We start from the raw sequence: 72,089 nt of genomic DNA, 5'->3' as shown, positions 1-72,089 counted from the left end.
CGTGTACCTTCCCTTTAAAGGGATTTAATTGAACAGGTTCTAAAACTAGCAAGTTATTAAATCACACAAGTTGTTATTATTATTATTTATTCGGCATATAACACATATAAAACACAATGGGAGACTTTTGGGAGGTTGGTGGCAGCAGACTTACCAGGTAAAATCCATTGTTCTCGGTCATGTGCGCACGCTCAGAACTACGTAAACAATGGAAATTTACCTGGTAAGTCTGCTGCCTCCTAGCGTCCCAAAGTCTCCCATTATTAACAAAACAAAGCCAGGGACATATGCCTGCATGGAATTTAAACAGTTTACAAAAATTTCAATATTCAATATCTCTGGTCATATATTAAAAATCTATAATTTTATTTACACTAAAGCAAGGCTATTTGAAGGGTTGGTACATTGTACGTACACAAAAACATAACAATTATAATTGATAATTTGTACCATTAGTATCTTGAATGCTGTTTTCAGTCCTTAAAAAATCATACCATTTCACACAGCCTGGGTACATCATATTTACAAGTTTTCTATTATACATGTAGGTCAATTGCTCTTCGGTAATTTTGTCTATATTTGGAATGCATATTATTAAAGAAGAAACTTGTTCTCATGCTGGTCCTTTACTTTGGAATTATCTGCCTCTTAATATCCGTAACTTGTCCTCTATTCATAAGTTCAAAGAGGCCCTCAAAACCCACTTTTTCACAGCTGCTTTTCGTTAATTTTGTGTTTCTTCCTTGCGCCATGAGCATCACTTGTGGTGGATACCGGCGCACTATAAGTGTTCATATTATTTATTATTATTTATTAATAAGAGCGGGAAAACGTAAAACCGCTGTGCGGTGAAAAGTGATCAATATTAATAATAGTTGGAGGTCTCATTTATGGATGGTCAAGTGCATGGATAGCAGCTTTAATGGATCATACAAAGGAAATAACCCTCTTGGGTATTGTGACGTAAGCTGGGTTTTCATGGTTTCATGGCCAATAAATGGATGGTAGCGATTAACTAATCTCTTGTTCTTCTTCTGTTTAGGCTCTCTCTCTCTCTCTTGTTTTCCCTTTTATCCTTTTATATAAAAAGGAAAGGCTGTAGTTTTTTCAGAATACATGATACTTGATCATTCAGAGAATAAAAATGTGTCGGCCGGCCATAAAAAAGAATACTTCCAGTGTAAAAAAAAATGGTAGAACGCTTAGGCCCCGCTATAATATGTTTTGTTTATTTTTGGCTTTATCTCTCATCACCATTTAATTGGCAGGATGAATATTGCTTCCCCCCCCCCCCCCCCCCCGATGAACATCTTTTGTGCTCAAGTACATACACCTCCACTTTAATTCAATTTGATAATGTTGTAGTTACAATAGGCTTCCATAGACACTAAACATAGGAACAATAGTTCAGCAATCTTTCCACTGTCTCGCTAGCATCCCTGTAATACACTCCATTTAAAGAGTTTTTCAACAGCGTTTTCCCTTGTGCTGTTTTCACAACCATTGTGAAGCGAGTACAAAACACTCCACAATTACATCAAGTTTTCTTTTGTGTCCACTTCCCGCTTTCATAGACCCATTGAGCAGATCATACACAATTGAAAGCCATGATTCTGTCAACTCCTGCCAATCCCTGTAATTTATTTTTCAATTTGAGGTTGTTCAGGATGGAGAGTGAGGTATCGCATAAGCTCTGCTGCCTAATAAATGTCTTTTTTCTATATTAATTGAAAATGTCATGATCGTAGCCCTATGTTTATTGTGCAGAGTGATCTGTTTCAGCAGTTATACAAAAAATGGTAAAATTGAAAATCATAGAGTTTTTTTCAAGGAGTGCAATCAATCCTCTGCTAACCCTAAGCAAAGATTTGGCGCTTACAAAAGTAGGGAATTTCGTGTTGCTGTTCAGCCAGATGTGATAGATACTCTTTTTAAAGGCACTCAGGACACTACCAATTGGTAATTACTCAAAAGTAACGCAGTTTTTGAGAAAGAGCTAATTTATCACTCAATTATAGAAAAGACTTCAGGTCTGAAGATGTATAATAGGCATCTACAAGCACACAAGTTTGTGCAACAAGGGTGTTTTTTCTTTCATTGTTCTCTTGCCACTTACATGTAGGTGACCAATTGAGTCCAAATGTTCACAGATTTGTTATTTGATACATTAAAATGTTAGGACACACCAAGCGAGAATACTCCGGTCTTTGACAATTACCAAAGGAGTCCAGTGCCTTTAATGTACACGTACTACAAATGTATACAGAATGAAAATTTACAATTCTGTGCAGAGCCACTATTTATACCAAGTAAACATCGGCTGTATTAGAACGAATATCAGAGTTGCTTAGTCTAAAGCATCTGACATTTTTATTTGTTCATCACCTTGATTCAGAGAGACAGTTAGCGCCCGTCCGGTTGAATTACGTTGACATTTGTCAGAGATGCTACGATGGAGGTTATCTAACTCGACATCCGATATCAATGTATATAATGTGTTACAGTCTAATCCAATATTTCCATCTTGATACCTCCATCCATGAGGGATTTCCTGCTTGTGTCAATACTATGCTTGAGTTGGTGTATATTTTATCGATAGACCATCACCGCCGTACACATGAATGAAATTGAAAACTAATATGGCTCGTTTCAGACAAAAAAACTTTGGTGTAGTGATCAGGCCTGTACATTACATCATTGTACATTACATGTACATTGTACATTACATTTACATTGTACATTACATGTACATTGTACATTACATGTTTGCTTCGTTTGCTTCGTTTTTGAATGGGCAAGGGCATCAAGGCGTTTTTTCTATGGTAATGGGCACCACCCTATGAAGAAATTGTAATTATTTTTACTGGAGCAGGACATTTCGAAGGGCACCAAGGCAATGACCTGGGGATATACAGGCAATCGCTTTTATTGTCTTTGTGAAGCATCAGGATCAGGAGTGACCTTACTTATAAGTTAATTAAAGCCTGTTCAACAACTGGACTAGGTGAGAAGACAATGCAGAGATTTCAGTGTTACATGTTACATGTGGATGCTGGAAGAAAACCCCAGCGAATTATTCCAGGGAAAATCCACAGGGTGCCCTCCGGTGTAAGATTCAAACCAGGGTCCCAGAAGATCGAAATCTGGTACCATGAATGAAATTGAGACTACAATGTATTATGGTTTGCAACAAACAGACACATTTTGCTGTAGTGATGGATCATGGCTTACATGTAGCTCCAGGCAGCTGGAGATTTTTTGTTCGTTTGAGAGGGAGTCATAAAACTCATTGGTGATGATGAATCGTCAAAAAATTTGCCTCTTTTTTTGTTTTTGCATTTGTATCTGGTTCAGGATATTGCTAGGAAAAGGCTGTTTGTTAACAAATTTCGGTCTGTGGGCGGATTTCTCAAAAAGCTAAGATTCATGATCTTTCTGTGTATCACTCCCTGGAAACATTTGGTAATTAATTGACACGACCAGTATTCTCTCTTAGTGTATCCCAATATGCATAAAATAACAAACTATGAAAATTTGGGCTCAATTGGATAGAAGCTGCAAGCAAATAACTAAATAAATACAAAACACCCATGTTGCTTAATTTTGTGTGCTTTCAGATGCCTACAATAATATTAAAAGACTTCAGTCCTGAAGCCTTGTAATATTTGAGTAAGAATCTAATTTTTCTCCAGAGGAAACAATTTCTCACAGTGTGTTATACACTGTACTATAAAAAGCTCTCCATGCATTGCTTGTTACCAAGTAAGTTTTTACCCTAGTTATTATTCTGCGTACTTGACCAAAAGTGTCTGGTGCATTTAAAGGGGGACTGGCATCATGATCGCAGCAGGCCTGTGGCTGTATATGGAATTATAAATAGACAACCCAGGTTCATACTTCACATAAATTGCAAAATTGTGAAGCCAATATATGTCTTAATAGATGTTAAATTTGCATCGGGGATAAAGAATATTAATTTTTGGTTTTTACCCATATACACCGATGTGTGTAGCACTGTATACTCAGTACTTTCCCGAGTCCTGTGAAAAAAATCACAGGCATTTTACCAATATATGTCCTTGTGTCAAAAATGGAAAATGTATCTGTGATTGTTTGCACCATACATTATGCTTTCGTGTGGCGTATGAAAGGGCTTCTACTGCAGTCCTGGCTGTTACGTCTCAAAGGGTGCCGTTAATATTTCAAAAACGGAACAACTCAAATATGAAATTCCGGGCCTGAATGTGCCTGTGATTTAACAGTACTCTAGTGTGCTAAAACACATTAGTGTAAGTGTGAAACAAAAAATAAATATTTATCCCCAATGCAAATTAAACATCTACTAAATATCTTCCTAATTGAAAAGATGCATGTGTTGGCAGCTCTCTGCATTATGGACAAGATGGAGTATCCCTGCAATGAAATAGGTCATGTTTTTCTCTCACTCTGCGGAATCAGAAAGCAATCGTTCTCTGCAAACATATCCAACGAGGCAATCCCTCGCGGCAACGGCAAACAGTGAGGTGCAAAACGAAGAGACACTCCTGACGGGGGAATGTGTAAATTGACTTTGTATCCCTCGCTGGAGTTATACCCTAGTAGTTTTTACAAGTGGTTCCCTCTGCGACAAGGGTTTGTTGCACGGAGGGCAATGTAGGAATTGCAACGCTTTTTTTTTCGAGTTTAATTGTAGAGTATCCGTCTATACGTATTATATCTGTCTTCCTTTTCTTTTCTTTTATCAAGAAAATGAAAGCAATGGCAACATGGTTATGAATAACTGTTCAAAGGCTTTGTAATTTTGAAGGTTTTTTTTCTACTGAGAAAAGGACTTTTTGTTGGGCTGTTTTTGTTTGTTTGTCTGTTTTTGTTGTTGATAATCTTCCTGTCAAGGGGGCTCGGCATATACTCCCATTCATGGGGATGTCATGGCCAGGTATCAAACCTCTATATAATATTTGGTTTGCAATAACACCATAGGTAGATATTGTTCTTAGAGAACTGTTTTTCTTTATTCTACTCCCGCGGATTAGATTTATCGGATGTTCGGGAGACTTCTCAGTTCTGAAAAGAACTGTCCTGCTTTTTAATTACTACCTGGGCGGAAGGTATATAAAATTGGCTGGGACTACTACTTTAGCTTATGTTATATGATCGCAATTAACTTCACTACTGCGGAGTCAGTTCTTGAATTGGTCTCAACGTTTCGACTAGCTTGCTCTAGTCATTGACAGGAGACTGTATCAAACCTCCTTTAAGAAGAAACTTATTCATATCTTGCTGGAGCAAGATCTTGCTATAACCATGGAGGAAGGAAGAGAAGGAGCTCGAACGAAGGGACTTCAAAAGTCGAACCCGTGATGCCGCGGTCGTTTAACGACACCTCGTAATCACCCACATACCTTATACAGACAATGGGCGACCTGGCGTATGTGAGTTTGCGCGTGCGCACTTGGTTCTTCACTCAACTATGGTGTCGTATGTCGTATGGATATAATACAGAAAATCAACTTTTTTGAGACCTGATAAAATTTGTGTACACTTGTGCTCACCAAATCGAAAAACACAGTTGAATACCAACCACCCTCGTGTGCTAATACCCAAACTTTGAACCACCACTAGTGACCGGAAAGTCACAAAAAAAGTAAAAATATGCAATGATGTTTCAGTGAAACACCACAAACGGTAAATGAAAATGTGTATATTCACAATTCTTGTCTCCAATGATTCAACTTTACACGAAGGCAACGGTGCAGAGCGGCGGTACCGCACGTTCTGTACAAAGAGATCTAGTCCTGCTCGTTAATCGGCCGTCCAGCTGGAGGTCTCCTATCTTTTTCCACTGGTCAACAGGGGCATTGTCAGGCTATTCTTTTGTTACTCTGCGGTTTTGCGGGTCGTTCGAGCTCCTTCTCTTCCTTCCTCCATGCTATAACTGGCCACAAGGGAAAGCTCTGACCTTTCTCAATGTGTTGATCTATCGTCTTATACATCCATTACACTGATGAAGACAGCAAACAATTTCTTAAAATGGAGTGTATTTATAGCAGTTATGTATGAAGCATAGTGTCACTGGCTGAAGTGTCACTGGCTGAAGCACACTCAGAAACCACTACATGGAAATAGCAGTATGTTTTATAACACCCCATCACATAAAAACAAAAAAAATTGCCTTCTCATTGGTTGAGCAGGCCACATGTCTTATTTGTACTTGAAAGCTGCTTAAACATGATGCGGTACCCTCAGAAACTAATGTACACACCCATAGCAGCCAATGTACATCTACCATACCCATAGTAACAGTTGCACTATTAGCTTGTATACGTGAGTAGGAAGTTTTCCTGTGAATTTATTTGAGTTTGTGTCCCTCTTAAAAAGTCACTTATTCATATCTTGCTGGAGTAAGATCTTGCTATAACCGGCCACAAGGGAAAGCTCTGACCTTTATCAATGTGTTAAACTATCGTCTCATACATCCATTACACTGATGAAGACAGCAAACAGTTTCTCAAAATGGAGTGTATTTATAGCAGTTATGTATGAAGCTTAACGGGGACGCTGGCTGTAGTACACTCAGAAACCACTACCTGGAAAATATCAGTACATTTTATAACACCCAATAAAGATTTTGCCTTCGTCGGATGAGCAGGCCACATCTCATTTGTACTTTAAAGCTGCTCAAACATGATGTGACCTCTGACGTCGCTCAAAAACCAACATGATTCGTGCGCATACCGCCGGGCAAAACCTTTGTGTTTTGGCAGCCAGCTACACATGTAGAAAGTGTAATTTTACCATGACTACACGTCTTTTTGCCCGGCGAAACATGGCGTATACAGTGTTTTTTCAACAGAGGGCGGTTTGAATGTAAACATACGTGTAGGTCACATCGTCTATACCCACAGACACCGATGTACTACACCCATAGCCAATGTAGTAACAATTGCACTATAGCTTGTGAAAATTGTATAAATGAGTAGGAAGTTTTCCTATGAGTTTATTCATGTATGTGTCCCTCATCCTAAAACGAAACTTATTCATATCTTGCTTGAGCAAGATCTTGGGCCACAAGGGAAAGCTCTGACCTTTCTCAATGTGTTGATCTATCGTCTTATACATCCATTACACTGATGAAGACAGTAAACACTTTCTCAAAATGGAGTGTATTTATAGCAGTTATGTATGAAGCTAAATAGGGGCGCTGGCTGCAGCAACACACATTAGAGCCCCACTACCTAGAAAATATCAAAGGTTAGCTTAGTCCTGTATGTGTGGATTATTACAACTCTCCTACTGTTTTTAAATATAATTGGCTGGCTACGCTGGATGCAATAGTTGTTTTTTTGACGCCCTGTATTGATTTTTGTCAGACATTTCATTGCAGTCAAGTTGTCGCATGGCAGTAGTAATTTGTACGTTTGAGAATAACGTGACGCGCCGATATGGAGAGGGTCGTTGCCCGGGTGGCTAATGGAGTGTGGTCTCATCCATGACACCCATGGAACAATTCATTGGTTGGTGGAAGGGTAGTACTCATTTCTGTCCATCAGTTGTAATCAAACACAAAGGTCTGAAAATGTCATCTTTGCAGGTTTTTTTTTATCATCATTTCAAGGACATTTTTTCAAATACAGGACAAAATATCACTGGGGATTTCAGGCCTGTTTGCTTGATCGTTTTTGAAAGGGCAAAGGGCACCAATGCATTTTCTCCTTGGTATTAAGGGCATTCTATTAGAATTTCTACTGGAGCATTTCATGGGCACCAAGGCAATGACTAGGAGGCATGGACGCAATTCGCCTTTGTTGCCTCCATGAAGTATCACAACGCCTAGGATTTGTGCATGTTTAGCTTATTACTAGTTGGCAGATCGCAATAAGGGAACATTTATTCACGCATGACAGTATTTCATGTGGAATATTCCCTCTTGATAATTTCATCTGATATCTGGTTTATGAAAAGTAATAATTTTTAATAACATCTCTTCATATGGAGATACTACCTCGTACTGCCTTACATTTGTAAAATATTTGTTTTGTTTTAAAACAAATATTTCTTCTTTTATTCATGCTATGGTTACCATAGCACTCTAAGCAGTCAACAATTCTATGCTATTTTACTGTTAAAAAAAAAGGCTACAGTGCCAAAAAAACATTGGGAAAATACACCACTGTCTCCTGTATTTCACTCGCATTTTTTCACTTTTTATTATGCTTCAAATTAGGCCAAGTAAAAAATGTTTTGTTTTGTAAAAACGTTAGGGTCTGAATTTGAGTCTGAGAAGCCGGTGGAGTGGCAAAAGTATTGTTAAACCACCTCCAAAGTAAGAAATCTTTTTTTTTTCTCTAAACTTTTCAAAACCTGAAATAATGCAACAACAGAAAAACACATTCTTACTTCAGAGTTTGTTTCCTTTGCACAATAGCATGGTGAGTTGGCAACTCAAGTGGTTAATGCGTGAGATGTAATTCCACTGCCTGTTTACCAGTTTCAGCACACTTCAGAAAATGTCTTATTTGAACACAGTCGTTTGCAGATAAATCAGCAACTGATGTAAAAAATAGTGAAGTGTTGTTGCACTCTGGCAGAAAGTGCAACTGAAACTCACTAAAAACGTCTACATAGGTCATTATACCTGTTACAGTGTACTGTTTAACAGTATAATTAGAAAAGTCTTGGGGGGAAAAACTTTTTTTTTCAGGAATTTGTTGATTTTTAGTACCTCAATAACCTTCTTATATTCAAATTTTGGGGAACAAAGGTGATACATTTCTCTATAACCAAAGTACTTCAAAGTCAAAATAATTATTTTAAAAATGCATTTTATCCAAAACTACGGTACTTCTTATCACCGTAGTTGTTCAGAGTCATTACCAAACATACACAGACCCATTAAGGCTATTTTGTAGACATCTTATCCGTGGTTTATGCTTCCTTTAGGAGTCCAAACGGAGCAGATGTCAGACTCAAATGGGATTCTGAGCCTCTATTATATAGCGAAATTGGCTATTAGGCATGTACAAATAACCTGAATGGAACAAAGCCTAGAGAGATCTTTACTCAAGATTTAAGTCAATATTTTCTTTTTTCTATTTTTTTCAAAGGAGAGCATTCTAGGCTGTATGACATTTCATGTGCTTTCATTTGCCAGTGATTCCTTTACACTACTGTACATCGTGTAGTGACCTATTTCCATCAGAACTCACCTGCCTAGGTATTGTATTAAGTCAACAAACCCATCCCCCCCCCATACTTTCTGCACAGTCCTAAAACTGAAAACCAGCCTACATGTTTGTTCTGTAATCGCATCTTGTGAATTCTTGTTACCAGTTGTGTTGCCTCTGGATAAATGTACAGATGCAGGTGTTTAATATGGCCCAGATATTTTCCTCTGAATCAATAAAGGTTTGCGGGAGTTACTCTCATCAAATGTCAGATAATAACATTTTGAATGCGTGTCATCTTCCCATTGTATATTCAAAACGGAAAACATTATTGATTTTAATGGAATTAAATTAGACAATTTTCGACACCATCCCTCAAACCAGTTATTTTTTAGATTACATCCTCTCGAAGACAAGGTCACTTTTAGATGAGAATTTGTTCTGAAGTATCTACTTCAGGACCCAATTTTCAAGGCTCTGCTAACCGCTTATGTTTGCGCTTACGATCGTCATTCCCTGCTTACGTGCAAGTGAGGTGAAATCTGCTGCTGGGGATCATGCATCCTTTGATCATGCCCCACACACCTTCGGAAATGTCTCACTCATCAAATTCATTCAGCAGAGTATAACTGGAACTTTTTAAGACACATCTAAATGAACTTCCTTGTCTGTTGGTTGATTGCTTAAAGGCAGTGGACACTATTGGTAATTACTCAAAATAATTTTTCGCATAAAACCTTTCTTGGTGATGAGTAATGGGGAGAGGTTGATGGTATAAAACATTGTGAGAAACGGCTCCCTCTGAAGTGCCATAGTTTTGGAGAAAGAAGTAATTTTCCACAAATTTGATTTCTAGACCTCATGTTTAGAACTTGAGGTCTCGAAATCAATGTATCTAAACGCACACAACTTCGTGTGACAAGGGTGTTTTCTTCTTTCATTATTATCTCGCAACTTTGATGACCGATTGAGCGCAAATTTTCACAGGTTTGTTATTTTATGCATATGTTGAGATACACCAACTGTGAAGGCTAGTCTTTGACAATTACCAATAGTGTCCACTGCCTTTAAAGACCAATTAAATGTCTTTCTCAATATAAGTGCCTGCATTTATTTGCTTATCGGATTTAAAGCGCTGGTGGAATGCCCATTATTATTATTATTCCCTACCTAATCCGCAGTGATGGGTGTCTAATTTTTCTTGCGGCCCTTAAACAGGGAATCTTGCTTATATTATAAGCTCAATTTCATGGCTAACTCCTACTTGTGTTACAGAAATTACTCCTCTGCATTGCCAGTACCCATGTGTTCACCACTATGGTCAGGTCTATAGCTAGGCTATATATGTAGGTGCTGAGTGTTTGCAGTAAGCCCAGATTAGGGCCCCAGTATTATATGTTTTATGCACATTGAGTACTGTCCCATCTCCAATCTACATGTACATGTAAATGACTGGGAACTAGTGAAATACATGTTGTAGTACATGTAGGTAATCAGAGACGGTCTGAGAAATCCTCTAGACAAAAATTCTCATTCGTTTTTACAAGTATTTTTTTTTTTTCAATTGCAAGGTTCAGCTCTGTGAATTTTTAAATCCAATTACCAAGAAGAACAATCTCAGTTCTGATTGCCATGGTAACTGTGGAGATATGTTGATTTAGGGGGAAGAGGAGCAGCAGGCTGTATGTTAGGGGCAATCACATACAAGTAAATCATGTGGTTTTTACATAGCTTTTGTGATAGTTTTATTTAAAGGCATTGGCCACCTTCAGTAATTGAACAAAATTTGTGAAACAAGGGTGATTTTTTCTTTGACTCCAAATTTTTACAGATCTGTTATTCTATGCATATGTTGGGATACACAAAGTGAGATCACTCTATATGGTGGGACTACTGCTGTCGATTTCACAAAACTCTTCCTAACTTAAGACTAACCTTAGGACTTAGGACGAGTCCCAACCCTGCACTGTAGCATGCAGACCTTAAGATTAATCCTAAGTTAGGAAGAGTTACTCGTCCTAACTCGAGACGAGTCATAACTCTTTGTGAAATCGACGGCTGGTCTTTGACAATTACCAAAGGTGTCTTGCCTTTATTGAACAATGACTGAAAACAGTTTAGAAACAATGTCTACAAGTCTCCCAAGATGATCATCTTATAGAACAAAAACCATCTTTAGAGATGAAGAAATCTGAAAAGTTTTGGCTGTTATCAAATCGTCACAACCTTTGCTTCAAGTACACTCGCTGCATTCAATTTCATGATTTTGCCTTGGACTGTTGTGCAATGTAATAAGAATCTCTACTCTCCCGTCACACAGGGTTCACTTAGAGCTAATTGGTACTCTATGCACATGCTCCATCATGAAGGACGCGCTCACATTTTGCTTATCTGTCCTTCAATTTTTTTTTCAACTTCAGACACTCACGAGTTCTAGAAGTCACCCCTGGATAGTTTTTTTTTTTATCAGCTTTGTTTGCCTCAGGTGTGACTTTGCCTAATTGCTGATAATTTGCTTCAGCGCCTTTGAGCAATTATTTGGATATATGGCGCTTTATAAATGCTGTTATTATTATTATTATTACTCATACATTGAGGTAAATCACTGGTGTACATATAATATGTACCTTTCACTCATGTTGTCCTGTTTATCCACTCTAGCTGTCTAAAGCCTGTGGCTCATCTGCTCCATATCACAAATCTTCTGAGAGAGTTTATTATATAAGATCACTGATTGATGACTCTGGTTTTCCAATGGTTTTAGAGTCTGCATGTCTTTGGTTTACAGCTGTAAACCTATTGTTTGTTTTTGTGTTACTTTTCTGTTAGACATGTTATATTTCTCCTGACAGTCTCTTAACGATGACTACGGCAAGCCACGCCGAAATGTTGGGACTAATTAAAAACTCAATCTGCTGTAGTGAAGTTAATTACGATCCTTTATAAGCTAAAGTATTTAATTAGTCCCAGCCAGTTTTCTACCTTCCGCCCAGGAAGTAGTTAAAAAAGCATGAAAGTTCTTTTCAGAATTGAAAAGTCTCCCGAATTCCGAAAATCTACTCCGCGGTTGAAGAATAATAGCAAGACAGTTCTCTAAAGAACAAACCTACCTGGCAAGTAACACACATGGTGTTGTATATACATGTACCGCAAATGTAATACTGGACACTATTGGTAATTGTCAAAGAACATTCTTCTCATTTGGTTTATCTCAGCATATGCAGAAAATAACAAATCTGTGAAAATTTGAGCACAATTGGTTGTCAAAGTTGCGAGATAATAATGAAAGAAAAAATACCCTTGTCACACTGTGTGCTTTCAGATGTTTGATTTCGAGACCTCAAATTCTAATTCTGAGTCTCAAAATCAAGTGTGTGGAAGATTAATTCTTTCTTGAAAACTACGTCACTTCAGAGGGAGCCGTTTCTCACAAAGTTTTATACCAACAACCTCTCCCCATTCCTCGTTACCAAGTGAGGATTTATGCTAATAGTTGTTTTGAGTAATTACCAATAGTGTCCACTGCCTTTAACATGTATAATTCTACCTGTACATTGAAACATTGCAGATAAACACACTCTCGATTGTAACAGCATAGTCTTCAGTGAGTATAAACAACGATAAATCTGATTTCTCTATATTTAGTTTTTATCCCCAATCTCTCTTGCTTTAGGCATATATTATTCCCCATCCACATAAATTTCCACAAGATAAGATGTTCTGTGTCTTAAGGAGTTGTAATTACCATCCCTGATGGCAAAGTCCATATACATGTAACCATTAAGAAATCTGTTTCTGTATCTTTTATCCAACTTCAAGTGTCTTTTGGACATCAGATAGTCTATCATTGAGACTGTGTTAACTGAAATAGTGGCCTTGTATGTTCGGGGTGCTTTCTGGGTAGGCAAGATGGAGTTGGCATTGTCATCCCTGACGGCAAAGTCCCTAAGAAATCTAGTTTGGTATCTTTTATCTATTACTTCTAACGTCTTGCAGACATCAGATAGTCTATCAGACATCAGATAGTCTATCATATAGACCATGTTTACTGACAGAGTGACCTTGTACGTTCGGGGCCTTTCTGGTAGGCAAGAATTGCACTGATCTATGGAGTTGGCATTGTCATCCCTGACGGCAAAGGCCCTTACCATTAGGAAATCTTGTATGGTATCTTTTATCTAACTTCAAATGTCTAAGGTACATTAAATAGTCTATCATATAGACCATGTTTACTGACAGAGTGACCTTGTACGTTCGGGGCCTTTCTGGCAGGCAAGATACCGCACTGATATGTTTGTTTTTTACATTTATTTTGTGTCACAATTGCCAAATAAGTTCAAAAGTAATAAAAGTAACAGCTGAGTAAGTTTTAAGATATCTGCCAATTTCTTCATGTTAGAAGTTGATAAAAATCAGATGGTGCATTCACTTCATGTCTGCAGGAAGTCCAACATCTGTGGCTCTTTTGTTCATTGTAAACATGGTTCAAATCCAAGACCGCAGCCTTGCATGTGGATATTTTCTTCAAACCTTCAGGCCCCAATTTCAAAGAGCTGCTAAGCACAAAACTTTGCTTAGCATGAAATTTCTTCCTACATACGAACTGGATTACCAACAACATTTCCATTTGTTGCATATTGCTTGTTACTGGTATTCAGCTGATGTCGCTCATCCTGAAAATCATGTGGAAATTTGGTTGGTAATCCTGTTTTTATCAAGGCAGAAATTTCATGCTGAGCAAATTGTTGTGCTTAGCAGCTCTATGAAACTGGGCCCAGGTCACAGTGCATTCTGTCGCTTTTTAATTCCCTTAGGTTACATTACCAGGGGTGGATTTCACAAACAGTTAAGACTTAGTGTTATCCCTATTTAGGACCCGTTACACGTCCTAACTTAACGGTACGTTTTTCACACATGTATCTCCTAAGACTAGTCCTAAGTTAGGACTAGTCCTAAACTCTTTGTGAAATCGACCCCTGAAATAGGCTATACAATAATAATTGTAATCATAGAGATACATAGTGTTACTAGTCTCACACGAATCTAACTATGGGACCATTGTGGTCCCAACCTTATGGAGTTTTATGTGGAAGAGATTTTGTTTTGCCAATTATTTTAGTTTGATGTAGTTTGTTGGCATGAAAGTTATTGTTGTTGGCAGGGAATTGGTGTAAGACATGAGTGAAATAAATTTAACAATAATAACAGAGAACCTGAGAAATGAACTTGACCTCTGGCTGACTTGCAAAAATGTATAAAATTTTACCTACCCGCTGATCATGATCTTTATGTAAACACTTGTTTCGTTCGCGAAGTGATAATCGCTGGACACTGAAATTGCCAAACTCTGTAAACCTTTTCATTGCTGTTTATTGGTCGCTGAGGCGTCAGCGTCCTTTATATGCATGGACATCTCATTACGCATCAATTTTACGCACGTGCCACAATTGTGCATCGGCCTATTAACCAGCCTTTTCACATTGTTCAGGCATGCATTAGATAATAATATAATAATATAATATCGAAGTCTTATATAGCGCACGTATCTACCAAACAAGGTACTCAAGGCGCTGAGTATATACAAACTTTAATCAAGCATAAGTCCCAGAGCTTTAATTTTGTTTCAATAATAATTTACAAATTGTGTGTACTTTTGTATTAAACCTTAGGCTTTTTTCCCCTTTTTTCAGTTATGTTCTCGGATATAATTTTGTTTAAAGACTTAATCTTTTCGGGAAAGAAACGTCTTTGTTTGGATTGTTTTCTTGTTTGGTGCACGTGAAACGTACAATTTAATGCCAAGCAAAAATTTATCATAAGGGCACTGAATTAGCTTTTGACAAATATAAAAATGGATGAAAATGATTTGAGTACATGTGATTTACATATGTGTTAAATGAGAGATTTGCCTCATCTTCTATATCAGCACATGACTTGGGTTGACTTTGTTAACACAATACAATACAATGCAATACAATACAATAAGTATATTATTTTATAGAGCACTATTGCTCATCAAAAGATGGTTACACAGCGCTCAACAGACTTTCTCAGTGTTTTTGAGGTGTACATTTATATGGCAAAACCAAAGGTACGGAGTACAAGAGAAATGGAAATAATTGCTTGCCCTTTTCTGTCTCCTATTTTATAGATCAGGTGCCCTGACCCAAATCACACAAACATTGTGCCCTACAATTCTGTTTTTCTCATTAATTGAGCACTTTAAAAATGGGTCCCTTGACATCACTCCTCGCCCTCATTTGATGCAAAACAAGATAAGCCAGCATCTGGCCGGGAAGAAAAATGTTGAACAACTTGGTAAATAAAGATACATTGAAGTGGTTATAATATCAGCACATAAAGCCAAAATGACAGCTTATATGCATCATCTTCTATTTTTTAAACTCGGATGGATTCCAGTCTTAAAAGACTGGTCTTATCTTGAGTTAGGACAAGTTACTGGTCCTACATGTAACTTGGGACTAGCCTTAATTTTTTAATAACTCTGAGTAAAGTCCTAAATGAGGACTATCTTTGTGAAATCAACCGCGGGACATGTTTGGTAATTTCTCAAAATAATTGGCATGAAAACTTACTTGGTAACAGTAATGGAGAGCAGTTGATAATAAAACATTGTGAGAAACGACTCCCTCTGAAGTAACATAGTTTAAAAAAGGGGTCTTTCTAACAAAAAATTATAACACCCCTTGCAAGTATTCTGCCTGCTCATTGGTTTAGAGCGCGTCACATGACATGTCTTAGTTTCGCTAGACGACGGCCGTGTGATAGTGCGTCGGTTTGCCATGCGCTAGTCCGAAGACTAGCACACGGCGCCGTGCGCTAGTCCGACAGACTAGCACACGGCGTGCAGTACCCAGACGTCCGTTGCGTGTACGAGGATGATAAATTAATAGTCTGTAACCATTTCGGATTGCACGACACTACATGCAACACAGTAAGTAAAAGTGTTTGCAATCTGTATTCGCGTCGTCCGTGGATTGTAGCATTCAGGTCTGTAACTTAATAATAATAGTACAGTATTTAGAAATGTTTGGGGTGTTATAAAACAAATATTGACTGCTTTTACTCGTGCAATGGTTAAAAACTATGACTCCCTTGGTGATCCCCGGAGCGTTCTATTTTCCCGTGGCTTCGCCTCGGGAAAATAGAACGCTCCGGGGATCACCTCGGGAGTCATAGTTTTAACCATAGCACGAGTAAAAGCAGTCAATATTTGTATAATATACATGTATGAAGCCTTTCTCAGGAGAGTATACACAAGTGTGTTTCTACTTTCACTATTTTTTGTGTGCAACTTAGGTGACTAATGCCCCTTATTTTTGACCGCGCGAGGGCGCTATAAATAGTATTTTGATCACTTCCGGGGGTACACGCGATTCGCCCTGCACAAATTAATAGGCGTTCTGTCACTTTTGTTGCGCCGTAGTTTCAATTTGCTTTAGAGGTGGATTATAACGGCTCCTTTAAAAGTGTTATTGTCTGTGATGGATTAGATGTCTGTGGTTATAATGTGTTCCAATCTTTAAAAACTGTTTTGCGTATGAATGAATATACCCCCGGAAGTGATTGAGAGCGCCCTCACGCGGTCAAAAATATGGCCCATTGAGCCCTTATTTGTAGTGTTTATTGCATATGTTTGGATACACACCAAGTGAGAACACAGGTCTGATAATATTATTAAGGTGTCCAGTGCCTTTAATGCAGGCCTTCTAGTCTCCTTACTAATTAAGGTGTCCAGTGCCTTTAATGCAGGCCTTCTAGTCTCCTTACTAATTAGTCAATGTAGTGCAGCAGCTGTCCTGTCCAAGTTTTAAATGAGATTCAGATATCTGTCAAGATATAATACACATAATGTGATGTGACATTACGCACTTAGATGTACTTACTGTACGTAGTACTTGAGGGCAAGGGTGTCATAAGAGAGGCAACCATACACAGCAGTGTCAGTACTTAACTTCTGTTTAGAGACGGAAGTCATTTCTGGGGGCATGTTGGAGGTGTCAACCTTACCTTCTCCCCACTGCCCCAACCCACTCAAGACACAAAGCAAGAAGTGACTCAGACTGGTATTCTTGCACCCACTCTCTTGTCAGAGATTCAAAAGAAAATGAAAGTTATCACCATAAAGAAAGGCAAAGTGTAACTTTGGAACTGTTTGATTGTTTTAAAGACACTGGACACTATTGGTAATTGACAAAGACCAGTCTTCTCACTTGGTGTATCTCAACATATGCATAAAATAACAAACCTGTGAAAATTTGAGCTCAATTGATCATCAAATTTGCAAAGAATAATAATTCAAAAGAAAAAGCACCCCGGTCACACAAAGTTGTGTTCTTTTCAGATGCTTGATTTTGAGACCTCAACATCTCATTTTGTGGTCTCGAAGTCAAATTCGTGGAAAATTACTTCTTTCTTGAAAACTACGTTACTTCAGAGTGAGCCAATTCTCACAGTATTTTTTGCTATCAACAGCTCCCCATTACTCGTTGCCAAGTAGGTTTTTTTGCTAATAACTATTTTGAGTAATACCAATAGTGTCCACTGCGTTTAATCCTATATATACATGTATGTAGACATACATGTATACAATAAGACTAACCTATAACAATTTCATTTCAAAAGGTGGTAGCATTTTTGAGATATCGCCGAAAATCTGAAGCGGTTCTGTCCACCCGGGAAAGATAAACCTTGGAATACACAAAATGAGAAATGTTTCATGCAGAAATGTTTCTCAGATCAAAATGTTTTTGAAACCACATTTCTTGGAAAGGGATTGGTTTCGATCTCGACATTGTCAACAGCTACAGTACTTCTTACTTAGTAAGTTTTTTTTTTATAGAGTGTCATGGCCGAGTGGTTAAGAGCATCGAATTCAAGTTCTGGTGCTGATTCACCGGAGTGTGGGTTCGAATCCCGGTCGTGACACTTGTGTCCTTGAGCAAGACACTTTACTATAATTGCTTCTCTTCACCCAGGGGTATAAATGGGTACCTGCGAGGGTAGAGGTTGTTATTGTGTATGAAAAAGCCAAAAGCGCCTTACAGGCAGCTCAGGGCTGTATACTCCCTAGGGAGCTGAGAAACATTACAGGGATGTTATTGGCCCTATGACCAGGGCACTAATGTAAAGAGCATTGATACGGTTATTGTGAAATGCGCTATATAAGAATTTGTTATTATTATTATTATTATTATGCCCACTAATTTTTGGAGTAAATACCCAAATGTACATGTATACCCTCCCTTAAAAAGGAAGGTATATGTTTGGTAATTACTTTGAAAATTGTATATTTGGTTTGCGGTAACACCATGTGTGTATCTACTTGCCAGGTAGAGTTTGTTCTTAGGGAACTGTCTTGCTTTATTCTACTGCCGTGGAGTAGATAATCGGAGGTTCGGGAGACTTCTCAGTTCTGAAAAGAACTGTCCTGTTTTTTAACTATTACCAGGGCGGCTGGTATAGAAATTAGACTGGACTACTACTTTAGCTTATAGGATCGTAATTAACTGTATAGTCTAGGTTCCTAGACCATTGGTGTTGCGTGGTCACACACAACCAACGTTCCGATTATGCACGGCAAAAACTGTACACGCTTGTAATGAACGAACGCTAGCGGGCGCTCTGTTTATCTGATTTCCTGTGCTCAGGACATGGTGAGAATTTTCCACAAATTTTATTGCTAGATCTCAGATTTAGAATTTGAGGTCTCGAAATCAAGCACACAACTTCATGTGAACAGGGTGTTTTTTCTTTCATTATTATCTCGACCAATTGAGGACCAATTGAGGTAAAATTTTCACAGGTTTGTTATTTTATGCATAATGATGAGTTACCCCAAGTGAGAAGACTGGTCTTTGACAATGACCAAAAGAGTCCAGTGTCTTTAAAGAATAAAGGTACGTACCCATAAGTGCATGTTATTCCACAAGCCAAACTGTTATAATCAATTCTCCTCTTGGTTCTTCCTAAAGGAAAATAAACCAACCACTGCATCGGCCAGCTATATTGATTTGATCAAACCGTCAAGAACAAAATAATTTACAATTTTCCCCCCCAGTGCCCAATGCTATTACTTTATTCTTAGTTTTTTCTTAATCAACTTATGATGCCCCTGACCTACAGTGGAATTGTTATACGCACATAATGCAGGTTTTTTATTATTTTTTTATATATTTATTTTGTTAACCCTGGGAGGGACTCTCAATTGAATCCATACATAATATATAAGATAAACACTGCATAGGCGCAGCTTCTTTTGTTTGATTTGTAGGGAAAATGGGAAATGTGGACTGTATCATAAGTTAGTGATCTGGAGTTTAATGTAGGAAGGAAAAAGATGTGAATGTGTGCAAGGGCAAAGCAAGATCATTTATGTAAGCCTGTGCAAACAGACCATGAGATGAGAATAGTGTGAACACAAACAAATATTTTGATGGAGGTACATATGTTACTCGTATAGAGAGGACAAGCAAAAATAGATAAGGAATGCACTCAAAGAGGTTTTAGAAAAAGGTAAATTCTCACTCAATTATGAAAGACAGTGGACAATATGAGTAATTGTCAAAGATTAGTCGCACAGTTGGTGTACCTCAACATTTGCCTAAAATAACAAACCTGTGAAAATTTGAGCTCAATCTGTTGTCAAAGTTGCCAGATAATAATGAAAGAAAAAACACTTCAGAAGGAGCTGTTTCTCCACTGTTTTATACTATCAACCTTTCCCCATTACTTGTGATCAAGAAAGGATTTATGATAATAAATATTTTTAGTAATTACCAATAGTGTCCACTGCCTTTAAAGCACAAAAAATTTTGCAACAAGGGTAGTTTTTCTTGCGACTTCAACTAATTTAAAATGCCTGTTTCCTAGTTAATGCATATGTTGGGAAACACCAAGTGAGAATACTGGTCTTTGATAATTACCGATGGTGTCCAGTGCTTTTGAAAAGCATTTCTTAAAGCCATTTATTGGACCCTCTCGGTAAACAGTATTGTCCAAGGCCCACACTATGTGTATCAAAACTTAAACCTGTGAAAATTTAGGCTCAATTGGTCATCAGAGTCGGGAGAAAATAACGGGAAAACCCACCCTTGTTTCCGCACGTTTCGCCGTGTCATGACATGTGTTTAAAATAAATCCCTATTCCCTAAGTATTCTCGATATCGAGAATTGATATTGTTTTAATGTTTTCTCAAAAAGTAAAGCATTTCATGGAATAATATTTCAAGAGAAGTCTTTCACCATTACCTTCTGTAAACCCTGTAAGTTATTTGTAAATCTGTGAACTTTTAATTTGTTTTTCTGTTTGGAAGTGTCCAATGGCTTTAAACAGATTATTGTAAATCTTCCAAGACCAAGACCATCAGTCAGTTTTGAAGTTCCTTTGCCAATCAAAGTGCAGTTTGCTGTCATAATGTGAGTCAGAACAACATTAACATCTCTATAAGTGCGGGTTCGAATCCCCCAGCCATGACACTTATCCATTGCTTCGTCGTTCAGATTGGGCGTAAAGCTGTTAGACCCATGTGTTGTGTAACGCATGTGTTGTGAACCTGCGGCACTGCGCCACAGCACCTTCATGACCTTGTAAAAAACATACATGTAACCTGGTGCTATCTAAGGATTAGGTCTCATAATTCAAAAATGTTGCCCATATCTTGCAGGAAATACTGTAGTTACAGCGCCAGGAGCATCATTGAGTGACGGACATGTGCTCTACATGTACATAAGAAGCCACAATTAGCACAAAGAAACCTCATTAGTGTCCCATGTTCAACAACTCTGATATAATCAAAGCAATTAGACAATCGTCCGCTGTGAACTATCTCAATAGATACATGCCTCAGGCTGTTTTGTTATATTGTGTCTGCAGATGGCTCCTGCATGCACTGATTATCATAATCAAACCATCCATGTATGGGTCTAGTATAAGTTGATAAGGAGCCTGAAATTTGCCGCTGCACCTTTTACCTGGTTCAGTGCAGCTGTCACAATCTTGTTAATCCACTCTGTATGTGGGTGTCTTTTTATATGGACAATATTGGGAGGACTGTCGTCTGTTTTAGGCGGCAATTGGAAATACGCTTACTACATGCATGCTCAACAGCTAACTGAACTCATACGGTAAGGCACAGGGTTAGGAGAAAGCGAACAGTGTCGCAGGATGGGTAATTATTTGTTAACATCAATTAGATCGTTGCAGTACCCGCTGCCAAAACATGTAGGATTCAAACTGCCTCTAACCAAAATTAAAATTAAAGTCATCACAACACTGCAAAGCAGAGCTGCAGAAAGTTTCTTTAAAATCAACCAATTTTGCTATTTCTGGTGAAGAAATTTGAAAATCTCCCTCTGATTATGGAAATGTTTTCTCTTTTATGTTGATAGACATACATGTGTGTTTCTAAATATCTCTCTGATTGTTGTACAAAACCTCCCTGATTGCAAGATGCAAATGTTAGCGGCGCTGCAAAGGCTGAAATTGGATATTGAACACAAGTAAATCTCTGAAACTGGTATACATTCAACAGGGATCTAACGTATATATCTACCGCTAACATGTCGTTAATAACTCTGCTGCTTTGTTAATGGTTCCTGGCATGCCTAATGATACTCTCAAGAGGAATAACTCCATAATGCAGATTGCGGAGGAAGTCAGCACAATTTGCATTTTATTGGAGATGTTGTTATTTAAGACTCGCTTTGCACCTCAACCCTCATCCCATAAGATCTACAAGTACATAGTATTGCAAATGGATGAAGTGCTTTCTGAATTAGGCATCCCACGGAAAGAGGAAAGTTTACGGCGGTAATTTTTTTTTAAATTAAAATGTCAAGTACGTCTTGATGATTGCACAAAAGCACAAAAGCACTTGTTAATGTCTGTTTTCATAAGATTTTAAGTGACGTTGGTTTATTTTGTAGTGTTGTTTCTAGAGTTCGGGACATATGGCTAGCTATGGCTACAGCTTGATCACTGCGTTGTCATTGGATGAAGTATAGGACGTCCTAAGCAACACTCTTAGCAACAGATGTTTTAGCCGTAGCCGCCGTTTGGATGCAGCTCAAATGTTGGAAATGCATGTGCTGGCATTTCTGAAATGTTATTATTTTTTGGCATTTATTTTGTGTTGTTTTATTATGAAGACAAATAGCCCACAGTCGGCAACCTTCAAAGTTGCTAGAATGATTACTGTTGAAAAGCTTTGCAAATAGCAAAGGCTGTTGCATACCTTTTACATGTACTATAACCCAAATGACCTACGTATAAATGCAAACAGTTGGTTAATTGCCAGATGTATCAATTTTTTTGCATAGTCTTTCTCAAAAGCTAGGACTATTTTTTATTATTTTTTTTTTAAAATTAGCTCTTGAGAAAGACTCTGCGAGGGTCCAAACCTTTTTTAAAGTAACAGACAGAGTTTTCCTTCAACAAATGTTTTTATTTGTTTAAACACTTCTCCTGGGTTTTTCGGTAAGAATCTTAGTTTATTTTTGTAGCCTTCGTGTAAAGACTCTGCTAGGGTCCAAACATCAGAACATTGTCTGTTTTTCCCTTCTTTATTCAAAGTAACATTAAGATAGGGTCATCCTTTTAGTTTCAAAACAGGTTTGGATGACGTCAACATTTAATTTTTTTAAACATGTCTCCTATGGTTTTTTTTTTCGGTAAGAATGTTAGTTTATTTTTTTAGCCTTTGAGTAAGACTCTAGTAGGGTTCAAACATCAGAACATTGTCTCTTTTTCCCCTTGTTTTTTTTTTAACAGATAGGGTCATCCTTCTTGTTCTAAAACAGGTTTGGATGACGTCAACAATTAATTTTTTTTCTTACAAAAAAAAGTGTCTCTTGGGTTGTTTGCGGTAAGAATCCTCAAATGCAAGAGATTTCCATCAACTCTAATGTTAAATGGACATGGTGCCAGCTGCATGTATGTACGTAATCAAAGATGAAAAGAAAAGGTCTGCGAGAGACTAAAAACAGTCATCTTGAGAGGTCATTGATACGGCATGGCTTTTTGTTTACACAGCAATCAAGCTGCCGTCCCCACAATATTGACAGGCCAATGTAGTCTGTTAAGAAGTCCCAGCGAGAGAGTGTTCAATCACGATCTCAGATGTAGACAATAAAGTGCTACTGGGAATCCAACCTTTTGGTTTATTGTTTTGTCAAAGGCTTTTAATACTTCTCAAGCACAGTGATGTAATTCTCCATCATGGTTTTTGTGTGTTTTGTGGTTTTTGTGCCTTATGTGGTTTTCGTACTTTGTGGAGTAGATAACTTTATCAATTGCCCATCAGCTTCAAGTTGTATTGAAAATATTTTATGAAAGGGACCCAAGAAATATTACTATTTTTGAAGAAATAATACTGTTTTGCCTCGAAGGCTTCTAAACTTTTCAACCACTGAGTGGGGATGAAATTCTCCATCGCGTTTTTTGTACATTTTGCATGATTTGTGCTGTGTCTGTTGGAATATATAACTTATGTCGTTTGTCCATCAGCTTCAAGTTGTGCTGAAAATATTTTCATGAAAAGGAGAGAGTGCTCAATTACGATCTCAGATGCAGACAATAAAGTGCTACTGGGATCCGACCTTTCTGTTTTATTGTTTTGTCTTGAAGGCTTTTAAACTTCTCAAGCGCAGTGAGTGGAAATGTGATTCTCCATCTGAGTTTTGTGTTTTTGGGGTTTTGTTTTTGGTTTTTTTGCTGTTTGTAAATGTTATAATGCTCTGTTGGAGTAGAGAATTTTGTCGATAGCTCAGTAGCTTCAAGTTATGTTGAAAACAGGCATGTGAGACTTCCACTTGATTTTCCTCTTTTTTTCTTCACTTTCTGTGTACAAAAGCGTAGGAATATTATCTTTTCCTCTTTTTTTTTTCAGTTTTTCTCTTTTCCTCTTTTTATGAAGGGGATCGACCCAAGAAATATTACTAATTTAATAAAAAATATTACTGTTTTTCGCCTTGAAGGCTTTAAACTTTTCAACCGCATTGAGTGGGGTTAAATTCTCCATTGCGTTTTTGTGCGTTTTGTGTGATTTGCGCTTAGTCTTTTGGAATAGACAACTTTTGATGTTGTCCATCAGCTTCAAGATGTGCTGAAAATATTTGTATGAATGGGTAAGAGAGCTCTATCACGATCTTGGATGCAGATGAAAAAGTGTTACTGGGATCCAACCTTTCCAGTGATGTAATTCTCCATCTTCAGTGATCCTGACACTTTGGGGTTTTGGTGCTTTGTCTCTTGGAATAGATCACTTGTTTCGTTTCTTCAGCTTCAAGTTGTTGCTTAAAATATTTTTATGAAGGGATTAAAGAAATATTACTAATTTAAAGTTTAATTACCCTAACTTTGAGATGTTGGGTCATTAAATCTGTATAATGGTATGCTGGCCATGTCATTTCTTCCACTTCATTCTTCATAACTAAACATAGGCCTAACCAGATTGAAAATTGATGAGCTGTTCCAGCTATCGCAGGGTAGTGAAATAAGTTCATTTCAATATTGGGGTCGTTCACACGCCGTACTAAAGTTGGTCTAAGTCCACTTAGACCGGTTCGGGTTCAACTTTTGTGCGTGTCAACGCAACTAAAGTTAGACGGGATCGGGTCTAAACCCCAAAACTTAAACCGTCCAGCGAGGCGGTCTAAGTCTAAACCAGTTCGGGTTTATCTTTTAACACTGCATGTGGACAGAATGACATCCGGTTTTAACTCACAACGGACAACCCATTGTGTGGTTCAATGTACATGCCCGGGCCGGAGTGCTTGTATACGGTTTCTGTTGCCTCTGATGCCGAAAAGCACCGAGTATTTATATTACTTTCTTGCTGCTTACCGAGTTGGCGAAACTCTCTCGATCGGTGTACAGGTGTATGTAGTTCAACACAGGCCCACGCCCATGATTGTTTAAATTCTGAAACAAAATTATATTTTCCAAGCTTTTTTTGTTGAGTGTCCTACAATAAATCATGGAGGTACCTCCATGAATAAATTGAAACTGTTTTTCATGCGTATACTACGAGCGCAGCGAAGCAGCATATTTGGTAATGCTTCTCACAGCGCTTCCATCCCATAGTGATCACTCTCTGATATCCCATAGTTATCCATCACCGATCCCGTGGATGTGCCTTTCTATTGCCGTCACCGTTACTAGCGTGCTGTACTTTCAATCTAGGAGAATGAACTGCAGTGGGTGCGAGGCTGTGTGTAGGGGAAATTCCCTATGCCAGCAATATCACCACGTTGTTGGGAAGTTGGGAAAATACTGCAAAGTACATGATTGTATTTTCGTAACTTGCACGTGTGTAGTTGTGTTTATGAACGAATCGGAATAAAAATCGCGGCACCAGCTTTTGAGAGATCGCAACTTCCAATCGATTGAAGTACAAACTAAAAGTATTGATTAAATCGGAAACGGTGGTATAAAACACAAAAATGAAACGTGTTCTGCTTCTTGGAATATGGACAATATTTTGGTGAGTTTTCTCGGCGGTTTGTATCAATATTTTGTTTGTTTAAAAAAAGAATTTCGAGTCGTGTTCATGTTTGTTTTAAGTGCCCATATCCTCCCAGCGGTAAAATTGAGCCATTTGTATCCAATAATATGCTCTGATGATCATCCAGGGCATGGGGCACTCAGTATATCGGCATGCTTGGTGCGTGAATCTGATGAATAAAACCGGATGTTAGAGCAACGGGGTCGCGTCTGCTTTGACCTCTTAAAACTGAAGATAAACCGGATCGGGTTTAACCCTGTGCTGTCTGAACGCAATGGGTTTTTATTTTTACGACCACGCCCCGCTGATCGTAAAAGTTAAACCGGTTCGGGTCTAAGTTAGTACGCTGTCTGAACATACCCATAGTCCATATATGAAATATACACATACCATAATCAATTACACTTAAACATGTCCATAGGTCTAGAACAAAATGTGTAAACAGTTAAATCTGTTTTTGTTTTTTTCCTCCTTTTTTTCTCTTTGTCACAATGCTAGTACTCAGCTCTATTGTGTTATACTTGTACATGTGTATGTTCACTTTTCGATATCACATATCATTCACAAGTATCAAATCTGACAGATTATACGTTCTAAAGTTGTCTATTATTTATTCGCTTTCATTCAATAATTATCCAGATGTTAATAACTACCCAATTATGGTGCTTGGCTTTTATTGAAAGATATAGGTGAAATTCTTGATGGAATTTTGTTTTACAAGACTCCTAACAGAGAAATTGTCTTATAAAATTGCATTTCAGTTGGCTCAAGCTCGCCCTTATATCTACATCCTTCGTTAGGCCGCCAGCGGCAAGCTTGAAGCAAGCTCTCTGCAACAAGCTTGAAGCAAGCTCTCTGCAAGCTTGCGGCAAGCTCGCTGCAAGCTTGTGACAAGCGCGCTGCAAGCTTGCGGCAAGCTCTCTGCAAGCTTGCGACAAGCTCTCTGCAAGCTTGGGGCAAGCAAGATTGCCGCATGTTTGCCGCATGTTTGCCGCATGTTTGCCGATTGTTCTCTGCAAGCTTGCGTCAAACTTTCAGCAAGCTTCCTTAAATTTTTGTAAGGTTGTACTTTTGTTGTTGTTTAGTCATGGAAATGGATTGCATTCCACAATAGCTCATGAGTTTCTCTTTTCTTTCTGTCTCCCTTTCAATTCAGACCTGGTCAATCAAATCATCCATCATGGCAAGATCCTTCGTTAGGCCGCCAGCGAGCAGCCGCCTGGAACGCCCAACACCAGGACTCCTTTTCCACCTATGAAGAGGTAGAGAGCCTTCACAGTCACCAGTGCTCCTCTCTACAGTCTCTGGACAACAGCTGTAGTCCAAGTCGCTTACAGAGCTTCGGAAGCTCCTCAAGCAGTCTCGATCAAGCGCTTCAACAAATCGACGGCGAAAGTCCTTTCACGTCTGGCGTCCACATTCCAATAGATCAAGAGAGTAGCTCCTATTCCAGAGAAGATCATGGATCATCCTTAGATTCTGAATCAACTAATTCTGTTTCTGTCGATGGAAGACAACCTGTGTACCTGCCAAAGAATACCAGGAAGGGGCATCTACCAGAAAAATCTCGCCGAAGTTTGATAGATGAAGATGAAGAAGAGATGAATGCAAGTGTGGCCAAGTGGGTGGATCAGACGAGGGCCGAGACGGCTCGGCGACGCTCAAATGTTGGACTCCCAAACGATCAACAAGTAAGAAGTCATGAGGCACCTGAAGGCAGCAATAATAAGCCTCATGATGTGACAAAGGAGAGGTTGCTGACTGCCCTTAATATGCAATGTGGAGATGTCATTGCAGGAAGAAGTGGTTCTAGTGTACGGCTTCCTAATGAGACAGACTTGGAGCTTGCCTTGCGAGTTGGAAACTCATCCCCAATGAACTCAATATCAAGAGGAGCCAGCATCGATGGAAGTATCGGCTCGTCGGCAGGTGAGGACCACCCAAAAACTGAGGGAGGGTGGACGCTTGCTGAAAATGTTTTGATTGACCTTGGATTTGCGGGGTCCAATATAGGAATTCCAGATCGCTTCCTAAGGTCCTGGAAAGAACAGGTGATGAGGCAACGAATCGAGGAGGTTCGGCGACTGCTTGGTAATTCAAGTGGGAATTATTTAGTACAACACTTGCCACCAAAGCCCGGGACCTCCACTCCACCCACTGAAAAGTTATCATTTGTGCCTAGTAGTAAAAACTTGACAGCTGGACCTCGCACTCCTCAGTCACAAGCATCAGCACCTCAACCATCAGAACTTTCAAATTCTTCCCAACCTGAAGATGCTGTCTTAGGTAGACAACAGGGAGCAGACAGATCCAAGTTAATTGGTCTGCGACGCTCATTGAAAAAAGCTGCCACGGTTTCATCATTCGGGCAGACCCTTTCTGAGATAGGGAGGCAGAGCCAGCCAAGCCAGCATGTTTTAGCTCCGCAGCATTCTCCGGATGTGCCCTCTGCATCTAGACGCTCCCAAGGAGGACAAAAATACAGTCCCTTGCATAAGAATCATAAATCAAGCGCCAGAGACAGACGTAGGAAGTACATGAAGAAGCAGACCTCGTTACCGTCCTCCCTGGAGCCTCTGCTTGAAGAGGATGAGAGCTCTAAACCAGGGATGGTAAAGTCCAAACATGCAAATGTTACCAAGGAAGCTCCAGCAGGCATGCTACTTCTGAAGCCTCACAGTCCGGGAAAGGGCAGAGAGGCAGGTTTACCCTGCAAGTTAAAGATTGTTATGGAGCAACCAAGTATTGAGTCACGGGAAGCAATGTCAAGGCAGGGTACGACCGATGTGGACGTAGATGAGGCCATCGCCGACGTGGACACTGACAACACCCCAAAAGTCACCATGGAACAATACCTTGTTGTAAAAGCAATCATCGATTCCAAAGATTCTGGATTTGAAAATGGGCCATCGCGAAATGGGAGTCCACAAATGTCAACCCGAAGTAGTGAGGATGAAACCGCAAAATCTATGGATGCAAGAATGAAAACCTGCCCAGCCAACTCTGGGCCATTAAGGAGAACCAAATCCAGCGAAAGTGATAGTGCCGTTGACAGGTTACTGTCTATCACCTCTCCAAATCAAACAAAGAGCAGTAATATTCCAACGCCATTGTCTTTCTCAATTAAGCCCTTCCAAACACAGATCAACAAAAAACAGAATCCCAACAGAAATGACCTTCCAATGAGATCAGTCCAACCAAACTCAGAATCTTCCAATCCTGCTGCACCTGTCTCAACAGATGCAGAAGGTAGCTTCAGCCAAACTACAGTGGAGGGAGATGATACCTCTCAGGGAAGCCCCATCAGCACTGGGGAGACTGTCTCCTGTCAAACCAGTCCCAACCTGCATTCTCCCCTGTTGTCGCCTCTCTTTTTCCTGGAGTCAATAAGTGAACATCCCGACAGAACATTAGACACAGACTGTTCTCTCCAAGTGTTCGTCATGCCGGATGGTGCAGAAGAAAGCCTGAGTAAGAATGCCGGACGATCTGACTCACTTGAGTCTGTGATGCCGACAGGCGATGGTCTCGCCAAGGGAACATCACATGAAAACAAAAGCCAGGAAATATCGGATGGAGGACTCTCGATGATAGCTGAGAAGGAGGAGCCATGCCATGAGCCAACAGGTCAAGTAGCGGAAACAGAACCCCACCAGAAGCTGCTTTCTCCAATCATCAAGACAGATGGCGAAAAATTAGAGGTCGCTAGCCAACACCACTTTGATGAGCTGCAGCATGATTCTAACACTACAGAGAACGTGGAATCCATTAAAATACCATCCCACACAAGTGACAAATCTAGGAACCCTTTTAAGGAAACAAAAGACTTCTACGCCTCCCACCATTCGGATTACGATTTCGATGCAACGATCGAAGAGGATGAAGACGGGGAGCAATATTCCGATGGAGAAAGTTTCTCCAAAGTCACTTTCTCCGAAACTCCATCGATGTTGACCACATTTCCTGTCTCATCAGGGTCGGAAATTAAGGAAATAAACCAAGACTTGGAGACTCAGGATCCATGTTTATGTCAAGTAGAAAATTATAAAGAAAACATGCAGGAAAATGCTATAAAAGATGAGCCTGTAGTTGTTGCTACTGATAATATTGCTCTCCAATGTGAAAACTCAGGAGCTGGAGAGCACAATATTTTAGAGAAGGAACAGGACAAAGTTTTGTCTGAAGCCTTGACAATAATCCATGGTAATTGTATTGATGTTGTCACTCAGCACAAACATCGAAACCTTGAAACTATGCCCCAGGGTACTGAGAAGTCGTCTTCCGTCACAAACTCCAAGAAGAGTGAATGTAATGACGACAGGCGAGATGATTACACAAGGCATTCACAAGGCAATCACCATAGCAACTCTAACGCAGGAATAGATGCTGCCGAAAACCAAATCTCATCACATATTGAACGACATGTTAAGGCTTCAGACTCTGATTGTAGTGCCTCGGGTAACGATTTCCAAACTGCTGATGAAGACAAAAACATCGATGAAGAGCACCTTTTGTCTCCGGCAGTGAAAGGAAATACACTGGATGAAGGGTTACATCTGGCAGAGAGTAGTAAGATCCAGCCAGATTGTCCTATAGTGGAGGAAGACACTAATAATTGCATTGACTCTGCTGCAACCAAACTTCAAAATAATCCGAGTGTAGGATTTCAAGCAGACAAAGCTGAGGTAGTGAGGGAGAACTTTCTTGCGTTCGTTCCTGGTGATAAAGCTGAAATCCCGGATCCTCTTCCCACAGTGACGAACCAACTTGAGGAGTGGAATCTTGGATTTGATCAACGAGCCATTATCAGAAGTATCTCTTTAGAAGCCAACATGAACCACCAGAAGAAAAAGCTACGGACACTCAGTGAAAGGAACACTCTTTACAGCGATGGGATGGAGCCTCTATTGCCTGGGTTTGGGAGGGTCGTCACGGAGCGTAGCAACGCCTCGACTGAGGGATTTGGATCTTTCGGATCAGATGTGTTCCATCGACCCTTAACAGTGAAGCAAACCCTTCAACAGGTTGCCTCCAAGTTGGAATCCCTTGTGAGACAGCGTAGCCTTGTTAGTATTCTGGATCAGGAACCTGAAGACGATGTCAAAGTTCGAAGGCGGAGAACGGCCAGCCTGGAGGAATCAAACAGGGAGATGCTGCCGACACATTCCAGGAAAATATTAACAGATTTTGATAGTCGGGATCGAAGGAAAAAGTCACTTTCAAGAGACAAGACAAGATACAGTCCACTACAAGAAGATGAGGGTTATGAGGAAGTGAATTCTATCATGTCTATTGATGAAAGCGTTGTTGACAGCAGTGGCGCAGAGAAAAATGAAACAAACTTGTCCAATATCCCGTCAATTAAAACAGTACAAATAGATAGCAAACTAACTTCAAAAAAATCCCTTTCTCATCCCAATGTTTCCAGGGAAACAAAAACACCAACAGAAGAAATTTTAACTCAAAATATGAAAGTACATATCAAAGCTCACTCCATAGATCAAAATGGACCTTCCACAATTGAAATTCAAACCAGCATAACAAAACCTTCACCAGCTACTGCGGACAAATCAAAGAAAAGAAAAAACTGGCAACTTCAGACATCGTCCGGCCGCCGGTCATCAAATTTTCTCACTGTTCCTTCATTCGGCTCATTTAATGAATCTGTTGATTTGATTTCTGACAACAGTTCCGCTGACCGCGAGATGAGGTCAGTGTGTCATTCGACTGGAGGGAATGGAATCACTCCGATGATAAAACAGAGACTTGATTGTGAGAACTTGCATGGAAAGCCCAAGAACTATTTAGTGTCCAGTGTTTCCGATGACTCTGTCGGTAGTAGCATAGCTCTAAATGTAGGGGCTGAAGATTTGTATGAGTCACCCGAAGACGGTTGCAAGTGCACTGTGAATAATTCTAATAATGATGTTGAATCTCTGACAAACTCCTGGAGTAATACTGATTTAGGATGCGAGTCAGTCAGTGTTTATGTCGTTGAAAACAGCTCGGTGCATTTGAAGGACGCCATAACAAAAGACCATCCAGTGATGAAGAGTCCACAGTCAGTGATGTCAACGTCTTCTGAGAACAAAGAAAGGACTATGCAAGTGTATGAACAAAATGCCACTCGGGAGTCGGGTAGTAATGACCTGGTATCTGTGCTCGTTAACAACGACCAGAAGACGAGTAACCCCCAGGATGAAAAACCAAAAGAAGCATCCAATTGTGTGTTCATAAGACTACAGCCCCTAAATGGCATGAAACGGTCAATACAAGGCACTGTTGCCCATTCACAGTTTGTGCGGTGTGAAAAATACCTCGATGTGGCGACATCGTCCAACGGGAAAGTTGATTTTATCGAAAGTGATGACGCCTCAACGACACATCAGGTTCCTATGTTCCTCTCAGAGGTTCAATTCCTTCCATGCTCTGATTCATCTAAGAGGTCGTCATTCCAGATCTCTGAAGACATTCCCTCTCAGGGAAGTGTCAGTTTAGATTGTCCGTCCCCGGTATCTTCCTCTCGCCTGTCACCAACGTTTGAGGAGATTTGTAACAAAGCTGGACATCTTATGCACCGACTGCAAAATGCATTAGCGACTCGTGCATCACCGGCTGTTGAAATGTCGTCCCCCATAATGGAAAATAAATGTGAAGAAGCATTTGTAATTGAAGAAGAAGACAGTGTGGAGGCAGGGGATGAGGAGGAGGAGGGGGCAGCAGGGTTTGGAAGGTTTGTTAAAAAGAGCAGGTATAGTCGAAAAAATATCTCGTTTAAATGCAATACCCCTTGGCAATTTAAGATTTGATTGTGTAAGCTGAACACCTTAGGTAATTGTCAAAGACCAGTGTTCTCACTTGGTGTGTTTCAACAATGCATAAAATAACAAATCTGTGAAAATATTTACTCAATCGGTCATCAAGTTGAAAGAGAATAATGAAAGAAAAAACACCCTTGTTGCACAGTTAATTTGTGTGCTTTCAGAAGCGTGAAAAATCTTTCTCAGATTTAAACATTTTAATGAGAAATAATCTCTTTCTCAAAAACTACATTACTTCAGAGGGAGTCGTTTCTCACAATGTTGTATGCAATCATTTTTCTTAGACAGTGAAACCAATATATAGCAGAACTTTTTTTTTCTTTTGTGACACCGTGTCACCCAAAGCGTTTTGATACCTTTTTGTAGATCAAGTTTTGGGCCATGATTCCCTACTCACTGTGAATGAATATGTATGTAGTATATTTTAGCTGTAGAAGTTTCAGCTTTATACGTCATCAAGTTTTTGAGAAAAAAAACAAAGTGAAAACCACAGAGCATTGATACATACTAAAATAGTTGTTGTGAAATTGCTTTACTCACTTCTCATAAACAACAGCACCTCAGCAAGTAATATGTTAAGGAAGTTTTCTACTAACTAACATCATCTTTAAACCCTGTAGGTTTAATGTGGACTTTTGTGTTTTGTGTGGTACAAAAAGTACCCAAACACTTTAACTTTCAAATCCTCCATTTCTAGCAGCAGGGGTAAGGATGAACCACTCTACTCTCAGGATGAGGTTGACATGGATACACAACGAGACGCCCCAAGAACAAAACCAGGAGCCAAGAAGAAAAAGAAGAGATCAATCAGAGAGAATAGCATCAAGACGTCAACACCAAAGGCCAACCCTGGTAGACATTACAGCAATGGGAGCATGGAGATTAAGGAGCAAGATGGACCATCTGGGAATAACAACATGGCTACTATCAAGGAACTGGTGAGTTGTTTTGTCATCTACAATCCCTGCCGTATCTCGTTTGGCCCCCGTGTCCCCTTCCAATGTTGGCTCTCATTACGCAGTCTTCTGCGTTCCAATCAACATTGAACGGGGGGCGGGTGGGGGGGCAGATGGTGAGTTGTTTTGTCATCTACAATCCCTGCCGTATCTCGTTTGGCCCCCGTGTCCCCTTCCAATGTTGGCTCTCATTACGCAGTCTTCTGCGCTCCAATCAACATTGAACGGGGGGGGGGGGGGGGGGGGGGGGGGGGGGTGGATGGGGGAGAAAATTTTTTTGTCAGGTGGGAAATGGACAGGGAATGTTTATTGTAACATTGCAAATGGGTGGTCCAAGCATTTTGGCCGGGATTGTAGTACATAAACCATGCAATGCACCGTTGTCTAGTGGTTAGACTGCAGGACTTGCAATCACAAGGTTGTGGGTTCCAATCCTACTAAAGCTAACCTCTGATTTCACAATGTATTGTCGTCTAGTTGCTGAATCCTAATTTGTTCGGATATGAAATTGCAAGAAATGACCCGATAGCACTGATGAGCCGACAATGTACAGCACATTGTGAAAATTACCTTTAAATTATTTGTGCATAATTTTCACCATCAATGTTGTAGCTAGAACAATTTTAGTGGTGGGCTCTAAATCCAGTTTAGTCCATCAAGGGAGAGCGGTTCAACAACAAAACTATTCACGTTTTGATGTGGGGGCCATCAGTGCTGAAGTGTATTCTGGGGTCAATCTGTGCTGTGCAAAGAGTATTTTGCTCAGATTGCAGGGCAAAATTTGTTAGTTCTGGGCAGGCCCGCCCGGCACCGCCCACCGTGTCTACAACACTGAACGTGATTGACTCTCTTTTGTCACCCATTATCCAGCTTGCAGCAGAGACCAAGATGAAAAGAAAGCTAAATGAGTTGGAGTCAAGCTTTGAGGAAATTTCCAGCAAGAAGCAGGTGAGCAGGTTTTCGGTTGGATTAATACTACATCTTTTCGTTCTGGAAAAGTTCACTTTCCTTTATTGTTTAAAGACACTGGACACTATTGGTAATTGTCAAAGACCAGTCTTCTCACTTGCTGTATATGTCAACATATGCATAAAATTACAAACCTGTGAAAATTTGAGCTCGATTGGTCGTCAGAGTTGCGAGATAACTATGAAAGAAAAAAACACCCTTGTCACACGAAGTTGTGTGCTTTCAGATGCTTGATTTTGAGACCTCAAATTCTAAACTTTGAGGTCTCGAAATCAAATTCGTGGAAAATTACTTCTTTCTCGACAACTATGTCACTTCAGAGGGAGCTGTTTCTCACAATGTTTTATACTGTCAACATCTCCCCGTTACTCGTTACCAAGTAAGGTTTTATGCTAAAAATTATTTTGAGTAATTACCAATAGTGTCCACTGCCTTTAAAAAGAAAGTTTGTTAAATTTTAGGATGACTGCAATCACTCCATTCTTCAAGTTAAGTAGGATTCAAAACTGTTCATGGTGGAAATACGATATCATAGTAAGGTTTGCAGTAATACCATGTAATGATCTCTAAATGAGTTGGGGTGGTTCCGGTTTCAACTTTAAGTGTCTGGAGAAAGCTGAGGAGCATACTGATCGAAGTGTTGAGTTCAGAACCACCCATACTCATTTAGAGATGATCATTAAATGGTGTTACCGCAAACCTTACTTTATTGTTCAAGTTGTCACTGTTTACTGTGACTCGTACATTTGTATTGCTTGTTGTTTATCTCAGACTGCATTCACTTCAATGTGCTCAAGACATATATCACAAACAGAAGTTGATATGAAGTATGGGGGAAGAATACTTTACAGTTGTCTAGTTTCACGACACATTATTATACTGAGGATTGTTACAGCAAGTTACCCACGTGCCAGGACCGTGACCCGAACATTTTACTCTAAAATGACCGTTGACTTTTAACTTAAAAAATTGTTGCATTTGGTGTTGATGCTTTGCAGGTTGCCCTGGGTGACCTGAAGAATCTGAGAGAGGCCGTCCACCGCAACAAGAGAGATATCCACAAGGCTGAGGAGATTACCAGAGAAAGTATGGAGAGAGCGGATGGATTGAGGTAAGATGAACAAGGATAGGTAACTTTTTCAGCCTAACCCAAATGTACATGTAAATGTCACATTCCGAGTTTACACATTTCAATACTCTTATTTTAGATAATTATCTACTTACCAAAAGAAAAAAAAGAAGCAAAAAAAAAGAAGAAGAAAATCATCAAAACTAGTTGTGTCTGGTACGTGTTTTTTTGTTTTGTTTTTTAATGTCTGAATTTGCATCTCCCAAGTCAAAATTCCAGTTGAACCTAGTTAAACTGGGTTTAACTGGAACTAGTTGAAACCAGTTGATAAACTAGTTAAACACAGTTAAAACCAGTTGGTTTAATATGGAAAATGGACAGAAACCAACTGGTTTGTAATTTCAACCTAGTTAAACACAGTTAAACCTAGTCCAAACCAGTTGGGTAATATGGAAAATGGACGAGTTTGATCACTATCCAGTTGAACCAGTTGAACCAGTTAACTAGGTTCAACTGGAATTTTGACCTGGGCTGAGTTTTATGGTCGGCAAAGTAGCCTAATGGAAACATCACATCAACTTTTTGTAACGGTACGTACATAAGACAATAAATAAATTCCAGTTTTAGACTTGGGAGGAAAAACCCTATAGACATATAATATAAAAGTCGCCAACCGTATGCGCGTCTACACGCGTACATCAAAGAAACAAGCAGCACGCAGCATTCCCGGTTTGACTTCTACGGCACAAGCACGCACACCCACATGCACACGCTCGCAGTAGACGCCATCTTGTAGGGCAAATATTTGAACGATGACGTCATGTTCAATACGGTCTATAGGGAAATTCCATACAGTCAGGTGGAGACTTAAAAACTCAATCCACATGCAAGAGTATCAAACCGGGGTCCACAGAGGTGAAAGGCGGGGACAGAAACCACTGAGCCAACCAGACTGCCCAATGTCAACATGTGCTGTGATTCTTTTCCCCTCTATCTATAGGTCAGAATTAATGGTGTTGGAATACCAGCGAGACCAAGCTAGGAGGGAACTGCAGGATTTAGAGCACTCTATTGCTACAGTGAATCAACCCATAGGATCTGGTATACCGGAGGAAGAGACTAATGGAGTGGATAATAATAACAGTCTGATGGGTTTCTCTCCAAAAGAGGTACTTATTACTTAATATGTTTAGTTCGGTTCTTAAAGTCACTTCAGGACCTATTGAACCTCGTATTGCTTTCAAACTTCTGTTGCATATCTTTTATTGCATACATGGTTCCGCTCCTACATATAATATTTCTTTGGTAAAACCATACTCCTTTGTAATCTCTTTAATCTTCTACATTATTGCTTGTTTAATGTTCTTAAGAGTAGGAAGTTATGGGGTAGTGATATAGGTCTCTCTGGAACAGCTTACCAGCTACAAATTTGTAATCATATTTCTAGTGTTAAACTTAAATGATTTGAAAACTTTCATGTACAATTTGGCTTTTTTGTAAATGGTTTCTGTGTTACTGTCCATTGGACCTCTATGATAAATCCTATATCTTTTATGCTTCTTGTATTTAAATTACTGTTGTCCTCTTGTTGTAGTTTAAAGGTAGTGGACACTGTTGGTAATTACTCAAAATAATTATCAGCATAAAACCTCACTTGGTAACAAGTAATGGGGAGAGGTTGATAGTACAAAACATTGTGAGAAACGGCTCCCTCTGAAGTGACATAATTTTTGAGAAAGAAGTAATTTTCCACGAATTTGATTTTGAGACCTCAAGTTTAGAATTTGAGGTCTCAAAATCAATCATCTGAAAGCACACAACTTCGTGTGACAAGGGTGTTTTTTTTCTTTCAATTATCTCGCAACTCCGACGACAAATCAAGCTCAAATTTTCACAGGTTTGTTATTTTATGCATATGTTGAGATACATAAGTGAGAAGACTGGTCTTTGACAATATACCAATAGTGTCCAGTGTCTTTAAAGAGTTCTGTGGAGATTGTCTATAACAAATAATACAAAAATTATTCCTTAATTTGTCCAGGTGATTGCGGTGATCAAGGAGCGAGATGAGTTGAAGATGCGAGTCCGTAATGGTGAGGGAGACTTATCACCCATGGAGAGATCTGAACTAGAGAGGCAGCTCAGCTCTACCAAGCAAGAGCTGTTTAACGGACAGAAGTCTTCAAGGGCTAGGATGGACTCTCTCCAAGAGGTCATTCTTCTTATTATTTTATAACTCTTGAAATGTTCACAATGATTTACAAAGTTCTCAAAGCTCAAGCTCCCTCTTATCTTGTTTATTTATATTAGTTGTTAAATGATAAGTTATTAAAACCTAAGTAATTAAAGGATTACGTCTCGGATGTACACAGACATCAACTCTGCTCCTCCTCCGACTTGACCTGGCTTTCCATTCCTAGTCCTTAAAGACACTGGACACTATTGGTACTTGTTTTTATTAATTGGTTTATTGCTAAAATCAGATTGCAGCCAAAAGTGGCTGACATGAAATTTTCAATATTAAAACACATAAAATTGCACTATTAAAACTCAGTAAATCCAAAACAAAAATAAACAGAAATGCACATTAGAAAATACAAACACTAATTTTACTGACTGTATGGCACTTAAAGACACTGGACACTATTGGTAATTGTCAAAGACCTCTCTTCTCACTTGGTGTATCTCAACTTATAGCATAAAATAACAAACCTGTGAAAATTTTAGCTCAATTGGTTGTCGAAGTTGCGAGATAGTAATGAAAGAAAAAACACCCTCGTCACACGAAGTTGTGTGCTTTGATCAGATGCTTGATTTCGAGACCTCAAAATCTAATTCTGAGGTCTCAAAATCAAATTCAAATATTTCAGTAGAAAATTACTTTTTTCTTGACAACTTCATTACTTCAGAGGAAGCCGTTTCTGCATTTTCATTGGTTTTCTTGGCAAGTCGTTTGATTGCTTTTGTATTAGTTTTTGTTCATTTGATTTTTAAGTGCTTAAAAAAACTCTTTGATAAGATTCCATTTTACTGTCACATTACACCCCACCATGATTTCTTTGATCCACACTTGACATGCTCGCTGGAATGTTCTCTTAGCAAACAAAGCTCTAGGTAAAAAAACTTTCAGTGTATCTGGGCCAATGATTTGAAACAATGTACCTACTGTCAGTAAGGAATCTGTTACTTCATCTACATTTTGTAAATTTAAAAAAAGACGAACCTTTTTTCTATGTTAGTTGCTTTAATGTGCGCTATGATCTTGATTGAATAGGGCCCAGGCCTGTGCACGTATGCCTCGTTTTGAAAGGGCAAGGGCACCAAGGCATTTTCTCATTGCTATTAGGAAATTGTAAATTTCTACTTGAGCATTTTAAGGGCACCAAGGCAATCGCTTTGATTGCCTCCGTGAGGTATCAGGCCTGAGCGCCTTATAAATTTTAATTGTACGTACATATGTTACGTTACATTATATTTGGGGTCAGGTCACTTTTAGACAAGTTTGACAGAAGTTATATTTAATCCAATATTAGGAACTCGAAGAGAGTCGTCACAACATTGACGATCTTTTGAATCAGAAATCCAACCTGACAGAGAAGGTCAAAGAGCTACAGACTTTATTCATCTCAGAGCATCAAGATCAACGAGAGTTACATGTTGAGGTAAAAAGAGAAAATGATTGTGGTTCAGTAACTAGAGATGACAATACTTTTTGTATCCATTGTGAAATCAACTGTTAGCTCTGTAGGATTCAAAGCCACAACCTTATGATTGCAAGTCCTGCAGTGTTTGGCCGCGGTGATCACAGTTGGTAAAAAGAGAAAGTACTACAATTAATTTGTTTTTTCGCTGATTTAATATCATCTTCAGAACGGTTGACTTGTTTTTTTGTTTTCTGGTCTTACGTCTAGAGCAACAGGTTTTTCAAAAAAAATACCAAGCACTTTGAGACACCCAACGGGAGTAGATAAAGTGCTATTATTTAATTAATGGGTTTATTGCAAAAATCACAATGCAGCCCAAAAAGGCTGACATTGAAATTTACAATATTGAAACACATAAAAGTGCACTATTAAAACTCAGTAAATCTAAATCAAAAATATATAGAAATGCACATTAGAAAATACAAACATTAATTTCACTGACTGTATGGAACTTAAAAATACTGGACACTATTTGTAATTGTCAAAGACCAGTCTTCTCACCTTGTGTAACTCAACATATGCATAAAATAGCAAACCTGTGAAAATTTGAGCTCAATCAGTCGTTGAGATAATAATGAAAGAAAAAACACCCTTGTCAAACGAAGTTGTGTGCTTTCAGATGGTTGATTTCGAGACCTCAAATTCTAAATCTGAGGTCTCAAAATCAAATTCGTGGAAATTTACTTCTTTCTCAAAAACTATATTACATGTACTTCAGAGGGAGCCGTTTCTCACACTGTTTTATACCATCAACAGCTTCCCATTGCTCGTCACCAACAAAAGTTTTATGCTAATAATTATTTTGAGTAATTACCAATAGTGTTCACTGCCTTTAACCAACAATTATATGTAAATATTTGTAGGAGAGAAACAAACTCCTTGAGCAGCTCAATGGCAAGCTACAGAAGGAGGTAGAGACCCTGAGACAGCAGCTTCTAGACAAGGATCAGCACCTTCACCAAGTATCAACCACCGTCACTGAGAAGGACAAGATCAATGAGGCCCTAGGGGAAAAGATCTTAGGGATGCAGAGAGAGGCGGAGGAAGAGGCCAAAGGAATCGAGAGATCCTTGAAGGAGATGGAGGGAAAAGTGAGGAATGCTGATGTTGTTAAGGAGCTGGCAATGGTTGAACTTAGAGAGGCCTTACTTAAGGAGAAGGACCAGGAGATTGAAAATGTGAGTAGTCTTTACACGAGCATGACATTGGTCAGGGCCCAATTTTATAGCACTGCTTAAGCACAAATAGTAGCTCAGCAAACAACTCTCCTTTATTTTGCTTTACAAAAAATTTTTAAGTGATGTAATCTTTTCTCTGTTTAAAGGATTTGGGTATCTTTTCAAAATCTCCATAGATTTACATTAAACTTACAGGGTCTGAAGATAATGATAGTAGAAAGCTTTCCTTCAAATATTACTTACTGAGGTGCTGTAGTTTTTGAGAAATGAGTAAAACAATGTCATGAAAATACGTTTGTAAATGATTACAATAATTTTCGTCTCATGAGAGGAAAATTATTTTCATGACATTGTTTTACTCATTTCCCAAAAACTACAGCACCTCAGCACGTAACATTTTTAGGGAAGCTTTCTACTATCATTATCTTCAAACTTTAGTTTAGTGTAAATCTGTGGACATTGTGTTTTTGTCCTACAAAAGTTACATAGACCCTTTAAGCCCCAAACTTTTTTTTGTTCTACTGGAATAAGTTAAATGATCAGAAAGTTTGATGATCAATCATTTGAGACAACTGCTGATTGATTGTGCCTTCTTTTTCTATTTCTCTCTGGACAAATTTGAGAGCATTTATTTTGTGATGTATGAAAGTCAGTTATCAGTTATAGATGCTTGTTCATTAGATTCGATGCAAGAATTGTATCAAACATTTCTTATTAAATTGTGAGGATTTGTTTTTATTTTGTCTTCCAGCTCAAGTTAAGCATGGAGAAGGAGGCGAGAGAAGCTTTGGCTGCTCAAGACGAGAAGACGTCAGCGTTGATGATGATTACTAAACGCTCACTCACTGTAAGTCACAGGCATGAGATGTTCAGACTTTTGGCTGAGTTCAGACTTTTTATGTCGTAAAGAAAATCAGACAATTTTTTTTTTCCACAAATATAGAAATCCTGCTAATTGGTCTACTTCTCTAGTGCTTTGGATACTGTTTCCAAAAGCTCCTTGGAATCTATAACCCCAGGGGTTAGCAAACTGTAGAAATGGCATCATTTCAACATACCTTTGAATTTATATCCAAGTTTCAGACTTTTTTCGATAGTAATGACTCTCACCTTGTTTCAAATCAGTCACTCAGTTAAAACTTAATCTAACAGCTCAAGTAATTTGGGTTTTGCACAGAGGGTGGCAGCAGAATTCCAGGGTAACTTTCCATTGTATACGTAGTTGTACAAGTTACGGGGCAGTTTACAATTATCAAAATTTTCATAAGTGTACAAACCGTACACTTTTTTTCAACACCCCCTCTCTCCCCAACGTCCCCCATAAAAGTGTATAAAGAAAAATGTTGGTTTTTTTTTTCACCACTAATTCTACATAGAGATGAACCACATGAACGCTTAAGTGTTGGTTCTGAGAAGAACAGAGTCTAAGATATAGAAGAGTGCTTTACTCTCCAAGGTTAGGGTTTTTAGGGGAAACTACTCAGGGGCCGATTTCACAAAGCAATAAAATTCATCGCAAGACAAATTTTCAGTATCACCATAGAGATTTGTATTGTGACATCACACTTTACTTAGCAACTACGATTGATTTGAAGTTACGATCAATTTGAGACCTTTGTGAAATCGGCCCCTGGTAATGAAGAATGTTTTCTTATACCCCCTTTTAGGAAAGAGAGGAAGACCTCAGAGCAGTCAAGTCTCAACTTGTACAACAGACGGATGAAGCTCTAAAAATGGAACAGCAACTGAAGGAACAAACTGAAGAAATGGTAAGTTGGTCTCAGATTGCAGTGATTTCCTTCCCTGCCTCCTCACCTTTGTGGACCTTGGAATCCTACCTGAGACCACAGCTTTAAAGGCAGTGGACACTATTGGTAATTACTCAAAATAATTATTACCATAAAACCTTTCTTGGTAACGAGTAATGGGGAGAGGTTGATAGTATAAAACATTGTGAGAAACGGCTCCCTCTGAAGTAATGTAGTTTTCGAGAAAAAAGTAATTTTCCACGAATTTGATTTTGAGACCTCAGAATTAGATTTTGAGGTCTCGAAATCAACCATCTGAAAGCACACAACTTCATGTGACAAGGGTGCTTTTTTCTTTTATTATTATCTTGCAACTTGGACGACCAAGAAGGAGCGTCAGGAGCAAAATAGTGCTGCTGACTCCCCAGGCAGATTTTACTGCTCATCAAATTTAATGACCCAAGTAATGATAATGTAGACACACTTACTATGTATAGTTTCAGATTCTGTGGTCGAACTCAGACTTGTTTTTTTTTTTTTGCCATTTTGTGTTTTAGATAAAATCGGCTGTTGAGAGGGAGCGACAGGAGCGAGATGAGGAGTACACAAGGAGACGGCGGGAGGAGATGAGGCAGAAGGAACTGGAAGTTGCTAAGGAGACAGCTAGATTACAAGGAGAACTCCATGTTGGACATCAGAGGCATGAGCATCTACAGACAACAGTGTCTGTACTCAAAGAGGTAAAGGAATGAATTCAAATTAAATTTATTCATTTAAAGGGTCTATGTAACTTTTGTAGGACAAACACCACAATGTCCACAGATACACACTAAACTTACACAGATTGAAGATAATGATAGTAGAAAGCTTCCCTGAAAATATTACGTGCTTAGGTGCTGTTTTTGGGGGGGAAATGAGTAAAACAATGTCATGAAAATTATTCTAATCATTTACAAACGTATTTTCATGACATTGTTTTACTCATTTCTCAAAAACTACAGCACCTCAATAAGTAATATTTGAAGGGAAGCTTTCTACTATCATTATCTTCAAACCCTGTAAGTTTAATGTAAATCTATGGACATTGTGAAAAGGTACCCAAATCCTTTGAAGGATTTGGGTACTTTTGTAGGACCAAAACACAATGTCCACAAAAAATATACATTAATTTTTTCACGGTTTGAAGATAATGGTTGCAAAAAGCTTCCCTTAAATCATTACTTGCTGAGGTGCTGTAGCTTTTGAAAAGTGAGTAAAACAATTATTTTCATCTCAGTGAAAGGAATTTTTTTTTAGCATGTACCAGGGATCAACGCGACTCTCCTGAAAACATTGTTCTGTGATTTTTACCTTTTATTTTTTTCTCCATAAACTTAATGACTAATAAGCTGTAACTTCTACAGGTAAATTATATTACATACATCTTCATTCACAAAGGCTCAATTTCACAGATCTCTAAGATTCATCTTAAGATGGGTTGTCAATATCACAATACGGACATCACAGTTTTCTAAGCAATTAAGATTGACGCTTAAGGTCAATCATTAGCTCTTTGTGAAATCAACACTACAGCTCAATTTTACAAAACACTAAGATCTATCTTAAGGTCAGTTGTCTCAATTAAGATTGATGCACAGCTTAAGGTCAATCTTGGCTCGTTAAAAATTCCTCTCTACTGCTCGATTTTACAAGACCTTAAGATAAGTTGTCAATATCACCAAAGTGATTTGTCTTGGGACATCACACTTTGATTAGCAATTAAGATTGATGCACAGCTTAAGGTCAATCTTGGCTCGTTCAGAATTCCTCTCCACTGCTCGATTTTACAAAGACCTTAAGATTCAGCTGAAGATGTCGAGATGACAATAGAGATCTCATTCATACGGGGCAATTTTTACAGGCTACTTGGAAGCAACCAACTGCACTGCAAGCCAAAGGAACGCTTCAGGAGTACACAAGACAATTTTTTAATAGTATCTTACTCTTCCTCTACCTGAGTTGATTGTTTTCCCTTTACACCTGAGATGAATTAGCTTCTTCTGCTTGTCAATTAGTGCTATCAAGGAAGCGTCGTGGCCGGGCGGTTAAGAGCACTGAATTCAAACTCTGGTGTTTCAGATCAGCAGAGTGTGGGTTTGAATCCCCAGCCGTGACAGTTGTGTCTTTTAAGCAAGAAACTTAACCATTGCTTTGTCTTTCGGATGGGACATTAAGCCAGTGGTCCGATGTGTTATGTAACGCATGTAAAAGAACCCAGTGCACTTATCGAAAAGAGAAGGGGGTCGCCCAGGTGTTCCTGGTCCGATCGGCAGCAAATTGCGCCACAGCACCTTATAAAGCATTACATGGTGCTATCAGATAAAGGTCTCATAATTCAAAACCGAGTCCCACATCTGGCAAAAAAAAAACTGTATGTTACAGTGCCAGGAGCGTCACTGGGTGACGGACATGTGTGCTATAAAAGAAGCCACAAATATCATCTGTGTAGAATGTGGTTGTCCCAATTTGGAGGTGGTTTCGGTTCGACACTTCTTGGACCACTACAGTTTTTTAATCATCTTCGTAAACCTTGTCTTTATTATGGGTGTTTTATATTTAATTGTTTTCTTGGATTTTTAACTCTTTGACATTTTGTATCTTTGTTATCTCTATGTAACTTGACTGCGATGGTCTTTGTTTTTAACAAACCATTTCAAATCAAATCAAATTCCTAGGGTTGTTTGTTGGCTTTTTTGTTTTAGGAATTGGATAAGGTGAGAGAAGAAAACCTAGCAGCAGGGCGAGAAAAAGTGGAGGCGGTGTCCGAGGCAAGAGAGAAAGCCAGAGATGAAATCCAGAGGGAGCTAGATCAACTCAGAGAACAGCTTGCCACGGTAAGAAGCCACTTTTTTTATTTCCAATTTTTGAAGTAAAAAATCTCAACTTTATTTCTCTACTCATCCGAGCAGACACAGCAGTGACACTTTTAAAACTTTATTTCTTGCCTGTAATCCCACTGAAAAATCAAGCATCTTCTTGATGAAGGTTTTAATTCTGTGTTGTCACAAGATCTACATGTAGGCCCAACATCCCCCGGATTAACATGATTAAAGGCACTGGACACCTTTGATAATTGTCAAAGACCAGTAATTTCTCTTGGTGTATCCCAACATATGCGTGCATAATAACAATAATGTGTAAACATTTTGCCTCAATATCACCAAAGTTGCAAGAGAATAATAAAAGAAAAAACACCCTTGATGCACAATTTGTGTGCTTTCAGATGCCCAATAAAAGACTTCAGGCCTGAAGTCTTTTAATATGTGAGTGAGAAATTACCTCTTTCTCAAAAAGTATGTTATTTCAGAGGGAGCCGTTTCTGACAATGATTTATACTCTCAGCAGCTCTCCATTGCTCGTTTACAAACTTTTTTATGCTAACATTTATTTTCAGTAATTACCAATAGTGTCCAGTGCCTTTAAAGCAAGATCTGGGCGTAACATTGTGTATCATTCTGGCTGCCAAGCCTTGAATTTTAGGACGATTGTAGTTAAAATGTTCAAATGTTTCTGCCAGTTTTTAATGTTGATCAAGCCTGTGGTTGGGGAATGAAGGGAATGGACTTATCGCATCTGTTTAATTTGAGTTTGAAAACATGTCGAACTTGCAGTTTGTTGGTTATTTGTTTTATACCTAAAATTAATGTGTATTTATTTACTTATTTTTTTATTTTATTTGTTCTTGTCCTGGGGAATATTTTTTGTGAATCACTGTTGTTTTAAAGGTGCCCCTGCAATTACAAACAGTTATTCATATACAAATAGAAAATTGTATAAAGCATTCAAAAGATATTACAGTTTTGTAAAGTGAGGCAAGACTGATAAAAAAATTATTGATAAATCATTACATATGTAAAGTGGTATTTTAGCTAATAACTTTGTTATGGTAAGCATAATTTGGTTTTGCTTAGCAACTTTTTGTACTTCACAACTCTTTGCCATTGGGCCCATAAAAGAGTGCACAGAATAACAAAATCTATCCCAAATAAATTCAAGTGTCGCTAAGTGTGAAACAGTTCTTAAAAAATGTGTCTGTAACAAAATGTTCACAATAGCACAAACACACTAAACAAACACCAGTACAATGTATGTTGATAGTATTCTCTTCTTGACTTCATAAACTCTATTCTGAAATGCAGCAAGTGGTGGGTGTTCACTCAGTCACTTTGGACCCCAAGTGACACCTTGGCAGCTTATCAATGACTCTAACTGTTGAACTTTAATCTTCAAGATATCAAAGTTCAGCTGATAAAGTGTCATTATTTATTGTTTGTTTTGGCTGATTGTGATAGGAGGTATTTTTTATGGGGAGCTGCTGTGAAAATGTTAACAGTGTGGTGATGAGACAGTAAAAACTACTGTATGGAACAAAATCATGTGTAATTTTTTCTTGCCAATTGGTCACCAAATGTTTTGTTGTGATCAAAGTATCTTATTATTTTTTGATATTTTGACATTTATTTCACACTAACAGAATATACAAGGTACATGCAGCCTACATATATACATTATAACTTTTCAGAATAAATACACATTGTATTAACTTAGGGACACTTGGTTGGGACGGATTTGTTTATTCTGTGTACTCTTTTAATTGTATATGTTTTTGAGAAAACTGCACAATTTCATGGAGCTTCTTTAAGCACAACAAAATTGCTAAGCACAACAAAATTATGCTTACCATCATAAGGTTACCAAAATGTATTGAAACTATAATGTCAATACAAATATCCTATGATTGTATATATTAATGCCCCTTGTAAATATGTATGGACAGAAAGCTCAATGATTTTGGGATCTTTCTCTATTGGGCGACAGAACTTTTAAAAATGGACAGACAAATCTAGAGTACAAAATATAAAAATAAAATAACAAATAAAAAGAAACAGAGTAGGATGGCAGCAGAAACAAAATTATTTAAAGGAGGGTTGATGTGATAAATTCATTACAAATGAAAATTAGACGAATGATATAGTACTGTAGACAATTTATGTTTGACTTGTCTTTTAAATTTTGGCAGTGACGCACTGTGGCTTTAAGTACCTTAGCTGAGCTAGCCTAGGTAGCTTTAAGTTCATGTTGAGACTTGTTCCAAATGATGAAATAAATTTGTCAAGCAATATATTCTGCTTTATGATTGGAATACACCATGATAAACATGGATTTGTTTGTAAATAGGAGTCCATTTCAAGGCTCTATTCTAAATCAAAAACAGCAATCCAGTGGTGACTGATTGATTTTCATGGCGCTGAATATCAGATTCATATTGTATTACCTCGCACCTGTGATGTTGTCACTTTGCCAAGACAAGAGTCATCGGCAGGGATAAAAACAAGTATGGGATCAAGAATGTCAAGAGTTTGCTCAGCGCAAACTAACTCTCTGCCTAATTCCATTGGCCCAACCGCCTCAACCTTATTTGCATAAACGGTTACGAGGGGCGGAGCTTTGGAGTGGTTGTCTTTGATCGTTGACAAACAGTGAGATCTACCGGTTTATTTGTTTAGTGTTCCAAATAATGAACTGAGCAGAGCGGGGTATATCAAAGTTTAATTGAAATGGTAATTGCTGAGTGAACTGAACCCTGGTACATGCGGGTTGTAAGTGACCCTTGAGTGCTTAACTCACAAAAAGGTAGTTTTTTTTTATCCTCAAAATTTGAAGACTGAAATCCAGATCATTTATAATGATTTGTTGTCATGTGGATTTGTGAAGTTATTTACATGGTCTGATTGTTAGACAATGACTATGAGTCATTTGCATTCAACATGTCTGACTGATGTCTGATTGCGTGGGTTTGAAATGCTGCCGAATTGCCCCGCTTTTTAGCAGTTGTTTGGAGTTATCAGCGACACCTATTCTGTTCATGGATTTGAAACTGTTGGTTGTTAATTGACCATGTTGATTGTCAAACAGTACATTAATCATCGAATAGCCATGGAGGGACTGCTGGAACATAATGACTAGTCAGTGTAGTGATCACCGCTGCATGTATTCAGTTACAAGTTTTCTGGATTTTTGTTTAGCTGGATGGAGGGTGTTTGTACTCTCTGGCTATTTATAGACAAAATAGAGCTTTGGTCATGATGGCCTCCTTTTCAACACAAACCAATTATTTTGCTGTTTGATAAATGACTTTGATTTTTTAAGAGACTTTTGGAAGTTCAGTCAACCAACACTGTTTCTGTGATATTATCATGTTCACTTTGGGGAAAAAAACAACTATGCCCTTTCTTCTGGAAATTTTGTAAAAGCTACCAGCATACATGTAGCAACCATGCCAGTGGTGCACCTTCCCTTGACCTCAGACTGAGTGAAGGCGCTGAGTGAGGGCGCTATTTACAGCTTGTGATGTTACTGCAACTCCAACTTTATTTCCAGGACTTTTATTTGGGTCGGAAAACAAGTTTCTTCTGCCGCATCAAGCTTTTGCAGGTTTGGATTCGTAAAGCGAGTGTGGAGTTTTGTGATATCCAAGAGAAGTTTTGTACTGTGGGAATGAAAAGTGGTGATTCATTTTTGGAGATCGAGAGCAAAAAAGGAAAAGGGATCACAATAGAGGGCTCTAGGATGCTATAGGATGAATTGTGTGTACACAATTTATGGAAGGTTCTTAACTATACAGTAGGTACAAAGGGAAGAACAATAAATGTCTCCACAAACCTTGGATGCAACAAATAGAATGTGTGTTGCTTCACTAAACAGTGTTTAGTAGGAAAAGGAGTAAACTGACTGGAAATTTGCAAAAGAATGTGAAAGAGATTTTGACTGTACAGGGAACAAGTGTCTGATAAAAGAATTATTATTTGAAAGTGATATCTGGATCTGGATCTGAATAAATATTCTCAATTGCTCTAGTTAAAGCCAAACGAGAAGAGAGAAAATGATGAAGAAATTTCAGTTTTAGATGTGGGAGGAAAATCCCAGAGAATTGTACCAGGGATAACCTAGTATAGAGACTGAAAACCGAATCCACATAGTGTCCCCCAGTGGGATTCGAACCAGGGTCCTTGAGGTGGAAGGCCAGGCAAGACACTAGCTACACATGTGCAAGATTGGACTGGACGTTGTTTTATACTGACACTTGCATCAACACAGAGCAACTGTTATAACTCGAGCATCTACCAAGGGTAACTACTGAGCTAAGAGCAGTAGAAACACTCAGCCATCACCATGGATATACCTGTGTGGCTTGATAAGGTTGACGAAGGCAATGGGAATGTCGATTATGGAGTCAATACTTCATGCTACGATGCACAGTTTATTGAGAGTCTCCAGTTGTTGCAACTCACGATACGAGTTTTAAATGTAAGAACATCTGTGAGGGTTTAAATGGATCTTAAAGACACTGGACACGTTTGGTACATTTGTAATTTTCAAAGAACAGTCTCCACTTGGTCTATCTCAACATATGCATGAAAAAAAAACTATGAAAATTTGAACTCCATTGGTCGTTTAAGCTGCAAGATAATAATGAAAGAAAAAACACCCTTGTCACACAAAAGTGTGTGCTTTCAGATGCTTGATTTGGAGACCTCAAATTCTAAGTCTGAGGTCTCGATACCGTACTTGGTAACCAGTAATGGGAGCTGTTGATAGTGTAAAACATTGTGAGGGTTTAAATGCATCTTATATTGGTTTGGTAATATTGGAGCCCATGACTGTTTGTTCCAATTCTATATAGTTGTAGACACATTTACATTGTATAAATACCATAAAATTAACCTGTGAAAATTTCATTAAAAAGGATGAAATAATGTTTTTTGAGATTTTTGTGAAAATCCTGGAGCAGTTATTAAGTACATGTATAATCTGCAACTGGGAATACACAATCTGAGAGTCGTGCAGTAACGCTTCTCAGATTCAAATTTGGGGGGATAAAAAGTGATATTTGTTTCCATAACTGCAGTATTTCAAAGTAAAAGGTTCTGAAAATGTGTTATACATGTACTATCCAATGCTGCTGCACCTCTTATCAACGAAAAAATAGATTTACATTTGTAGCTGTTACAAACTGTTAATTGTACAAATGGCAAAAATAGTTTATGGCCTAACGTTTCAAGTAAGCTGTTGTTTCCATTTATTTCCATTACCAAACATATACAAACCCACTAACTACCTTCAATTTGTTGGAATCGCGTTGTTTATAAATATTTGTAATGGTTTTACTATTTAAATTTAATGTTATGTTTGGCCAAAAGCTATTGTCCAGCAGTAAACAATAGAATGTATTTTTGTTATAGGAGAACCTACTGGAGATGGACAAACTCCGTCATAAACTGCGTCAACAGGAGGAAGAGGTCACCAAGCTCAGGTCAGAGGTTAAAGTTCACCAAGAGAAGGAAGCGACTATGTCTAGTTTGACTAAGAGCAAGAGCATTCTGTCTGAGATTAATGAGGAGTGTAGGAGGACTGCAGCGGTGATTAGCACTACACCAATCAAGTTAAACATCTCAAGGTTAGGAAACTTTCTTCAGTCAAGTGCTATTTACTATACAAAGACACTGGACACTATTGGTATTAAATTGTCAAACACCAGTCTCCTCAGTTGATGTATCTCAACATATGCGCAAAATAACAAACCTGTGACAATTTGAACTCAATTGGTCGTCGAAGTTGTGAGATAATAATAGAAGAAAAAAACACCCGTGTCACACGAAGTTGTGTGCTTTCAGATGCTTGATTTACTCAGTACTTACCCGAGCTCTGTGAACACAATCACAGGTATATAACTCCGATGGGATTCGAACCCATGACCTTTGAAATTCTGGAGCAGTGTCTCACCAACTAGACCACCAATATTGCCCGGAAGCTGTGGTCTCCCTGTTTTTTATTTAAATTTTGTATTTTTGTTTTAAGTCTCTGAAGATCTTAGCCACAAACAATTTAGTATTTTTTCTCTTTTTATTTTTCTGTCGTTTTAAAAACTATTCTCTTTCTTAAAAAAAATAACATTTTAATGATAATACACATTGATGAAAATAATTATTGCATTTAGAAAACAAACAAATTAAGGAAATTAAGAAAAAACGGTGAGAAGAAGGGAAGATAAAATGATTGATTCAAGTTAAAACAATTTTGTTGTATAAATATATATATGTTTTTTAGATTCTAGAGGTCAGAGAAAAAAACATATTCCGTTTTCTCTCTTGAATCAGTGATGAGATGTTGAATTATCACGAGATTTGCATTTGCTCTTTCCTCCACAGCATCAAGGGTAACAAAACCCTCAACGGCACCCTGTCACCCAAGAGCCCTTTTGCAAGTACGCCCAATTCAACCCAGAGCCCTGGACGCACCCAGATTGTTGCCGCTCTGACTAATCTGAGGATAAGTAATGAGGAGCTTAGGAACTACGTCCAGACTCAGAAATCTGAACTGGAGAGGCAGAAGAGGGCACTCACTAAGGCCCAGAAAGAGAAGGTACATGTTTGATAATGATTTTCGCTTCAGTGATCATAAGACGAAAATTATTTTAGCATGTAAAAAAGTATTTTCATGACATTATTTTACTCATTTCTCATAAACTACAGCACCTCAGCAAGTAATATTTTCAGGAAAGCTTTCTACTATCATTATCCTCAAACGGTGTAAGTTTAATATAGATCTGTGGACATTGTGTTTTGTGTTACAAAAAGTACCAAAAACCTTTAAGTGACTTGCTTAAGGGCAAAAGTGTCTCGAGCGGGAGTCAAACCTTGACTCTTCTGTCTCACATGTTTGATAGACAGTCCCTCACCATCATCCTTAGAGGCTTCCGTGTTTCCAAATATTATTTTAACATCAAGTTGTAAACCTCTTGAGTCACGTGTGCTAGACCACTTGGCCATAACGTTCCTTGTTTCGTTCTTTTTTGTACTTCAGGAAGATGAAGTTAAAAAAGTGGCTAATACTATTGGCAAGAAGTCTGAAGATATGGATACAATGAGAGATAGGTTGATACAGGTAAAGGACTAATAATAATAACAATCAGAATAATAATTATGTATTGGAGTCTTATATAGTGCACAATCAACCAATAAGGTGCTCAAGGCGCTGGAAAAGAGAATCTCTGTTTAAGATAGGTTTTTAAGTTTTTGAATTATGAGACTCATGGTTTTAGCACTTTAAAAGGGTTTTAAAAAGTCAAATCCTTAACAGCCACTGCTAGAAACAAACTGCCAAACCCCTTTTCTCTTAGTGTTAAGTATTACTTTTTTGGTTAATGTGCATTACACAACACAGCTATAAATCCCATCGGAAGGACGAAGCAACAATCGAGGTTAAGTATCTTGCGTGGAACACAAGCGTCAAGACTCAGACTCAAATACATGGTCTATTCAGCTATTTATAATTAACAGTCGATGGTTTGACTTTTGAGTTAGGCAATTTGAAACTAACTCTTTCATATGTAAGCCAGCTGTCTGTAACCAATCTAAATATGCATCCCTCTCTCTTAAAAGGACCACCTCGCTCAAGTAGAAGAGCTCCAACAGCAGACGTCGAGGCTGCGCACCAATGAGGGAGCCCTTCAGGAACGTCTTCTAGACAAAGACTCCGAGCTGAGAGAGATCCAGCAGAGCATGACGCAATGGAAGGAGGAGACGGCTCTCAAGATGGCCAAGAAGTTTGAGGAAGAACTCAGCAGAGAACTTGAAATGTAAAAATTGATTCAGTTTGAGAGATGTTTTTCTCACTGTTCTTTTTTGTTTTTTTTTTAGGGAGGAATGAGAAATTTCAGACCTTTGTCTGAATTAAGACTTTTTTGTGTCTGCCTTGTGAAAAATTAATCTGTTAGTTTTCTTCAGGTATGAAGAAATCTGTTGATCTACTTCTCCATTGGCACATTGGAACCCACTGTTTGTTTTAATCCTACATGGTTGTAGAAATCTACCATAAAACCTGTGAAAACTTCATTTCTAAAGGTGGTAGTGGTTTTGAGATAATATTTTCCAAAATCCAGAGCACTTGGAATACACAAACCTTTCTCAGATTCAAATTTTGGGGGATAAATAGTATATCTTTTGCCATAACTGCTTTATTTCAAAGTGAAAAAAAAAACCTCAAAATGCATTATACTATCCAAGTAAGCTTTTATTAGCACTCATTTTAAGAGTCACTATCAAACATATACCTTCCCTTTAAACAGCATTGGGTGCAGCTAGCAGTAGAGGCGTCACCATTATTGGATACAATTTTTCTTCAGAAACAAACTAACTGCAAACATTGCCTTGCTGCTATAAAACCACCTTGAACAGGTTCTGTATTACAAGACATTATGCCTGACTTTGATCCCATGTTCTTATTTCCAGTCGCCTTCAGGAGCAGATCAACAAGAGAGATGGGTCGTCCTTTCGAGGTAGTCAGACAGATCTCAGATCCAGACATTCATCATCAGTGAGTCCAACATTGGTTCAAATTTCAAATTGATCATTGAGTTGTCCAGAACATTATTACTGGCCTTGTTCGAATCTTCCCCCAAAGACTCATCTGATGAGGACTGCATAAACATTATATTAAATCCATTATACACTTTCGGTAAACAGTATTGTCCAAGTCCCACACTTTGTGTATCTCAACTTATATATAAAACAACAAACCTGTGAAAATTATGTTCTCAATTGGTCATTTGAGTTGGGAGAAAATATCGAGAAAACCCACTCTTGTTTCCGCACGTTTCGCCGTGTCATGACAAGTGTTTAAAATAAATCCGTAATTCTAGTATCGAGAATTGATATTGTTTAATGTTTTCTCAAAAGTAATGATTTCATGGAACAATATTTCAAGAGAAGTCTTTCACCATCACCTTCTGTAAGCCCTGTAAATTATTTGTAAATCTGTGAACTTTAATTTTTTTTTCTGTTCCGAAAGTGTATAATGGCTTTAAGTTCATGTTGATACTTGTTCCAAAATAATGAAAAACAAAGAAATTGACAAACTTGAGTGACAGCTAACAAGGAGCTCAGTTGGTAGAGTGCCAGCACGCTAAACCGGAGGTTGCTGGTTAAAATGCTACTCTTGTATATTTGTCTTTGTTCAACCCCAAATCTTTGATAATTTACCTTGCCATTTTTCTTTGTGAATCTCCTTGGTGGTCCCCTGGCGGTCCCTATCCAGGTTGTGTGGTAATTTTTGGTGTGATCCCTGGATACAAGGCAGATAGCGGTCGCATGGCTAACTAAGATATTGACAAAATAGGGAGACCGCAAACATAAGGCTAGATAGCTCATCAGTTTGTAGAGTGCTGGCACTTAAGTCTCGAGGTTGTTGGTTCAAATCATGCTCTAGAAAATGTGTCTTTGTTCATCCCCAAATCATTTAAAATTTACCTGGTAAATTTCCCTTATGGTTTAATATTTTGTTTCTTATCAGGGTAACGTTAGTCCTTCCACCAACTCCTCCGCAAGTGATGCTTCAACCATTCGCCTTCTCAAGCATCTCCAAGAGAGGGTCAAACAACTGAGGACAGAGAACATGAGCCTGAGGAGGAGCAGTAGAGGACCTCTTGAGACCTCTGGAGAGGAGCGGAGTAGTCTTCACTCTAGCAGGAGCACTGAGGTAAGGTTCAGGACCACATTTCATAGAGCAGCTTAGAGACCATAGCAGCTGCAAGCGGCTGCTTTATTTGACTAACTCTTGCTCTACCAATGGGGTCAAAGAATATGATTAGGACTGAATTTACACTCTGAGTGGTTGGGTTGGCGTAACGTGGTATCTTTCTTCACCTTCCACCTCTAGGAAGTGTCGTGGCCGAGCGGTTAAGAGCAACGAATTCAAACTCTGGTGTTGCTGATCAGCAGAGTGTGGGTTCGAATCCCCAGCCGTGACACTTGTGTCCTTAAGCAAGACACTTTACCATTGCTTCATCCTTCGGATGGGACGTAAAGCTGTTGGCCTCATGTGTTGTGTAACGCATGTAAAAGAACCCAGTGCTGCACTTATCGAAAAGAGAAGGGGTTCGCACAGCAGCCGCAGCCAAGAACACCCGGTGTTCCTGAACACCCGGTGTTCCTGGCTGTGGCTGCTGTATGCGCCGCAGCACCAACCATTACATGGTGTGTCAAGGAATTATAGGTCTCACAATTTCAAAAATCTTTGCCCACTCACCTTGCAGTTAAAACAATTCACGCTTTGTACTCCCTTGGAAAACGCGCGTTGTAAATACGTTTATTATCATTATTAGAAACCCGGTTCAAACTCAATTCGTTATCTGACAAACAAATTGTAGCCACTGAGCACTGCCTGTGAGCTGTGTGCGTAACGAAATCTCCGTGAAGTAAACCACTGACCATTTTTATTTAAGAGTAGATGTTTTCACCCCCCTACTAAACTTGTTTATTTGAAAAATGTTCCATGACACATTGTTCACCAATATTTTCTATTGTTCTCCATTGTGGATGTCTTAAAAACCCCTTACTGAAACTTTATTTTAATTATTGTCAATGAAACATATATTATTCTCATTTTGTAGAGCAATGACAAAGACCATCTGCTCTATCAGTTACAGCAGAAAGTGAAACTCCTCGAGCGTCAGCTTCAGGTAGCTGAGGAGCGGTGCCGGGAGAACGCCATGAATGCCAGCGAGAAATCATCGGAGAATAGCCGTCTACAGGGCGCCCTCACACAGCAAACCAAAGTAAATAAAAAATTTGCATTTTTATTTTGTATTGAGGCCACTCCACTTGGTGTTCAAAGTGCCGTACCACATGGCCAAGTCAAGCGACTTTTTGCTCCATGATTTGGTTGGCAGAGAGACACCACATGTTGCCAATCAGTGCTTTGAGGCTTCATCTTTCTCTTTATTTTAGCACTTTGATTATTTTTGTTTTCCTCTCATTTTTTCCCATCAGGAGTTGATGAAGATGGAAAGAGCGTACTCCAAGTTGTCCACACCGCCCCCTCGTACACCAGTACGTCTGTGAACGCTGTGAGCGCTAATGTCAAATCAAGATACATAAAAAGTTGTAAAAACTCATCGCTGGGTTGTCTTCTTCTTTGGAGCCCATCATCTACTCTTCAAATAAGTATTATTTTTATTTGAAGCTTTGCATAGTGTGGATAAATAGGAAGAAACTTTTAAATAAATAGTAAACTTGCGGGTATAGCCACATGTAAATCTCTTTTTGGGGGGTGTATTGGCTTTGAAAAGAGCCGGTGTGGTTGCGACGTTTCAAACAGTATACTGCTCGTTCCTCCTGAAGACGAGCAGAGTATACTGTTCAAAACGTTGATGAGATTACACCTATAGTCTTCAAATGTCTGGCTAGGATTGGGCACATCTCACAGCCTTTGCTGCCCTTAGAGCCAAATTTCACAAAGCCTGTGAACACAACAACTTGCTAAGCACAGACAAATCATTCTAAGCAGAATTAGATTACCAGCCAACATTCCACAAAATCTGTGGCATTGTTGTGAATGGTGATCCATTCCTTTTTATTTTTGGCTTAGGAAAGAAATTTGCTCATCAACATTTTTCCGGCTGAGTAACATGCCTGTGATAATTTTGTTCACAGGACACGGGGAAAGTACTGAGTATACAGTGCTAACGCACATCGGTGTATGGGTAAAAACCAAAATTAATATTCTTTATCCCCGATGCAAATTACACATCTCTTAAAACATTTTTCCGTTAAAGAGCCTTATGACATTAGGTCCAGGTCTTCAGGGCAACGCTGCTCATCCTTGAGTTATTCAGATATAAGGGACCAAATGAGAATAAAGGGCAAACTGATCAAGGAAGTTCTCTAAGACCCATATAGACAGCATTTACATAGTATCACCTCTGTCTTTGGTGTGTACCTACCGTGTGTACCGTAGCAATCTTAAGGATTGATGTGTGTACCTACCGTGTGTACCGTAGCAATCTTAAGGATTGATGTGTGTACCTACCGTGTGTACCGTAGCAATCTTAAGGATTGATGTGTGTACCTACCGTGTGTACCGTAGCAATCTTAAGGATTGATGTGTGTACCTACCGTGTGTACCGTAGCAATCTTAAGGATTGATGTGTGTACCTACCGTGTGTACCGTAGCAATCTTAAGGATTGATGTGTGTACCTACCGTGTGTACCGTAGCAATCTTAAGGATTGATGTGTGTACCTACCGTGTGTACCGTAGCAATCTTAAGGATTGATGTGTGTACCTACCGTGTGTACCGTAGCAATCTTAAGGATTGATGTGTGTACCTACCGTGTGTACCGTAGCAATCTTAAGGATTGATGTGTGTACCTACCGTGTGTACCGTAGCAATCTTAAGGATTGATGTGTGTACCTACCGTGTGTACCGTAGCAATCTTAAGGATTGATGTGTGTACCTACCGTGTGTACCGTAGCAATCTTAAGGATTGATGTGTGTACCTACCGTGTGTACCGTAGCAATCTTAAGGATTGATGTGTGTACCTACCGTGTGTACCGTAGCAATCTTAAGGATTGATGTGTGTACCTACCGTGTGTACCGTAGCAATCTTAAGGATTGATATTCATTATGCAAAAAAGAAAGGTGCCTGACTAGTTTTCCCCCGCCCAAGCAACAGTTTGGTTATAGCCCTATTTATTGCAACCCAAGTTTCTTCCAACTGAGGTTGGAAAATTGCAAAACCAAAACTGAGAAAGCTATAGTGTTTCACAAAATCACTAAAGTGTTGAGTTTGTTGGAAACAAAGCAAACATTCTAATTTACCAAGAGGGAATCGTGCTCATTGTGGGACGACGCTGTTGAGTGCACCTCAAGTTAATACTTTGTGGCGAAGAATTACTTTTTTAGTCTGCACATCTGGCGTCACATTTCGAGGCTCGTGAATAACCCCAGAGATTTGGTCAATCCTCGTCCATTATCCCCTTTCAACTACATTCAATTCACATAGAGATACGCAATTAAATGCTAAATATAACAACATTACATGCAAGTACATGCACAGTACAAAATATACACAGTGTGCACACTGCATTAAACAGATGACCGGAAATAAGCTTTCTAATCTGTGTTTTGATTGGTCCGAGGATGTTTGTCAGCTGCACCCGAATCACCACATACCAATCGAAACACAGATATGGAAAACATACGTAACTGCACGTTTATCCAATGGCATCATTGTATTCAATGTGACTTCTGTCTTAATCCTTGTGGATAAAGACAGGGGCCCAGTTCAAGTGACTTTCTGCTTTTGAAAAGCGCCCTCTTGGGGCTCTCAGAGTGGAAAGGAATGCACTTTTTCTAATTAACAACTCACTTTTTTTATAACTGAAGTTTCTGAAAAGAAACTTTGTGACTTACTTCATCAAAACATAAACCTTAAAGAAACTTTAAATTGCTGGCAATTAAGGGTTTCAGATTATGTTTTTGTGTTTTCTATGTAGGAAGTATCAGCACTTCAAACATCAACAACTTAACACAGGGTATTTTTGTATGTGTTGTTAATGCTACTTTCCACTTGAAAAAATGTCTGTTTTCAAATTTGTGTGTGCTAAAATTAATTTTGTGTTCAGATTTTATGTTTTGATTGCTGTTTGTATAAATTGATTTGAAGTTTATTAACATGAACTTGTTTTTATATGTTTTCTTTTTAATGTTGTTGATTTATGGTATTCAAGTAGTTTTCCAACTGTGCCTATACTGTTATATGGGAATAAGAGTATTATGGTTGATTTTGTAAAATTATTTTTCATACATTCCCACCTTTTTAAATCACTGAAATTTATAGTAGAAAGAGCAAGATTTATAGTATTATACAAATCATATTTTAGAACTTTACAATCCAGTTGTAATTTTGAATGCAGAAATTTATTTTGTAAAAAATTGAATGAAGTATTTATTGAAGAGAATAATGAATGATGTTTTCAAGAAATTAAGAGTTTGTCGTTGAAGTATTTTTATGCAACAGTTATGTTTTGGTTTTGAGTGGAGTTATATATCTATTATTAAGATTCTTTATATTTAATAGCACTTTGCAGTTAGTGAAAAAGGCTCATTCCAAATTCTATGCTTTCAGAAATTGATTGTGTGTGAAGTTTTCTAGTTTTTTTTGTAAACGTAAAGGGATGGTACAATGTTAGTTCCACAAGTGTACAATCATCAGGTTTGAAGATTTGGCAAAAAGAATGCCAAACAGCGGTTATTGTTCACTCAGAAAATGGAAGTCACTTTCCAGGGAGTGCTACGTACTGATAGTGTGGTACAGATTAAAAGCCGAGTCCCAATCATGAAAACGATAACGACCACGACACAAAGAGAACGCATTATTTTGGTTGAATTGCCCATTGTTTCTTTGCACATCATTTAATCCTGAGAAAGTAACGTAGATTACTAACACTGCACTATCCCTTTAATTCCACCTATGAGTTCTCAACTCAGAAACTGTTATTAGAAACTGTTGTTATTTTGTTTTTCATAAAAGTGATTTATAAGTATAGATCCAGGAACCAGTGTGCTATTCACTTCTGATGGCTTGTTTCCTTTCTTTGGCTGACTCAACCAGACAAAAATGTCTTAGTCTTATCAGAAGCATCCTTATTCATCTATTTTATGTCTTTGTTGTATTAAGAGCGGTTTAAGCTGAACCTTATACCACCACTGATCACAATTGTGTAAACACAATCACTTTGTGGACACTCCTTTGTTCTGTACACTTAAAGGCAGTGGACACTATTGGTAATTACTCAAAATAATTATTAGCAAAAAACCTTAATTGGTAACAAGTAATGGGGAGCTGTTGATAGTATTAAACATTGTGAGAAACGTCTCACTCTGAAGCAACGTAGTTTTCGAGAGAGAAGTAATTTTCCACGAATTTGATTTCGAGACCTCGGATTTAGAATTTGAGGTCTCGAAATCAAACATCTCAAAGCACACAACTTCGTGTGACAGGGATGTTTTTTCTTTCATTATTTTCTCGCAACTTCGACGACCAATTGAGCTCAAATTGATTAAACACCTCTTATTCTGTCTGAAATTTCATATTTGATAAGAAATAAGTAATCTAATTTCGCTTTTGGGGTTTATCGCTCAGTGAGCGTTTTATTAAAAAAGAAAATTGACATCAATGCAATGCAAAATTCGTAATCGTTTTTTTTCCACTATTCTCTCGTGACCCAGATGGCCGATCGATCTCAAACTTCTACAGGTTTGTCGGTTTTGTATGGTGGATTACATAAAGTGCTTACACTGCCAGCAACATTTTTTTGCTAGCAAAACCAATTCTGTAATGTTCCTTTAATTTCATAATGCCTGAATGCTGTTTATAAGCAATACTGCTTGACACATTTCTTTGCTAAGAAAAATTAAGTCGGGCACAAGCCACAATAATGCAAACGTAATGTAATTTTTGCTGGTATAAATCTGATTCTGCTAAGCAATACTATTATGTGTTTAGCAACTTTTTGTGCTTAACAGGCTTTATGAAATTTGGCCCTATGAACAAAGTTCGCAACAATCATTTTGTTTGGCAAATAACTAAGAGAAATGTCTTCGTCCCATAACAAAATGGATCCTCGTCACACCCCCAGGATCTGCACAATCTGATGCATTTATTATCGAATTATAGGAAGGTATTGGGTTTATTTGTATGTGAAATTCCGTCCATAAAAATTTTTCAAGTTTTAAGAACCCTTTTTTTAACTTCTTTTTACACAAGAATCATGGTTGATGAAACAAATGTTTTATCATTTTAAAAGTTAATTGGGGAACTACTAAAAAGATGTGTGTTTCTCCTCTTATATGCATAACAGTGAATCTTACTTTTGAACTTTTGTTTAAATAATTCCTAGATATTTAAGAGACCCTTGTGCACCTGAAATCATTTGAGTTGGGCTCCTTTGGCTAGAGGTTCAAAGGAGGGTTTCTCATTGGCCCATCCTGTGTGCGCACGTAAATGGTTGACGTTTTCACAGGGGCCATTTTCATGAAGCTGGCAGAAAATAATGCTTGACGAATTCCTATGTTAACATTACAAAAAATGTGTGGGACACCACCCACAACAATGTCAACTTAATGTAATTGTTGCTGGTAAATTTTTTCGGTTAAGCAACACTTTGCTGTGCTTAGCAAATTGTTTTTGTGCGTACAACTACAAGCTTTTTGAATTTGAGTCGAGGTGGGGTTTTTGGGGTTTTTTTTTTACATTATTTTTTCCTCATTTATAACACTTCTTTTTACACAAAGTAAAACGGAGAGGTTGGCGATTTTAAAGTTAAATCAAAACATTGTTTGAAGTAAGAAAACAACATTTTTGTTGTGACACTGTTTCCGATAGGTTGCTATTTTTTTGAATAACCTTACAGTGTAGGCCTAATGATCAGTAATTAATTTGTATTCATGGATGTGTCGCACTGTATGATAAGGAAGAAATTTTGTAGAATAAAAATTTGGAATACCGAGACTATTACTGCGTTATTTTGTATAACTTAAGGGCAGTGGACACTATTGGTAAATTCTGAAAAATAATTATTAGCATAAAACCTTACTATACTTGGTAACGAGTAATGGGGAGAGGTTGATTGTATAAAAACATTGTGGGAAACGGCTTCCTCTGAAGTAAAGTGGTTTTCGAGAAAGAAGTAATATTCCACGAATTTGATTTCGAGACCTCATAGAATTTGAGGTCTCGAAATCAAGCATTAGAAAGCACACAACTTCGTGTGACAAGGTTTTTTTCATTATCCTCTCGCAACTTCGTTGAGATCAGCAAGAGAGAAGACTGGTCTTTGACAATTACCAATAGTGTCCACTGTTATTAAGGGCACTGGACAGTATTGGTAATTACTCAAAATAATTGTTAATCAAGACTAAAAACTTATGAGCGTGGAGAGCTGTTGATCAGTGTGAAGTGAGAAACGGTTGCGTCTGAAATAACGTATGTTTTTGAGAAAGAGTTAATTAATTTCTCACTCAAAACAGACCTTTAGTCCCGAAGCTTTATGAGGAATAATATTATTATGAAAGCGATTTTTTTATGTACAGTTTTTGTTTCCCCCTTTGATTATTATCTTGCAACTTCGATGATCATTTGAGATAAAATTTTCACAAAAATTGTGGTTTTCGATACACCACGTGAGAACGCTGGTCTTTAATTATTACTCACTGAGACTTTAGACTTATGAAGGAAACAACAAAGAGGTGATTTCTTCAAAGAAAACATTCCACATTATTGCAATCACGGTCAAAGACTTTCCCGAACAAATGTTGTTTTCACGGCATTCCCGATGCGAATTTAATGTTACATAGCCTAAGCAGCAGATCTGATGCGCTGATAGGCTAACCATACATTATTGTTATTCGTCTGTTTTTCTTCTGTCTTTCTTTCATAAATAATTAGACAAGAGTTTGAGCTTAAATCAGTCCCTTTTTTATGTTGTATTATTTTATTTTATTACTGTTCTATAGAATCCAAGCGTTCACGGGGGGGGGGGGTGGCTGACAGCCCATTAGACTAAAAAAAAAAAACGGGTGAAATGAATCGGTCCGAAAAAAGAAAGAAACAAAAGCAATTAATTAAAGTAGCTCGTTTCCAACCCACCCCTACCCCTTCCCCATAAATAATAAAAACACAAAATAAATATTCACTGGTAGGTACTGTTTTCAAAGTTTTGTTGAAGTTTTGTTATTATAATAATGAAAAACGAATCATGTTAAAAAATGAGGCATTTAGCCGTGTCCGAAACGGTGACTCAGATCCGGCTGGCAAACGCACCGATCTCTAGCCGTAGGTTTGGCCGAAGTCGCCGTTTCGGTAGTGGCTACGCCAATAAAGTCCTATTCTCCAACGTTTTTGCAGCCCGAATAGCCATACCGAAGCCGCTGCTACATTCGGACACTGACGACTTTAGATGTTAGACTTGATGACAAGTCGTTAGGCGCTGCCTATTTGTCTGCCTTTCATGCAACAGTCACAGTGCGATGTTACACATGCAACAGTCGTAGGTAGCGCGAGGCAGCTCTAACTAGCTGCGACTGACTCACACACACATACTGGGATCGAGGGTGTGTGTATCGTCCCCGTAGCTACGCCGCGCTGTAACTACACACCGCGCTTAACAATTACCGTCTTGACTTCAAGACTATTAGATGTGAGCAAGTTCGATCAATTTGCCTGCTACCCAGAATTAGATGTACAATGTATTTCATAAAGGAAATCATTGAACATTGACAACAAGTGGTGACAAAAATTTATCGAACTTCCCCTGTGGTTTTTATTGGGTAGCGCCCTCTATTGTCAGGATTATTTCATGCAGGTCGCAGTAGTTCACGTACGTGCAAAAAGCAAAGCAACAGGCCGCCTGTACTGTGTGGAGGATGGTGCGACAGGTTTAGGCGGCTAGTTCAACTAAAACATTCAGTCTACTTAATTGAAGCAGGTCACAAGACAAGTTGGTAAGTTCAATATCAAAGATAACATAAGAAACATTGGTATAGAGGCAGGCAAGAAAAAAATTCAGTGGTTTTGGAGTTAATTAACGGCGGATAAATTGGTGGCGACGTCCGGAAGATTATCCCTTGAGGGTATTATCGTAGCGTCATACGTTATCGACCCTCATGTTTTCGGTCCCCAACTTTGATTCCCGTTTACCGCGAAATTGTGCAAGCTGCACCGGTGACAGAAGCTATGCAGTTTACTCACGGTCTGTATTTTCATCAGGCTTAATCATGCTGAGAATATAGTTTCCTGTCGTTGGTTATGCTCAAACATTTATAAAATGATTGATTTTCGGTACAAATCACTACACTAGTGCATTATTATGCCAAAATTCAAATGAGTCAAAGAAACATCATCCAACCTCGAAAGTTCAAAACAAAATTACTGTCTGCTAGATTGAGTTTCATTCTGCTTTAGTCACTAGATGGATCACGTGAGGTGGTTACTATTTGGGATTCTATGGTGTGCAAATGTGGGGAAAATATTAAAATATTAAGTGAAAATGACAAAAAATTTTTTTATTTATTTACTGCATAACTGTTATAAATTCCGATAAGCGTAATTTAATATTAAGTCTACATTAAAGAGAAAATATCATAGATTGGTTTCTTATCTCCTGAAACCAAACATTACTGGTCTGAAATTGGGGAAAACGGATTGTTATGAAGTGTGAGTGCATCAAGGAGGGGTGGGGTGTTTTACTTTCATGCCTTATTATATCTCTGGATTCTAATTTAGTAGCCATAATGCCTAAGGACAAAAATGTAATTAAATTTGTTAAGTACTAATTGAATAATATTTTTGATTTATTTTGCACGCCATACTAGCTTCTGAATATTCAATAAAATACCAACCAATGAAAGGTGTGAAAACATATGACGTTGCTCCAATGTCGTGCATGCATAAGCACTGTTAATGGCAGACTGTCTCTCGCAACGTAAAACCAAAACTGTAAAAATTTCAACACACCATGAAGTGAAAGTGTTATTGTTAAAAAATTGGATAGATGATTTGAAAAAAAAAAATTTAGTTTTTGATTGTGAACAATTTTCCTGTTATCCTACTGAAAACACATGACACCAGGATACTATTATTTATTTATCGTATCAATCACTCGTCACTCGATGTGCTTTGCCTCTTTACTTTACTCTGGCTCCCCGATGTTTAACATTAAAATCTAAAACATATTTAGAAAATATGAGCCTATCTATTCCTCCGTGAATAGAGGAGCAGGAGGTACAGCATTTTGTAATGATCAAATTTTAAAACATGTCAAGTTTTTCATGGTTGGGTCTAAACACTCACACTGTCACTAGTGTCAGTCATAACTCACTGAAAATTATTCTTAAGTTAAATTTTACCCGCTGGAGTAGACCCAGTTGACTCTGAGTCTGGGCTGGAGGCACTGTAAACTATTTTGACACTGCGGTTCGAAGGAGTACAGCGCCCCAGTTACTGGGTCTAATAATGTTGTCGAAATTGTTTCATATTATAGCTTTCCCTGGTAGACTCAGTGGTGTGTTCATGGGAGTCAGGAGGTTGATGTTATTTTTGTGCAACTTCCATGTTGCAAACTTTTTTTTCCACATAACTTCACATGACTTTGAATAAAAACCTTACCCCACATTTCAGAATGTAAGATTAGTTGAACGTTTCATTGCTTCATTTCTTAGGCCTAAGTAAATTGATTATTCAAACACGGTTTGTTGAAAAAAGGAAATAAATGTCACAGATGTTGGCTACTTGTTCTTCAGGTTACCCATTGACCTGAAGTAGCCGTCATCTTGGATTGAATTTTGTAAGCTACAAAGGACTTGCCTCTCACAAAGGGAAGGCTAATTCCTGCGTAGCCTAATTTTCATACCCTTCACAAAAGTGAGCGGTGCTCACCCAATCAAGAATTATTTTTGCCCTTTTTGATGTTATATGAAAGTTGAGACCATAAAGCTATCCATACACCTAAACCTTTTCCCCAAGAATCATATACTTTTTATTCAGCAGCCATTTCAAAAAGTGTATAGTTTTTGTTGAGACACATGGTACAGGTTATCACAGGTGTGTTCCCCATTGTGTAAGGGGTCTATCTACATGAACATTAATAGACCCCCTTGCAAAAGTGAAACGTTACCAGACCGGGTCCATTCATTGCACAATCATCTGGTTAAAAAAAGACCCAACTCATTACCTGAGTTAACTGACTAAGGTCACATTAGAGACATTGTCTGGCCAAAGCTATACGTTCTAGCCAGACCAAACCCTTTTACGATTTTCTTAGGATGGTATTGAATGTTTTAAGAACTGATTTGGTGTGACCCAGCCTTTACTCTCGACTCATTTCTTGATTTCAAGATTTCTTAATCCGAATTATTTATCGCACTTCTCAGGGAGTTATTCAGCATGGCCAGCACTAAGAAACGGAAGCGACTCCTGTACATGGAAAGCTCATCAGATTCAGATCATCAGGATGAAGTCAAAACGTCTCCCAAGAAAGCCTTGAAGATGGCTGCGCAGTCACCACATAGTGAGAAGAAGAAGACTGGGAGGAATGGAAGACCAACTAAAAAGAGACTCAAACGACCGGTTGATGATTCCGAGGATGATTCCCAGGGATCAGAGATGGAGAAAAACAGAAGTAGTGATGATGAGATCGATGAAGACAGTGATGCTGCAGAAGAGGCAACGTCAGATCAGGTGTCGCTGAAGAAAAAACGGTCATCGGCAAAACACATCAGTGGGGGAGGCTTATCAAAGAAGAAACTGAAGCAGCGGGAGACAAGCGATGTGGAGGAGCAAGAAGACAAAGGTGAGAGTGAAGAAGAAAGTCTTGATTCGGACAGTGATTATGAGCCGCTTAAGAAAAAACCTGCTCAAGCAAGGCACATTAAAAGCAATCGAAGATCCCCCCAAAAGAGGCGCAACCAAAAGGAGATGGGAAGTAGCGAGGAGTCGGAAGAAAATGAGAGTGAGGAAGAAAATCTTGAGCAGGTGGATCAATCAGACAGTGATTATGAGCCACTGAAGAAAAAACCTGCTCAGAAGAGGCGCAACAAAAAGGTGATGGGACGAAGTGAGGATGATGATGAGTTGGTTTCTTGCAAAGAGGACAATCTTAACAAGGAAGAATCAGATAGTGATGATGAGCTTCTTAAATATGACCCATTTGTGAAGAACGAAGGTGAAAAAAAGGCCAAGAAGAAACTGGAGATGGGAAGTGATGAGGAAGAAAGAGAAGAAGACACTGAGGGTGAAGTAGATAGTGATGATGAGCCTCTTAAATATGACCCATTTGTGAAGAACGAAGGTGAAAAAAAGGCCAAGAAGAAACTGGAGATGGGAAGTGATGAGGAAGAAAGAGAAGAAGACACTGAGGGTGAAGTAGATAGTGATGATGAGCCTCTTAAAAAAGAGCCATCTGTGCACAAAAAGGACAGTGGAAAATCACAAAAGAAAATTGCTAAGAAAGAACTAGAGATTACTAGTGATGAGGAGGAAAATGAAGAAGACGCTGAGGGCATAGAAGATAGTGACGACGAGCCTCTCAAAAAAGAGCCAAATGAGAACAAAAAAGACAGTGGAAAATCACAAAAGAAAATGGCCAAGAAAGAACTTGAGATGGTTAGTGATCAGGAGGAAAATGAAGAAGACACTGATGAAGAAGATGTTGGTGAAGATAGTGATGACGAACCTCTAAACAAAAATCTCTCAGGAGTTTTCAACAAAGTTGACAATAAAACCAAGAACTCTAAGAAAGTCTCACAGATGGTCAGCAGTGCTGATGAGGAAAATAAAGAAGAAGATACTGACTTGGAAGAGGCGGATTCAGATAGTGATAATGAGCCTCTCAACAACAAAGGCAGAGGAAAACCACAGAAGAACAAGTCCAAGGAAGAACTGGAGATGGGAAGTGATGAAGAGGAAAATAAAGAAGATAATGGTGAAGAGGAGGTTGAATCAGATGTAAGTGATTATATGCCTCTCAAAAAACCTCTCTCAGGAGGCGTTGACAAAGTTGATAATAAAACCAAGAGTTCTAAGAAAGTCTTACAGATGGGGAGTGATGAGGAGCAGGAAGATAAAGAAGATAGTGATTCAGAAGAGGAGTATTCAGATAGTGATGATGAGCCTCACAACAACAGAAGAAAACTCCAGAAGAAAAAGGCCAAGAAAGAACTAGAGATGGCAGTCTTACAGATGGGGAGTGATGAGGAGCAGGAAGATAAAGAAGATAGTGATACAGAAGAGGAGGAATCAGATAGTGATGATGAGCCTCTCAACAACAGGGGGAAACTGCATAAGAAAAAGGCCAAGGAAGAACTTCAGAACAAAGGCAGAGGGAAGCTCCAAAAGAAAAAGGCCAAGAAAGAACTAGAGATGGCTAGTGATGAAGAGGAAGACGTGGAAGAGAAAGAATCTGATTCTGATAATGAGCCTTTCAAGAAAGATCTCTCATCCCCCGCACGCACGAAGAGCAAAGGAAGTCCTAAAAAGAGATCAAAGAAGCAAGAGTCAGATGCTTCGGATAAAGATGGTCCATCAAGACCACACAGCAAGAGTAAAGGAAAACAGAAGAAGAGAGCGAAGAAACAAAAACTTGATGACTCAAATGATGATAATAGCGACGAGGTAGACTCTCCAAGTATTGAGAGCGAAAGAGACATGATTGCAAAGTTGTCAAAAATGAAAAGGACACCTAGGACTGGTAAGAATAAGTCCAACAAACGAGAGAGAAATATTTCTGCGGTGGTCGCAGCCGCAAGTCTAATCAATTCAAGCAGTGAGGAAGATTCCCCCGACTCTGATGAACCTCTTTCAAAAACCCGAGCGAAGTTACCACTTAACAAAAAACGTTCTAAAGCAGGCTCTCAGTCGGATGATGGCAGTGATGATGAGTGGATTATGCCGTCAAAATCGAAATCATTGGGCCAAAGGCAGACTCGTGAAAGATCACGAGAGAAAAGATCCGGTAAAAAGAGTTTGTCAAGATCTAGGAGGGGTCAAGATTCAGTTGAGAGCAGTTCCGAGGATACCGATGTAGGTCATAAAGTCGTCAAACAACGAGCCAGTAAGAAGAAGGCGGCATCCAAGACAGAAAAACAGAAGGGATCAAAGATGGGTAGTGACAGTGACAGTGAATCTGATTCGGACTCTGCATTCCAAGGCCGTCTCTCTTCCAGCACAAAGTCTCAAAAGAACATTGCTTTGTCTAAAAAGAAATCATCAGCATCAAGAGTGAGTTATGAATCCGACTCTGATGAGTCAGAAAGTCCAGCTCGTAAATCAAAATCATCAAAAACCTCTGCAAGAGATTCTGAAAGTGACAGCGATGACCAAGTCCTTGCCTCAAAATCTAACAACAGCTCACATGCGAATCTCAAGTATAGGAAGGGCAAGAAAGCCGAGGGGAAAAATAACAACAAAAAACACTCGATAAGGGTCAAGTCCATGGACAGTAACTCAAGCTCTGATGAGAATGACCTGTCCTCAAAGAAAATGTCATCGCAAAGCAATCTCCAGAAGTCTGGTCGCAAAAAAAGAAAAATTTATGAGACTCTCCATAGTTCGTCAGATAGTGATGAGGAAAATCTTTTCTCTAAGAGAAGGCGCAGTGGTGAATATGCTAAGAAAAAATCATCACAAAAAGAATCCCAGAAATCCCTACATGAAAAGAGAACAATTAAGAAGGCTTTTTCGTCATCGGAAGATGAAAGTGAAGCGGAAGTAGAAGTTGAAAAAAGAACCGATCGGAAGTCGAGTCAAAAGAAGTCAAAGAAAACAGTGAAAAGTAATAGCGATATGAAAAATAATGACAATAGCACCGACGATGACAAAAGCTGTTCAGAGCAGGATAAGAGTTTTAGAGGAAGGGCTAGGAAAAAACTCATGAAGTACACATCTCCACAAAGCAGGTCTGTCCTAAAGCAGAAATCCAAACCTAATGGAGGTGACACCAAGAGGGGAACTGACGATTGTGATGATTCGGATTCTAGCTCGGTGGGCGGTAACTTATCTATTAGCAGCCTCTCGTCAGATGAGGAGTTGCATCAGTCAAAGATGAAGAAGAAAGGAAGAAAAGAAAACGGCTCCAGGAGTTCTGGGAAGGACTCTAAGAAGAAAAAGAGAAGGACAAGTAGTTCAAGGAAGGATGACTCTGCCAGTGAGGTATGTATCCAGGCTTTGAACTAACCCACTGCACCCTCGACAATATTATTGCCAGAGTGCCCAGTGCTTTTGCTGTGGTGCGGGCAGTGCCCTTTGAAAAATTCCAATACAAATTTTCCTTAAAGAATAGTGGATTCTTATAGCGCTCAGGTCTTCACGCAGTGATGCTCGTGGCACTTCCGCACTATATTTAGGAAGAAAGGAAATAGCCCATTCAATTTTGTGATGCACTCATTTTTCAATACCTCATTGTTACATTGGTCCACATACATGTAGCCATTGTATTTGATACTCTTCCAATTTTGTACTGGGAGTTCCAGTGCAAAGTTTGTCAACATCAAAAACATTACTAGACATGTTGGAACTACGTGTACAAGAAAGGTTCTAGAATCAAAGGTCATGGGTTCGAATCTCACCAGAGTATTATGCCTGAATGTAGTTAATGGGTTTCAAAAACAAAACAAATTCCAAGTTGCTAGTTTAACATCTACTGATTATTCTGCCCTTTGTTCTCAGTTGGGCCAGAAGAGTCTAACAGACATGGCGATACAAATGTTCACTACTGTTAATATCATTAGTGTGAAATAATATTTATGTTTTATTTACCATGGAATTGAATTGATTTCAGGATTCTTCCCAGGGCAGCGCCAACACAAAGTCATCTCAGAAGTACAGCAAGAGGATTGAGCAGTACAAAAAGTTTGTTCGCTTGTGCGGTCTTCGTTTGAACTACGTGAAGCTCTTCGCTAACGTCGCTAAGGAAGCGAAGAAGATTAAACTGTTACTGAACACTATGCGGGAAGCTGGACTAGAAGGTAAATTTTGTTAAACGTTAAAGGCACTGGACCCCTTTGGTAATTGTCAAAGACCAATATCTCTTGGTGTATTCCAACATATTTGTATGCATGAAATACTCCTTGAATTTGCAAGAGATTAATGAAAGAAAACACACCCTTGTTTTACAAATTTGTGTGCTTTCAGATGCCTGTAAATAAGGCTTCAGGTCTGAAGTCTTTCAATATTTGAGTGCGAAATTACCTCTTTCTCAAAAATTACGTTACTTCAGAGGGAGCAGTTTCTCACAATGTTTTATACTCTCAACAGCTCTCTATTGGTTGTTATCAAGTAAGTTTCTATGCTATTAACAATTGTTTTGAGTAATTACCATTTATTCCAATAGTGTCCAGTGCCTTTAATTCTTCAGTGTTCGCTTTTCTTCTTGCTTTTTGAACCTAAATTGCCAAGCTTTCTGAGCTTTTTAAAAATTCTGTGTTCGAAAGAGAAACTTAGTCTTTCTCACCAAACAAACTGCATCTTGGTGATATGTGTTTGGTGTCCCAAAGTCAATCATATTTCTTGAGTGACTGATATTGCTCGCTCATAAAAGCCGCTTCCAAAAGCCACACTACACTGTACCTATACATTAAAAGCCACTATTTGTAAACACTAATAATTTGCTGTAATCTTCATCTTCAGGCAGGGTGTCCATATCAAACTGTCGTCAGTTGAAAGAGAGGAGAGATGAGCTGGCAGAGCTTGCGGCACTTAACCGAGACAACATCATCCAGGAAAGCTCACGCACCGGTAAGTGGTTAGATGCTTACAAAAGCCTAAAAGGTGTGATTCATAATACAGTAGCTAGCTTTCGCAGTTTGAGACTGCTATTGCGAGATCACTGCTCTCGTGCGAGGCTGTTATGAGACCATTTGAAATGGAATCCCGTTCGTATACCTGCGCTTTGAAATGCATGTGCAAGCACCATACAAGTGCTCAAAAGTTGTCACTTTGGTGTGCCAATCGACATTTTTCCCCCAGTACATTCCTACCAGGGGTTAGTGATGAGAGGTATTGATGTGGCGCACTGCCCATGGCTAGCCAGGCTGAGATATATCTATTCATCACAGTTCAAAAATTCTGCTATTCTCAACACCTGGGCCTAATTTTATAGAGCTGATGAAGCACAAAAAAGTAGCTAAGCACAACAAAGATGGTTACCAGCCTGGCCAAACTGCTATGTTAAATGTACTAAAAATAATTGACTGCATAAACACCAAACTTAAACGAACACGTTGCCTTGGATTGGACGAGTTGGTCTATAAAAAGCGTTTGTAACCGTTTTTTATGAACTGCATATGGTTGGAAAGATGTTTTAAAAGTAGAATACAATGATCCACACAAGTTTGCCTCGAAATTGCGTGGTTTTCCTTTTACTGTGCGAACTAACATGGTCGGCCATTTATGGGAGTAAAAAATTTGACTCCCATAAATGGCTGACCGTGTTAGTCGATGAGGTGAAAGGAAAACCGTTTGTGTAGATCATTGTATTCTACTTTTATAACATATTTCTAACCATATGCATTTTATAACA

At 38.7% G+C, this 72,089-nt stretch overlaps 2 protein-coding genes across 2 annotated transcripts in view; both read left to right on the top strand.

Moving 5' to 3' along the window:
* The first annotated feature begins 21,775 nt into the window (after positions 1-21,775).
* LOC117290167 lies at positions 21,776-56,245 on the top strand. Its single transcript, XM_033771424.1, has 22 exons — positions 21,776-21,996; positions 26,452-26,577; positions 26,847-32,423; positions 33,212-33,449; positions 34,338-34,415; positions 35,435-35,547; positions 36,506-36,674; positions 37,547-37,717; positions 39,039-39,167; positions 40,073-40,387; positions 41,139-41,234; positions 42,055-42,156; positions 42,693-42,875; positions 44,877-45,008; positions 50,418-50,632; positions 51,384-51,597; positions 52,039-52,119; positions 52,617-52,813; positions 53,466-53,550; positions 54,526-54,711; positions 55,625-55,789; positions 56,004-56,245. Exons 1-22 carry the CDS (start codon positions 21,776-21,778, stop codon positions 56,073-56,075), a joined length of 8,865 nt encoding a protein of 2,954 aa, XP_033627315.1. The 3' UTR covers positions 56,076-56,245.
* A 6,539-nt stretch (positions 56,246-62,784) lies between these two features.
* LOC117290166 (uncharacterized protein DDB_G0283697-like) overlaps positions 62,785-72,089 on the top strand; it is a 10,859-nt gene continuing 1,554 nt past the window's right edge. The window contains exons 1-5 of the mRNA XM_033771423.1: positions 62,785-62,977; positions 63,381-63,519; positions 65,947-69,721; positions 70,350-70,536; positions 71,198-71,305. Coding sequence (XP_033627314.1) covers positions 62,785-62,977; positions 63,381-63,519; positions 65,947-69,721; positions 70,350-70,536; positions 71,198-71,305 — 4,402 coding nt within the window. The remainder of the gene's footprint in view (positions 62,978-63,380; positions 63,520-65,946; positions 69,722-70,349; positions 70,537-71,197; positions 71,306-72,089) is intronic.

The sequence above is a fragment of the Asterias rubens genome, chromosome 5, assembly GCF_902459465.1.
Source record: "Asterias rubens chromosome 5, eAstRub1.3, whole genome shotgun sequence".
Classification (NCBI taxonomy): Eukaryota; Metazoa; Echinodermata; class Asteroidea; order Forcipulatida; family Asteriidae; genus Asterias; species Asterias rubens.
The sequence above is the reverse complement of the archived record's forward strand: the minus strand, read 5'-3'. Positions and strand labels throughout refer to the sequence as shown.

What these genes read in the sequence shown, in the direction of transcription:
- LOC117290167 (XM_033771424.1), top strand. Translation starts at nt 21,776, where the DNA reads ATGGTTCCTGGCATGCCTAATGATACTCTCAAGAGGAATAACTCCATA. An exon ending in AAAGAGGAAAGTTTACGGCG is followed by an intron (nt 21,997 to 26,451) that starts GTAATTTTTTTT and finishes ATTGCATTTCAG; the next exon opens with TTGGCTCAAGCTCGCCCTTA. An exon ending in TCAGAGAACAGCTTGCCACG is followed by an intron (nt 45,009 to 50,417) that starts GTAAGAAGCCAC and finishes TTTTTGTTATAG; the next exon opens with GAGAACCTACTGGAGATGGA.